This window comes from Motacilla alba, chromosome 4 (assembly GCF_015832195.1).
Source record: "Motacilla alba alba isolate MOTALB_02 chromosome 4, Motacilla_alba_V1.0_pri, whole genome shotgun sequence".
Lineage (NCBI taxonomy): Eukaryota > Metazoa > Chordata > Aves > Passeriformes > Motacillidae > Motacilla > Motacilla alba.
Window position 1 is genome coordinate 40630867 of NC_052019.1, and position 72089 is coordinate 40702955.

At 38.1% G+C, this 72089-nt stretch overlaps 2 protein-coding genes across 2 annotated transcripts; one reads left to right on the plus strand and one right to left on the minus strand.

The window, feature by feature from the left end:
• Window positions 1-15680: 15680 nt before the first annotated feature.
• TMEM144 (transmembrane protein 144) lies at window positions 15681-30356 on the minus strand. The gene is made up of 12 exons (XM_038134752.1): window positions 29462-30356; window positions 26913-27106; window positions 26005-26127; window positions 25552-25651; window positions 24905-24985; window positions 22910-22991; window positions 22116-22189; window positions 21109-21227; window positions 19715-19834; window positions 19154-19251; window positions 17145-17198; window positions 15681-16244 (listed from the first exon to the last, which is right to left on the minus strand). Exons 1-12 carry the CDS (start codon window positions 29524-29526, stop codon window positions 16161-16163), a joined length of 1194 nt encoding a protein of 397 aa, XP_037990680.1. The 5' UTR covers window positions 29527-30356; the 3' UTR covers window positions 15681-16160.
• A 3020-nt stretch (window positions 30357-33376) lies between these two features.
• Window positions 33377-47217, plus strand: GASK1B (golgi associated kinase 1B). The gene is made up of 5 exons (XM_038136159.1): window positions 33377-33663; window positions 34243-35526; window positions 42481-42695; window positions 45711-45937; window positions 46237-47217. The coding sequence occupies exons 2-5, from the start codon at window positions 34530-34532 to the stop codon at window positions 46442-46444; spliced, it is 1647 nt and encodes a 548-aa protein (XP_037992087.1). The 5' UTR covers window positions 33377-33663; window positions 34243-34529; the 3' UTR covers window positions 46445-47217.
• The last annotated feature ends 24872 nt before the right edge of the window (window positions 47218-72089 follow it).

Genomic DNA, 72089 nt, shown 5'->3' on the forward strand with positions numbered 1-72089 from the left:
TATATGACAAGAAAGAAACTAGAAACACGGTTGGTCAAGTTGACAAAACATTTCATTTTCATTTGAAAAGAAAAAAAAATCCATAAACATGCAGATTTTCCTACACCTGACAATTTCTGAATTAAATGCTAACACATTTTTGTTAATTCCCATTTTTAACAACTGAAAAGATCATCATAAATAAAATAAACTGCTGTTACAAAGATATGTGGTAATCCTTCTTCTCCCTGAGAAGGCCTTAGTTTGCAAGATCAATAAACTGATATTTGAAGAACGTTGGAGCATAAATTCAATTTAAATCACCTGTTTGTTTAGGATCTTCTTGTCAGCCCTCTGTTATATTTAGATTTATTCAGCTTGTTTAGCACTTTATGTCCACAATAAAGGTCTCTGTTCAGTATCTGTGCTTTTGTTCCTCTTCTTCTGTATGGTCCCAACACGTCTGCTAGACAGAAGCACAGCTTCTGGTCCTGTTTTGTTTATTCATGGTGCATTACCTTATAGAAATAAATTAGTAATGAAAAGATTCATAATCAATATACAGAATTTATACAAAGTTTTCTCTGAAAAAGCTACAATCTCTATCTTTACATTTAAGCATTATATTTTCACAGAACTCCAGTAAAGTCTTTAATATCTCTTGCAAGTTTACCTTCCCAGCAGGCTACACTTTTTGGTGAAATTATTAAATAAAGTATTTTTCTGTCTCACAGAGTGAAATTAAATACTGTGTCCTTTAGTCTAGTAAGTTAAACAAACATTTTATTTAAACTGCCAATTCTACCAGCAGCATTGGAAACTAACTCATGCATGCTTCCTAACTGCAACATATTTATAAAAATAGTGGAAATCTCCTTTTTTATGTTTGAAAGGGTAGGATGGGTCTATTTAGTCTCCTGAAAATGCACCACGTGGCTATGTAGTGGAAAAAGAGATCCCCAAAGGCAGCAATTTAGGAATTACCTACTATGGCAATTTGGGCTCCATTCCCCATCATTTCAGTATGAGACTCTTTGTGGATGGATACATCGAAGAGGGTGAAAGAAGAATTATTTTGAGAGGACTCAATATCACTTCCTGCACATAAAATTTGTAGTTATTTAGAGAGAACAACTTTTAGTGCCTAGAATATTCACCCACTGAAATAACATTTAATTTACAGGCCTAGGTTTTGCCAGTAGAAATAAACAAGTCAGTAACATGCTGAAGAAAGTTAGTTCTCCAGAAAGGGTGAAATAACCCACTGAGAGAGTTTTGCCCATTGCTGGCTCCTGACAGATGAACCACAGGGCCCCCCAACAAACCCTGTCCCAGAGATGGAAGAGCTTAGGGCCCATCACACTGTTCTTTGTACATCCTAATGCAGCACCACAAATAACCTTGTCTGTAAACCATTCTGTGTGACAAAATGTGGAATTTAAACACATAGGAATCAGACTTGAAATTTATAATTAAAAACCTAGGCTTGAATTATTTTCCACATTAGTTTGGTAAAGAATTTATTTTTTCTTAATTATAGCTGCCCTATTTTTTTTCATTAGAAATTATTTTAGAGACCTGGGGAAAAAATAGAAAGACATTTGTGTAACTCCAGTTGATGAATTTCTTAATATAATTTCATCTTAGCATCTAACAGTTTTATCAGAATACCTTCCAACAGAAGACTAAAATCTATGAAATTCCATCTATGAGAAAGGGAGTGTTCTAAAACTCTCAAAACCAATTAAGAAAATTCTACTGTATTTATGAAGGAGTAAAAAGAACTTTTTGTTTTTTACTAAAGTAAAAAAATCTAATCTAGTAATAGTTATACCATCTTCCATCTTAGGAAAACCCTATTTTTTTTTTTTTCAAATTTCTGGTGATCCAAGGTACATCCAGACCAATATTTGTAAAAGAGGTGCAAACATGTTCTAAGACAGACACATATAATAGTCTGGGAGAACAAGATAATTGGTTCCCTTCTTACCTAGCATAATGGAGACAAAATTATTTCCCAGTTACCTTCCTGATGATATTAAGCTTTTTTTTTTCCCTTAATAAATTCAATTGCATAAGCATATGAGAATTTCTAATTATTCATGGCTTCACATAAATGCCTCCAAACCCCAGCTCCCTGTGTTTGTACTGAAGTAACCTTAAAGTTTCAAGTTTCAAATTGTAATTATCTCAGCAGTTCTACTCACTGCAAGGCACACTTCAACAAAATGGAGCCTTCCCAGAAGTAACTGTGATTCAGAGCTTGTAATGAATCACTCTGTAGATCAACAAACAAATATTGTTCAGATGTTAATTTGCCTGAGCACAAGGTGTAACAGAATCCCACTTTGTGAGCTGAATTCAAACAGCCACAAACAAAAATTCCTGGAAACAATTTCTGAAATAAATGTCTAAATAAAGTGCAGTTGTGAGACTGATGCATTGTGACAGGTGCTAGGGTAGAATGCTAAAGCTTACGCAGCTGGAAGACCTTAGAGTATATTTAAAGGACTATGCAGTAATGATGCCTATGAATTAATTTTTAAATTTGAAGCCAAAGGCAATAATAATATGTAACATAAATAACTTTGGCCATTTAAGCACAGCAATCAAACATTGTTAAATGTCACATTAGAAAAGAATGGGATGTGCAAGGATTTTCTTCTTTGTGTTGGGTATAAGTAATCCTCCCCCTCATCATTTCACCTTAATAAATAACCTTTGATAAATAACAAAAATTTTGCAATTATTCAGCCCTTCCAAATACACTTTCAAAGTATGAAAATGCATAAAATCAATAAAATACCTGGCTACCTGGATTTCTGTGTCACTTCTATCTTTCTGGCCCACAGGTAAGGTAGATTTGCATTATTATAAAATCTTAGAGTGATATTGTGAATTCTATTTACCTCAGAGGAGTTGTGACTGTTTACATTAGAGGGGTGGTGGTTTATTTGATGTCTTTGAGACTATGACTATTCATTTTATATCCCTTCATTTAATTGATTTAAACCATGAGAGGAAAGTCACCTCTTCTCAAAGATTACACCCGAAATTGCCTTGGCCTCTGAGCCTGCAACATTTTAAATTTCCCCAGGAAATGTCTCCTTTCTCTTGAATCCTATAAGAAGGCTTATTTCACATAATTTCCTCTTTGCTAAGACTTGCATTTTGAGCTTTCATCTTTAAAATGCTGTTTCCTCAGCAGATGGTTTTGCAATGCTTTCCTATCAAACAGTTATTTAGAAGCTCAACAAACAACACTGTGTTTTAAAAGCCCTATTTGCACCTAAGTTAAATAAACCCCACACACTTCTCCAGTGCATTTTTTGTCCTCCTAAACTCCTACATCTTCTTAAATGATCTTAATCCAAACTCCATGCCTAGAAACAAAACCAAGCAAACAAAAAGATTAGCTTACGATATAAGTGAATTTTGGGTGAAAATGGAGGAGAAAATCAGTAATATGGATGTTTAAGGCAGACTCCCAGCAAGAATGCTGTTGTTCTGATAACTGCTCATGTGCATTCATGAGAGTCTGCTGAAGTCAATGTTTTTCACTGTAAGAGCACTTTTAATTTACACATATTTAAAATTCATGTTTTATATGGAACTAAACAATTTGAAAGCTATTGAACTGGAAAATCCTGCAGAGGAACACTTCTGGGAGTCTATGACTTGGAAAAGTTTAGAAACAAGAGCCAGCAGCTTAACGTATACATTTCTTGAGATGTTTTTTGGATGAGAAAGGGCATGTTAAAACTTAATAGTTAGACATCTTTCTTCTGATGGCATTTTGAGTTTTAGTTCATATTTTACCTGGCAATGCCTTTTCTTTTGCAGGTGCCTCTCTAAAGAAAAAAAATGTAAACAATGTTCTCTTTCATGTGTTACTTTTATTTGTTTCAATTTCTTAGTGAGCCAATAGCAGCAATAACAGTAATTTTTTCTATTGATTTTGAATATGTTCTGTGTAAAAAAATTAGGAAGGTGGTTTTTTTTCCTTTTCTTTCCTTCTTTTCCCCCTTGTGTTTCCTGGAAGGAAAATCAGTCAAAATCTTAAGATACACTCTCTTCTGTCCAGGCAGTATGGATTAACACCTTACCAAGCCCACACTGTGGATCTCCTAGACTCCAAAGCAAATGGCAATGAACAGTTCTTCAGAATTCTTTTTCCCCCACTAATTCTTGTCAAGATTTACCTGAAGTACATCATGGTATATTGCTCAGCTTTCATAATGTCAGACCTATTCCTGTGTATTCTGACACTTGACCCTTTTGCACTGCTGTGAACCAGTTTTCCCTCAGGAAAAACATCCAAGAAGCAGAATTACCAGCCAGTGGTGGGAGTCCTACATACCTAAAAGAATAAGTACATACTATTTAAAAAAGCTGTAATAACATGGAAATATTGTACTAATCTACAGTCTCTGTTATGCTTTGATGCAAGAATAATATTTGAATCTTCTGTGCTAGAGTAACATTTTTTCTCCTATCACCATGACACTTTCTTAGTTGCAGCAGTATTTTGGAATAAGTTAAGCACAAAAATTTTTTTATCTCAATAAACTCTCTTTTTTGACATATAGTAAAAACAACTCTCTCTATTTGCATTGAAGTTCAGGCATTTTAGGTGTTTTAGCAAATCTCTGTAGCACATGAGTTCTACTTCTTCCTTTATTTTGATTATTTGCTGTAAGGAGTTCTGCATTCTGGTATGAAAAAAAAAAAAGAAAGATACATAAGTAACTTAAATTGGAGATTTCTTTATGGGCTAGAAGAAGTTTTATTCATATATACACACCCACCTTCCCACAATATCAAATACAAAAAAACCCCAACCCAAACCCTTATTACTATTTTCAAATTGAAGTTTCATAGCATGTTTGTATTTCTTTTCCAATATTTTGCAGATGTCACAAACCCATTACAGGGCAGTGATGCCTTGATTAAATCTGACTGAGAAGTAAAACCATCCATGAGCAACACTCCTTTCTCTATTTATTTGGCTTGCTTATTGATCACACTGCTGAAGAGGAGAAAGTTAGGATTAAACATGTCTTCTGGTGGGGTACACAAAACTCTTCTGCAGAAGCATTTTAAAAATGTATTCCTATATACATTGCTTTGGACAGTGCTCAAAGTTTTCCTCTTCCTAGCACTGAACAGTCCAAGCATAACTTTCTTAGGTTGGTTTTCTATCTTACTGGCAAAGCCAGAATAATTTTTCTTCCTCAGTGTGATAAGGGAACCTGGGATGTCAATCTGCAATGGCTGTTTGCCATAAGACATCTTTGATTTTATTTTTATTTTTCAGAGAATTGCATCAGAAATCTCTGCTCAAGACAACTGACAGTCCTGAATTTGTAATGCTGCTATGCATATTTTCACTCCTGTGAATTTTAATGTAGCAAAATAAGTTTGTATGCTTCAAGTCTACAGAAACATCTACATTTTTAAAACCAAGCCAAAAAACCCCATGCTGATGTTTTGAATCATTCTTATTAAACAAGCTGACAGCTCAGCTCAGGTGATGACAATTTCTCTGAATCTTCAGTATTTGAAATTGATAGGAAAATTTTTATACTAAAAATATAGAGTAAGTGTTGTAGGATATAACCACATTTACTTGATCTTGCAAAATGTAGAAGTAGAGAAGAATCAAAGGGGAGCATAAAAAAGCAATGATGATGATATTGCTATGTAATCAGTGGGTTTTTTCCCTATCTATGTTTAAAAGGAAAAACTGGTTTATTCTGATACCTGCTGCAATATGATAAAAAAAAAACAAAACTCTGTCATTTTTATCCCAGAAATAGGCAGTGATTCTAGGAGTAGCTCAGATTTTCTTTCTTCTGTACAAGTCATTGCTGCATAAGGGTGTGGTTACAGAGAGAGACAGATTACCCACCCTTTCTGCCCTGCAGCGCTCATGTTTACAAATACCAGTATGGCCAAAATAAGAACATTTTACTGAATAGTTCAAAGCATCCTGGCTACTAAGAGACATTTTTATAATTTCATGACCAAAGCACATTGTTACTCCTTAAAATTACCTTGCCCTTGCTTCTTGTCAGTGAAGATGTGTTTGAGAATATCCTTTCTTAAGCAATTATTTTTCTTTCCCTTGTGTGGGAACCCAGGACACCCCTCTGGGTGCCCTGGATGGCCAGACCCACTGGCAGGGGGCTCTGAGACCCTGGCATGCAGCCAAAGACACGTGGGGTTTTGATCTTAGCCCGTGGAGCAAATTACCAGCTCCATGAAGAATTACAAGCCACACAAGTTTAGGTATTGTATTAGAAGTAGTCACGAAGTGAAAGGAAGGATTTTGGAGTGCTGTACAGGGGAGTTTTAAGCAGGGGTCCAAGTTTTGTACATGGGGGTCAGGAGTTTTAAGATGGAGGGGTTTGGGTGTGCCCTGTCCTCCTTCTTTCTCCTCCCTAGCCTCCATGTCTTTGGTGATGTTGGCACTCACAGATTGGTTTAGAGTAGAAAGTCACCTTTCAATATAGATGATAGGCATTGGGGAAAACGTATAAACATGTAGTACGTAATATATGATATAAAAGATGGCACCAGCCCCCTGGGAGGGCAGTGTGCGCCTTTGTCTGACCTGCTGAACGGGCCACAGCAGTTCAGGAAAAGAATCTTTTAGATAACCAACAATAAACAACCTTGAGACCGGACAACAGAAGACTACTGAGTCTTTCTTTGAAGGCACAGGTTGGAGGAGAGACTTTTCCATCTTTCGGGGTCACCCCAATCTGGGGGCGAGACCCCACACCCTTGCACTTCAATTCACAAGGAACAGGCCGGGCACACACATTTTGTCCACCTGAATCTCTCTCCTGTCAAGACTGGCACATCTTAGCTACCTTTATTAAAGGCTCTGTGGGCACACCATTGGACAGCTGCAATTCCACCCACTGCTGAGCTCCTTACACAGCTTATTCAGATCCTCTTGTGAAACTTCTCCAGCTGAAGGACATGCTCTCAAATCTCATTTTAAACTGGAAGACAAGATAATGGAAAATAAGATAATCCCTTCAAACTGGCATAAATATGGTATACAGATGCATACTTCCTGTTTCCAGATACTGGCTCTGGGCCTAGGCTTAAATATTTTAAAATATGTAAAACAGCTGAGTTTACATCACAAAGCCAGCAGAAGTATTTTCCTCCCTGAAGCTATTTTTTTTAAATGATCATGTTAGGAGAACTAAACGAGACACTGTCTTATCAATAAAATGATAGCAGGATGCTCAGTTCAAGACTATTTGTTAAGAACTACACTTTAAACTGAAATATTATTTTCCTGGTACTAGAGCATTTATTTCTCTTATGAAACTGACAGAAATATGACCCAATTATGGATTCATATTTTTAGTTGCATACAAGGACACTTTTTCTAAATGAATTTGCTTCTAACAGTCATTTAAGCAGCCACAAGAGGACTGAACCACTATTTTTCTTTTCTACTATGTCCTTTCTCTAATAGGTTCAAATATTATTAGCCAGCTTTACTACCTACAGGCTTCAAAATGAAGACACAATGGAACCTTCTGCCAAGTCACGTTTATTTTGGGAACAAACACACAGAGAAATAATGGAATTATTACTTGAGTAACTAGGAAAATAAGTTATGCTGCTAACACATTGCAATGGTTGGGGAGAAATACTGAAAGCATTCTCAGATAAAATTGTACAAAGACTGCTCTTTTTAGTCTCCTTTATTTCACTGTGTAAGGCTGGAAGAGACAGATTCCAAGTTGTTATCTGAGCAAAGTTATGCTAAAACATACCACAGTCCCTAAATTAGAAGCATAATCAGTTCAATATGTCAGAGAGTTGCTGAAAGTCCCTTTAACTCAGATAATCAGAAACAGTTATTTTAACTTCATTGCTTCTTAATTTTATTACTGCCCTGGAAAGACAGTCATCTTCATCTTGGTTTGATCTGTCATCTGTACTTCTTGAATTTCTGCCTGTCTGCCACATCTTAATTAAAAGCTCATTGTCCTTTTAGTGGAAGTCCTACATCAATGTTGTGCTTATATTTCTCATCACATTAATTTCTACTAGCTTGTTCCTTCTGCTTTCTCAATTATCTCTCTTTAACATTTTCTGTTTTACTATCTTCTGGAGTTTTGCCTTTTGACTTCCTTGTGCTTGCCATCACAATTAGCACAAACCATGGGGACAAATTTGGACAGAAGTTGAAGAAAAAATACAATCACCCCTAATCAAAAGTAGTCCCCACCTGTGTCAATGATCACACATATATTCTATGGAGAAATTCCTTTGCTGGGCAGTGAGCAGCAGGATAGAAGCCACAGCTGATGCAAACCAAACTAACAGCGTAACATTTCACAGAGCTGCTGGTCTGAATGATATCTGTCAGAAAACAGCCTCTGCTTTATGCAAAGTTCTCCATTAGAAGGAATATTTCAAAGTTTTTACTGAAGTTATGAATTTTAATCTAAAGGTCTTGGTCAGCGTAAACAGATTTTAAATGATAAAGTTTAGGTTCTAATTTAAGCATTGGATGTCAGTATTACCCAAAATATTTGCACTGTTTGCAAGCATCCCAATAGTGAGAGTTGTTGAAAAATTACACTGAAAAGGTGCTTATGTGCTTAACCTGGCCATGGAATTTGGATTACCATCCTAATGAAATTAATATCACATGTTCTCTATATGTAGTAGAATAGCTGAAGTCTGAAAATATTGGACTTTGAATGATTATGTCAGGAACTAAAAAGTTTCTCTCATGAAACTTTCTGGAAATCAGGTGGCTTAAAGGCTTGAGCCAGAGGTTCCATTCAGATCAGCTGTAGTGACCGATAGTCAGAAATGGCCTTATCTTTCACTAATAGCCTCAGAACCTGTTTATAATACTAATGGGTACTAAATGTTCTGAGAATAAGTTTCAAAACACTGATCATGCTTTCTTTGAAAAAGTCCCTCTTGTCTTTCTAACCTCATTTCTAATAACTTTATTGTGTTCAGTTTTTCTTGCCTAACCCGCAGTGACTAATCAATCCCTATTAACATGTTTCTTCCTATTAATGTATGGACATGTTGCTATCACATTTTGATAATGTTATCACATTCAGGCTGGGTCTTGCGCTATTAAAGTAGGAATTATTCTGTAAAAGGGATAATCTTGTTGTTTCTGCATGACTTTTAAAAATCCATTAAACATGTATTTAGGGATCAATGAATTGAAACTATACACTGGCATAGTTATATTTCCCCACTTATTGTTTAATAATTTCAAACATGCTAGCATTTTTCAACTGCTGTTAATCACTGAATTGACATTTTCAGGTAGCTAGTTGCAACAACTCCCAGATCTTTTTTTAACTAAAAGGACCTAATTTAGAGTGTATCTCTGTATGTCTACACACATATATTTGCATCTTTAGGTATTTGCAGATACACATAACTTGGTCACTTAAATCTGGAATATTCTTTGCAATGTTTTGATGGTAGCCTTAAAATTTGATATTTTGACTAATTTTCCATCAGCAAGTTGCCAGCAATGTGAAAGCTAACATTCCTAGCAACAGACACATAGACATATCAAACTAATGTAAGACAGAGTGGAGCAGTTTTGCTGAGATGCTTTATTCTTTTAAATTTTCAGGAGCAATTTCAAGGCATGGCAGCTCTTTGTGCCTTCTAGCCACTCAGAAATCCATTTGCTGGAGTCTAACAATGCTCTTTTGGATCTTCCTCACAAAAAAAATGCAAAAGGTCTTCAAATCCTGGTCAGGGCATATTTCATGGAGGCCCAGTAGATGCTTTCTTGTGTTTTAAGTTGCAGTTATCATAAGGACACTTTATGAAGATTTACAACTGAAAGAGACTATGAAACTTTACACATCTCATCCTTAAACAGCCGCAGCCATCAACAGCAGACAATATTTAAGATGCAATGTGTAAGGCATAGCTAATAAATAACATCATATTAAAAACTGTGTTTAGAGCAGCCAGGATTCTGAATTTCTAGAAAAATCAAGATGTTATCTGTAAAGGCATGGAAATGGTACCAAATAGGACAAGCAGCAAATAAATTTGCAAGTCTTTCAGGGCACAGTAAATTTACAGATGTTTGCAAAGTTGTTAGCTTCAGGTAAAAAAAAAAAAAAAAGCTGAATCTTCTCACCAAAGTAAAACAGAGGAAAATAAAAGGTTTTAGGAAAGAGCAGTTCTGTCCCAACAATCAGATAAAAAGTAGCAGGGACATGTTCTTAATGAGCTAGGTTACAGTGCTATTCCCAACCCCCGATTTTCCTCAGGTGACCTTGTCACAGTGAAGAAAGCTGGTTTTTTTGCCAAGAAGTTCACAACCTCCCTCACAAGCCTATCCATTGGTTTCCCTGCAAGGTATCTGTTAGTAGCAAACAACCGGGTAATAGTGGCATAATCTTTAATCAACTTGACCCATATAAAGAGAACAATGAGTAAAATCCAGATTAAATAGCAGAGGTTTATTAACTGGATCAGTCTAACTGGATTATTACAATTTCCTGTAAAAAAAGGAAATGCTAGGGACATGACAATTACCAAATAAAGTATGAGAAGGTGTGATCTGCTAAAGAAGAGCATGGCATGATATCACTGATCCCTTACAGGAATATGTCTACATAGTTCAGCTTTTCCTCCTTTTTGTGAAATTCACTATTGCTTTATTGAGTCGACAGTTGCCCACTAAGTTAAGAAAAAGAATCTATCTGCCTCTAAACTACAATCAATGTAACCAACGAAGAAGAAAAAAAGACAAGCATTTTACTTCAATGTCTGCAAAGTTAGAAGAGTATAAGCAGAAACCTTGTGGTGACTAGCCTCTTGAAAGTCAAGGAAACACAATGTATGTTACAACTCACAAGCTGCAAGTGCTTAACCTATTTGTAATAAATATCTTGTTATGATGTGTATAAATATCTCACATAATGTGTTATGCTGCCAACTTCTAGAAACATCCAAACAAGGCTATTTTTTAATCAAATAAAGCTTTGGTTAGATAGAAAGGCTAGTTTTTGGATTTATGCACTAAATTTCAACTACTTCACTCGAAAATGCTAGACACAAACATCTGAAGCAGAAATTGATGATGAGGTCATGCATGCTCACTGCAAGTACATCTGGAAGGAAGACAAGCCAACAGTCTAAACCATTTCCTTTGAACTTGACGAGCACAGAATGCTTCAAGGAACACAAGCCATGATATGCTTTTATACAAGTTCCAACCTTTCAGTTGCAAAAAAATCAACTGGAAAATAACCTGCAGTCAGAGCATCGCCTGATGTGAAATATTGCTATCCAGTTAAGGACTAAATCAGCCCTTCTCCTAAAATGGATCTGCGAAGAGCCTGTGGCCTTTGTATTCCCAGGGCTCTTCCTTGGCTGGGATCAAAGCCCAGGTGTACAAATACAGGTGGGGAGCAGTTATCATTCTGCAACTCCTGAACATGTGCTCCTCTTCCCAACCTCTATCCACAAACAGCAACATTTTTATGATCCCTGAATGGAGTCAATGAACAATATCCTTTGAGGTTTGCCTACAGGCTCAGTGAGACTAGCTCAGAATGCTGTGACAGCTTCCCTCACTGCAGCAAACCAAAGGGCACAGAAAAACTGCTGCCACCAGTTCTCTCATTTTATTAAGAAGTGAGGTGAAAAACCTCTCCCTCTGCATCTCTTCCCTGCTTTGGCCCTGGAAGATGTTTCCCAGTTCTGCAGGAAATATTTTTAAAAGACCTGCAGCATGAAAAATGCTAACTCGTGGGAAATAAGTATCTCTAGGTATGGTTTATGTCAGTTCCAGTGAATCAGTCCCTATATGAATACCGAAACCTGAGGTCATACCAAGTTACTTGCACAAGGACTGCCTGAATCACTGATAGCAGCAGGACTAATGCAGGTCCTGTGTCCTTTATTTCCTCTCTCAGGTTAGACTTTCAAACAGGCCCTTCAGAGCAGCAATAGACACAAGAACTGTTTGGTATTTACATTAAAAATTAAATATATTTTAGATTTTTAAAAATGCTTTATGATAAGCATGAAAAACGTAAGAATCACCACTTCAGCAATTAAAGTGCTCCACAGCCACTATCTATCAGCATTACACATAGCTAAAGGAAAGAGTAATCCACTAGTAATTCAGTAACTATGGAATAGAGCATTAAACATCAGTTTTCTATTTGAAAACAAGGTCAAAATGAAAAGAAAAAATACACTTACTGTTAGCATGCATCATCTTAATTTTCATTTTATTTTCAGGCCAGCTGCAAGAAAGCTCAAGGATCAGGTCAGACAGTTGAAATAGTGTTTAATCAACTGCAAATATCAGTTGAAAAAGAAAATTATGATACAAAGAAAATATAAAATTTATCTAGGATTAAAAAAATCACCAGTTTTCACTGTTTACATTTGAAGACAGGAGCAATTGTATTAAAATTACTTTTCCAGGTACAATAATTTTTACTAAGAATATGAAGAAATATAACTCTGGAAGGGGAATGAGCCTCTAAATATCCATTGATAATTAACATAGGTAAAAGAATAAAGAGGTAAGAGAAATCTAAAAAAAGATGACACCGAGTTCCCCATTTCACAAGACTGCACAAAAATCTTCAAAAACTCCCAGTATACCTATATTTTAAAGGCTACTTTGCCTCTAAGTATTACCAGAGAAAAATTCTTAAAGGAAGCTCAAATATATTCTTAAAAGTTGCTGAACAGGCATAAACAAATATTTGAAAGCTTAGTTTTCTCCAAGAGATGTGATTCTTCCATTTATACAAAAACAAGTTGATATAAACAGAACCATGACAATTTATATTAGCTGTAGAATTTTCTCTTACTAAACTCAGTTACTTCCAGACCGTTTTGTACAAATAACTCTGTAAACATGCTGTTAATCCAGCATCCTCATATGAAAGAAGTAACAGTGTTATTTCTAACTGGAAACGTCAAGACCAAGAAAATCTCAGAAATGAGTGGAATATTTACACAACATATTCCAAGTGAACATCACAAAAATTACTTTGGAATGCCACAGGGGACTTTTCACAGAAAAGTGCTGGAAGAGGTGGGATTTTTTTTTTCTTGCAGTCAACAAGTCAAATCCAATAGGATAGCTTCTAAAAAGCTTTATTAAAAAAAAATTTAATAAAGGTCATACTTGAGCTGTCACAAGCAAAAATTTTAATTAACACCCTAGCAATCAGCAATTAAGTCTGCACATCTGATAGCTTTCTAACATAGACTGGAGAACTGCATCAGACTACAAACATTTATTTACTTGGCAATTGCTATGGACAGGAGCTCAGGTTTTTGGTTTTGTGGTTTTTTTTTTCAAAAAAACCCATAATCTTGTACAAAAACTAGGAAATGCAAAGGTGCTCCTGCCCAGGAAGATTTAACTGTTTCCTGTAATCACATCCAGTAGATGAATGCTGTGCCCTTATTAGAAGTTAATTTAACAGCATCCCCCAAGAGAGACAGGAGAGGCTGTAAGACCCCAGGGAATGTGTAGAGGATGGGGGAAAGGGAAAGCAGAAAGGGTGGAAGTTTTGTCTCTCATGATCATGGAAATAATGGCAGCCACAGAAGCACATACCTTCTCCACAGCCGAAATGGGTCCATGTCTATTTGTGAAGAAAACTCCTCTGGTTACTAGTTTGGTTAGAATTTTTTCCTGTAGTAAATATAATACCCCAAGCCTTTAAAATCATGGCAGTTATAAAGATGATGAACAGAATGTAAGGTTTGTAACATCTCCCATGCAGTTCAGCATGGAACACTGCATCCAAGTTTCTTATCCTTATCTAAAAGTGACATTTCTTTACCTACACTGATCATAATTCCAGACACCATGAAGCCCTTGAGTTTCAAAACTGATAGCATGCCTGCATCCGTGTTGCTTCTGAGGTGGAGCAGGCACAGGCAAGCATGGTTGGAAAACCAGCACCCTGTGGCCATCCTCCATGCAGGAGGGCTGGAACAGCCTGCATCTCATTGCCATATTAAGGCCTGTCTGTAAATCTGAGGAACCTGAGCATATTGTGTTTTGGTTTTTCCAATTTGTTAATCAGCAACTTTCTGGCATGGACTATATTCCTGGAATACTTAAAAAGGGAATCCTGAAGACTGTGATCTTTAAGAAATTAAATAGAAGCAAGGAAATTAATAAATGTCCTGTTTAATTCAAGTTATTTCAAAAACACAGTGATTATATTACTTTTCCTTGTCTGAGTCAATAGAATAATGGCTATGTAAGTAACAGTCAAGTGTCTGTCAAGGAGAAACTGTGCCTGACCTGGGTACTGGACAGAAAAAAAATACCAGTTCAATATCAGGTATTAGGGGAGAAAACATCATGTACTTTGACTTTTCTACCTGATGTTACGTAAAAGCTCCAAGAACTCAGTCTAAACAAAAGCACTGCAAGACACAGGAAAATTGTACTCAAAGGTTAATCAATTGTTCCTTGAAAAGTAAAAAGAAGTATTAGATACCAAAATGTAAGTACGGGCCAGTATCATGCAGCATTTTCATTAATTATTTATAACAATTAGAGAGTGCATTTATTAAATTTGCAGATGCCATCTGGCTGAAAAATGCTGCCGCCTTATTGGAGGACAAGTTTAACATAGCAACCAAAATTAGAGAAATGCCTTTAGAGGGGAAAAAACTGTCAGACACCAAGTTCTGACACCTAGGTAGGAATAAACACAAGATGGGAAAAAGCAGGTTGAGTAACAGTTCTAAAACCAAATCTGTTGCAGAGCAGACAAAGAAAGGTGGAAGGGAGAAAGGAGAAATTATGATTGCAATCTAAATATGTTAACAATATCAAGCCATGATAACAAAAAGTTGTGATGTGTAACTATGAACAGAGCTTGCAAATGGGATGGGGAAAAACACCCATAGTCTTACTGCTGCTCTTCTTAGTTTTTGGCTACAAGACTGTAGCCTGACTGCCATGTTTTGGTATTCTACACAGACCCAGTCCACTTAGTGAGAGATCAACATGGAGAAAGCTTCAGGGGAAGTCACTACAGCCTTCCAGAAGCTTAAGGTGGTGTATAAAAAGGAGGGAGAGGGACCTTTTATACAGGCAGACAGTGACAAGGCAAGGGGAAATGGTTTTACACTGAAAGAGGTTAGGTTTAGATTAAATGTTAGCATGAAATGCTTTACTCAGATGGTGGTGAAAGACTTGAACAAGCTGTCTAGAGAAGCTGCTGATGCCTCATCTCTGGAAGTGTTCAAAGTCTGCTTGGATGAGGCCCTCAGCAACCTGGTCTAGTGAATTGCATCCCTGTCCTTGACAGAGGGGTTGGACCTAGATGATTTTGAAGTCCCTTCCAGCCAAACCATTCTATTATTAGGAAAGACACAGAGAAACTGCAAGCAAGTTACAAGCAAGAGAAGACTGAAGGAGCTGGTGTTGTCTAATACACTGAAGAAAAGGCTAAGGGGAGATTCAGATAACATACTCTGCATACATAAAGGTTAGCTGCCACAAGTAAGAAAATAAACAGTTGTCCCTGTAAGTGGTGGTTATGGAAAATGTGAAACAAAAGTAATTTATTTTGCAGCACCCTTTTTACTCAATTTCCTTCACAAATCTGAAGTGACTGGAAGATAACATTTTTATGTAAAGTAATGAATTTAAAGAATAATGCTTCTAAATAAAAGAAAAGCTTTATTATCTTCATGTGTAACAGTTTCATAAGGAATATTTCAAGATATATTTAAGTCAGTAAGAAAAATGTTTTAATAAAACAAATCAGCTTACAAACACATACAGTATTATAGATTAAAATTAAAATCACTATCCACCATCGCAACAGTAAACTGCAATTTATGATGACATGAAGTTTAGCACCTGAATGAAAAAAAACCCCAAATAATTAGTAACAATAAAATCATTTAGCTTTGATTAATAAAGTCCTTTGATTTTCTTATTATTTCAAGAAAAAGAGGAACACATATTTCCAGATTTTCTTTCATGCCAAATGTTTTCATTTTCCACTTGGCTGAAGTAAGTTAGTGTAAATGCTGGACATACATTTTGAAAATTATCATGTATTGTGATCTACCAACATGGTCATTCTACTTGTGTTAAACGCTAGCACCATCTACTGGTCCAGTAGGTCCTTTCAAACTTTAGAAAAAGCTGTGGAAAGTGATCCAGCCAAAATGATGCAAAACGATACTGACAGTAACATGTAGTTTTTCAGTCCCTGTACAGGCAAAAGAAGAGAAAAAGGAAAATATCATCTTGTCATTATTGATACCACTTGAGAAAAAAGGTAGAACAAGGTTCTAAGTTTAATTTAGGCAGAGATTATATGAAAAGAATTAAAGGCTTAGAGAGTTACAATGATTTGGGTAATGAACATTATGATGTTCTACTGTGGTGCAACACTAATCTGCAGTGGGAGACAGAGAACTTTTAGTTCTAGATCCAAGTTAGGTACCAATGGATGCTGGATAGATTGGCAAAAAGAACCTGGTATTACACTACCAGCATTCAGTGCTTCAGATTCCACTAGAAAACTAACTTCTGCCCTATATGTTAAAATCCAGTAAATTAGCTTGTTGTAGAGAACCATTGCTGTATCAATTTAGGATCTTTACATTACACTGTAATTACAAAGGTCATTACAATAATAATATTTGTAGTAATAATAATAATTACCATGTAATAATAATAAGAAAATGTAATAATAATTGTAACCTGTTGCATTTTTACATCCTTTGTTAAACTGACCCTACAAATGTAATCTACTTGCTGATGTGTTATTGGGACAACTGCTCATTCCCCTGCTCCACTGAAAGAACTGGCTCAAATGAAAACTGTCTTCAGGCAATGCCTGGCATCCTGCCTCCTGGCTGTGCTACAGTCTTCATTTACATCCACTGCTCCTCATACAGTTATGGAACTAAAATCATTCCTGTAAAAATTGTTCACAGTTCTTCAGGTTTCTTGGAAAACTTAATATGGCATGATACCACTTTCAGTTTCATAATGTAATATTTGCAAGGAGGAGGAATGTGAGATATAGCTGTATACCAAGTCATGCTGTTTCGACAGATAGAGGCAAACAAGAGATATTAGGTGAGAGACTTAATTACATTACCTTGATTTCCTTGAATACAAGGACTCCCCACATTGCAGCAACAAGGCCAGGACCCTAAAGAGTATGATTAATTTGTACATTACAGCCATTTCATTAAAATTTACTCTGTATCATTACTGCTTTCAGGGTGGTTGAATTTTGTCAGGATAACACAAGTAAGTCTTTCCATTCTGTATAAATAAAGCACTCATGACAAAAGCATAAATATCACTGAAATATTTACTAAGTAAGATGCAATAAAATCTTCAGGAAGGGCTAAAGAGTCAAGAAACTGTTGTTTTGTTTTGGCTTTTTTTTTTTTTCAGTAGGCACAATTTCTTTCTAAATAACACTGCAGAGTCTGCTCCAGCTGTTACATGTTCTTTCAGTAGACTCCAAATAACATGCCTTGCTTCAGTCCAAATTAGAGTCCACAATGTTTTCTAACATTTCCTTTATTAGCATGTCTAACTACTGGACAAAGTTTGATTTTATCACTCCGCATTATATCAAGAGACTGAAATATAGATAGATTTCCTGTATAGCTGGCATCTGGACAAAGCACAAAGCCAGCCAGGGAGACAGGTCAGGGAAACTCCTGATTTTCCGTGATGTTGTTGTAGAGGTTTCCTGGCTAACAGCAAACAGTGATACACAACAGCAACTTCCAGGCACTCTTGGTAATAGAGTTTTTCCCCTGAGGGAGAAATTATCTGAATTTTCATCTCTGATGAGAAAACATCTGAACATGAAGCAAAAACTGGCTCTGTTTATGCTTTGCATTAGAGCTGTTCTGAGAAACACTTGACAGATGTTTGGCCAGTGACCTTCCTCTCTTCATCCTCAATGCAGCTGATGGGACACAGATATAAGCAGCAAACAGTGTCTCATGCTGAATAAATGTGTGGGTGCTGTTTCCTAGTGACTTTGCCAACTATTATTTGAGGAGTTATTTCACTTTATAGATAATATGAAGTGCACTGCGAGAGGAATGCACTTGAAAAAATGGAACAAAGTGTTAAAGGGATGTTATGAATACCTCTCTAAAAATTTTCTCCAGAGTGAAATAAAGCAGCAGTTCTGAGCCTGTGGTCCAGATAGGCAGTTTCTCATCAGTGCTTCCCTGTATTTTTCATTTTGTGATTTTACATCCTTGCCCTTTAGGCATACTGATAACTAAATTACTAAAGCTGCTTTCCATTAATCCTTCAATTTCTAATTAGAATGATCCCAAGGTTTTTTTTTTTAATTGCATATTGCAGAGTATATTTTGACTTACTGCATCTTGAGGCAAAGCTTAATCCCTATTAAAGTTGTTTCATTAGTTTGCTTCCAAAATACAGCTGTTAAGCAAAACTTTTGTCTTAATATTTATTAACTCTCATTTGTCACCTTAGTGTTACGAACTAGTGCAGTGTCAAGAGAGTAAATGCAAAGTTTACTTTTATGTAGTAATTGGAATTTATACTTTGAAGGTACATCATAAACAGGAATAAAACAGAGACAGAACAGGCCAACCTATTTTCCACACATTTCCATAAGAACATTATTTTCAGTAGTACATAATCTGTTCAGTTTGTTCAAGAATGGTAAAAAGAAAAAATGACTGGCTTAAGCAAGCAGAAAAACCACTCAGGGATAAAATTCACAAATTCAAAAACATCTAGACCAAAATGTACTTACTGGGATGAAAGCATAAAAATTCTCATAATCTAATTGCTTCAATTAAAGAGTTAATCTTGATATAATTCTGCTTACAAAGATTTGGCTTTTACATAACCTGAAGACTCACACTCAATTCATCTGTGGCTTTTTTTTTTATGTTTGACATGGACCAAGATGTTGCTTGTCACAATCATTCATGTTCCTAAAAATCCAAAGACCAGTGCAGACAAGGAGAGGAGGCACCGTATAATTTTGACTAACAATGCTCCAGACCCATCATAATTTCAACTGGATTCCAAAGACAGAAGGGTAAAAAACCCATTCATTTTAATTCTAGTTAGAGATTTTATTTTTTATATACTTACTGCAGTAATTATTGGAAAGCTGACGACAGCACTGAGATAGTGATTGGCCAGGAACCAGCAGCAATTGGCTATTGCCCAAAGCACACCAGAAACAAACCCTAGAAAAATAAATCCCAATCAAAAACATGCATAGCAAGGTACAGGCAGCAGTTTGTGGAAGTTTTATACTTATAGCATCATACAGCAATTGTATATAAGTATTTCAGTACGTTAACTACTTTAACAAGCTGGCTCTGGCAAACTAAACCAAAGCTCGAAGGATAAAAATCAGCTACTCTACTGATCTAGCAAATTAATTTAAGTTTATTATTTTCTGGGCAATGCGCTCTTCACTCTGGCAATCAGTTTTTGAAACTGCAATGTCACTTTACTCTTTTTTCAGATTAGAACAAAAGTTACCACTGTCTCCTAACCTTAATTAATTAACCTAATAGTGCTCTTTCAAAAGAGACAAAAAGTGTAATGAAGATACACAATTCCAACACACAACTTGAACTAATCACTGCAAAATAATTCAAAAAAGTAGCTGAAATTAAATGCTGATTTAAAAAACAGTCATACCAGGCAATATAGCTTGGGGATAAACATAAGGTTTGTTCTTCCTGACTGCACAATAGATCAAAAAGTAGATGGTACTTGTAAGAAATATTCCACTGAAGTGTGCAAAAACATAATCTAAATCTGAAAGAGAAATTACAAAATGTTAATAACAACACCAGTTATTATCTTAAACAAAATTATATTCACAGATAACATTCATACAGACAAAAATGCATAAAGGTGCTACTCCTAGCAATTCAAATTCAAATCTTATTGTGCTGAACACAGCTGCCAGTCTGTGGATGCATACAATCAATGACACCTATTAAACACGAACTAAATGCTGTGTTGACTTATTACAGGCTTCTCAATATTTCTATGAGCTGTTATTTTCAGAACTCTATTACATATTCCTGAATTAACTTAATATAACCTTGAGAAAATCCTCAGGTGAGGCTACAAAACTAGGGGGGGGATTTTACATAATTGTAGATGGTCAAGAGAACTTGTAATTATGTTCCTGTATTCTTGTTTTGTTCTGTACATTAAAGGGCAAGACAACTGCACAGACTATGTAAGCTATATATAGCTCAGTTTTGTCCTTTTTTAATCTTGAAAGATGTATCATAATTTTGATCACTATAATTATGAACAATAACAAAGCCTTTATGGATTTTGTACGTGCTAAGAGAGTATTTCCAACATGGTAAAGCAGAAGCATGTAGCAAGGTGATCCTTGTCTCCTTGGAGCTATAAATTCTCAACAGGAAAGGCAGCTATGGTAATGACAACATCTGTTTTGCCTAGCTGGGGAATACATACATTGCAGTGTTCAAGAAAAATTGCATATTACAATGGTGACATTATGTGCTCTCAGCAGCACTTCGCTCTTCAGGTGCTTCCGGCATTACCTGATAGAGTATAACCTAAACCTCAAGGAAAATGTTTCTGGGGGAATGTTGTTTGAAAATGGCAATAAGGCTTATGTTAAATGGTTTCAATTTAAAAAAAAACAATGTTTTAATTACTAATGTTGTTACATATCTGCTCTCCTCATCTGTTATGATGAATCTTCTCTTCCTTTATTGCTGTTTGCAATTGGCAAGCTCATGTCCTCATTCTCCACTCATACAAACTCTGTATTTTGAGAATGCTAGTATTTAATGCCTTCAGAAACATACCTGTGAGTTAATTATGGTAGTCTTTGGGCTGTTTCTCAGTGTTTTTTATGGTGTAATTCACCTCTGAGAAAAAGGGAGTGCGAGGGCTATGATTATGACAACATCTAAAGTAGTGCAGAACTGATAAATAGTAATGGTATTTTTTCAGGCATATCAAGAACTTCACCCTATGCCTTCAAAAAAGCAGGAGAACACAATGATGAAATGAAGTAGAAGAGATCTATTAGCCTTTACCAAACTGACTTGCTCCTGTGTATACAGTTTCATTTCTTCTTCCATGGTCCTTGATGTAAAGTACTGGTACAAAACTGGAACCATAGAGTATTCCAGCCACTACAGCCAGGCTACAGCCTCTTTAAAAGAACAAAAATAGGAGAAAATAGCCCTGCATCAGTTAAGGAAATAGACAACACATGCAAGCCCAATACTGTAGGTAAAAACTGTGCATCATATAAAAATTGCTAGCCATAAAAACAATACATTTTAGCACATTTTTATTTTCTAGTTGAGAAGTGATTCATGTAGTTTCCCTATACTTTGTAGCCAAACAACACAGACAATTCCAGCTGCAAAAGCCAGCAATCTAGATTAACGACATGGGAAATTAAATAACTAGGATTTCCTAAAAGCAGAGCTAGGGGATAACAAAGAAAAATTCAGTTTAAAATGCTCCCACCCTCACCTTTGCTGTTGCCATCTATATATTCTTTGTAACTTCCCAGGTTCATTGACTTCTCAGTCTGCTTCTCCATCTCCAGATTGCTGTACTCTTGGCAGTCTCCATTCCCCACACTGGTTTCTTGTTAGCTTGCTTCCACTTTGAAGCACTTTTACTGTCTCCTTACCATACTGCCATGCCTTCTCCAGCTGTATTCACTTGGAAACCACACCTGGAAGTATGCCATTAGCACAGGCTTCTATGCTAGAGTGCTAATCAAGTAGGTGCTAAAACCCAACTCTGTAATTACTGAGTTGATATTGTTATTTCCTTTGCCAAATGATATTTTTCACAGTAGTACCTAATACTTGATTGGTAAGGTTAGACACACTCAACAGTGCCAATGGAATAATCTAAATAGCTGTGCAACTATTCATATACAGATTTGCACACTACGCTTGTATGTAAAAACCTGTTATTTATTGTGTGACTTTGCTAGGAAACCACAAATTCTGCTCTTACACTGTGTTTAACTACTTTCTCTGGCTACTTTCTATGTCAGCAAAAACTGTTAGCAACTTACATGAGTCTCCTTTTTGCTGGAGAAAGTTTGTTCACCCATGAGTCGTCAGTGGCCTCTTCAGAAACATTTATAGACTGCAAGAAACCAAGAAACCAATTTCCATGCAAATTTAGTTTAGTTTGATTTCTTGAAATGTGCAATTTTTAAAAAGTGTCTTCTGTGATTCAGTCTGGTAGACTGGAACCTCTAGAGAGCACTGAGCACAGCTACAAAACTCTCAGGGCTCTCTGTTCAGGTAGCCACTGAGCACTGACCTCCAGCAGGAAGGTACAATGGCAGGAGGAGCCTGTGATTCTCCAGCTCTCCTTGTGTACTTTGGGGCTCCCTAAGGAGTCACAGCCAATCTGGTACCCCTCACTGGCCTCCAGCCTGTGCCACAGCTGATGATGACAGTCAGCAACTCTTGACAGTCTCCTGGCTCTACAACATGGCAAAAACCTGGCATTTCACCTAAGCACCCTTACAGCTTTACAGCTAATGTTTAATTGAAATTGCTTCTTCTTTTCATATAAGAAAGTAATACACTTTTCTATATAATCTCCATCATAATGAAGAAGGACTCTCTAAGCCATCTAAAGCTGACAAAGAAGAAAGAACACTTGGGAATACCTTTTCTGTTGCTAATATCCAAAATGATATCCCAGAACCAGAGATAAAGATACAATCAGTACATATTTATATTGTTTCATGTAGTCTACCATAAATCCTAGCAAACCTGACTAACAAACATGTTTTTTGTTTTAAAATGGATATGTATTTTCACTGCTGTAAAATAACAACTGTAAAGTACTTACACTTTCTCTCAGTAAAGGTGTACTTTCTAATGAAGTTGAAGAACTCTGGACTTCAGTTTTTATAAAAAGAAATATGACAGCACTCAGAAGAGAAAAATACACCAATAAATACCATGTCAGTTATAAGGACATAACATTTAGTGTTCAGGGACAAAAGTTTTATTTGGAGGCATATTCCTTTGTTTTCATTATTACCCTAGAGTCATTGCAGTATATTTAAAAATGCAATTGCTTTAAAGTCATAAGTTACTATGATTATATATACATAAAACATATAAATGTAATAATTTTAAGTTATTAATTTATCTTAGCTAAAAGATAACCTAAGTGAAAGTAAGTAAATAAATCAGTTTTTGTTCACTTTTTAACAGTGCGTAGTTACAACCACATTAACAATAGATGCATTAGCTAACAGCGCCCTTTTGTACCAAACCACATGTAAATGGAACACATGCTTGAAAATTCTATATGGAACAGCTTAAACCTGCAATGAATTGCCTCTGTATTAATGAAAAAATGTTAGTTTTTAGTCTTCCATCATATGTGAGGGATGGGATACTGCTGCTACAGGGCATTGTGAGCATACAGCAGGAAAAGGGATGTTGTTCAGTGCTGCTTGGTGCATTAAATGAATAAAATGGAGAAAAAAGGGTGATGTTACTACTCTTAACCCTGCCTCCAGGAGACCAGGTAAATACATGCAATCAGAACTGGAAGGATCTGTTGTTCACTTTTACGAAAAACATTTTAATGATCTAGGAATTTCTTCTCCTAGCTGTAAACAGAATATTTCCATTTGAAGAAGGACTCATTTCTCATTGATGGAATAAGCACAGTTATACAAGGATGTCAGTTTCCTCCAGAGGAAACATACAGATTTCACACAGGAAACTAAAATAAAAAGCCTGCTTCTGTGCTCCACAGAGCAACATGCACAGGCTTTGTGCAGTTTGCCAGGGAAACATGTTTGCTCACAATCCCTCTCCCTGTTGGTCACTCCTCCATGATATCTCAGAAACGGGAAGCAGGTGGTGAGCTGTGTGAATCCATCAGGCAGGAATAGCAGTACTGCTACTATTTTCTCAGTACCTCCCAAAATCATGTGCCACATGTAACAGGAATGGATACAAAGCTGCAGACTCTTAGAAAAGAAGAAAAGTGGAAGCCAAAATCATGAATCTAAGGCAGAAGCTCCGTCCTACCAGTCAGAAATGGCTTATCTTCTTGTTCTTAACACCATCCTTTTCTGAAAGGCATTCTGGTAATCTTCTGCCAGCATGGTTACAGTAAGCCCTTAGGATTTAGGGTCATCTTCCCAGCCACCCAGCTGGAAAGCAAGAACACTGCTACTCAACAAAGATCCTCTTTCCTCTGTGTTTGGACCAAAACGTATGCATTCATACAAAGAGCAAACATGCAAAAAGAAAGAATAAAGTCCTTCCAAAGATCCTGAAGGAAGACACTGTGTGGGATTTGGAAGTGTGGCTTAAGACTTACATGATGCAGAGCTATTACAGACAGGAAAATATGCAAAGTCTCTGGCCTTTTATGGACCCCAAAGTACCAGGGAAGGGGTTCTGTGGCATATTATTCTATTTGTACCCCTGACTGAGTGACGTGAGATCAGAAATCCAAGGTTTTCTCAACAAGATTCTTTTAGTCAGTCTGTCCTCTGACAGGATTTGGGGAAGTCAACTATTAGCATAACCTAGCTAGGGAGGCAATCCAGGCATCTCTGCTTTGCCTTGAACACGCCTACCAACATAAAAATATATTTTTGTGTTTATGGATAACCATTTCACCCCTGTACTGGATAACATGTCTGTTTCTACATGAACACCGACCAACTAGGTATGGATAGCTCACGAATTTGGAAGTATACTGATTTGCCAAAGATTATTCAATATATTGGTTGTCTTGTTAAATCATCCTGGTGATTGGTTATTAAATATGTATTTTACATAACAGATATTCATTATAAGAATCAATTTCTACCTTATAAGTGAAAGTCCAGCTCCAATATAATTTAAGATTGGTCTTGATACCTCTTCTGGGTCAATACCAAACCAACCAAACCTGTAACATTTAACCAGTTTCACTTAGATACACTAACTTTATACAAATAGTTAAATTATAACATAGTCTTTGAAGTCTTGACTAATTTAAATAATTCTGCTTAAGTATATATTTTCGGTATATATTTTCAGTGCTTCAGTTGGCTTGCAAAAAACGATGTCTACTTTATAAAAAACAACCTTTAATTTAACATGCATTTTTAAAACATATATATTTAAAACCTGAAGTTATTTTAACAGATCATATTGCAGAAGAAAAAAATACGTACTAGTTTTACATTAAAAAATTAATTATTCATTGACTCAATAAAATCACTGGACATTTTTCTTTCTATTACAACAGAGGAAATACAAAATTTAAAACAGTTAACTTGAATACTTTCCACCAAGAAGGAAAAAGTTTTAATACATAGGATAGTGGTAGACTGGAGCTGATGATCTTTAAGATCTTTTCCAACCTGAATGACTCTATGATTCTACAGGTGAGTCTTCACTTATTAATGAAGACTTGGCAACATTAATTATGTTATGAATTAATTAATGACTTAAGATTTAAAACATACTTACCTTGAACTTGCCCAGCCTGTCAGCAAATTAAAAGAAGCCCATATCAAAAGACCAAGAGCTAAGCCAATAGTTTTAACAATAGGGACAACTGTAACATTGCCTGAAATACAAAAAAACAAAACTGAAATCAGTTTAAAAATAGAATGTGATTTTGTATATATTTGGTTTTGGTTCTGTGCCTGGTTGGAAGGCAAAAAAATTTAGGAAGCTACAAGGTAGTAAGAAACAATATTTTAAAAAAATAAATACACTAAACATAGACTTTTCCTCCATATAGTTTTAAATGTTATTTTTGGTGTGAATTTGCCTCTTATAAAATAAGCATAATAAAACAGTATTTACTATAAGGCTACAGTTCCGTTAACAGTGAGGCTTTAAAGAATGAATAAGTATTAAATAACTACTATCTTATAGATGGAAAAGTTTCAAGAATTGGAATCTCTTTATTCTCACCTGTAGCCCACACAAAACCTCCAACCATAGCCAGGGGCCAAAACCTGGGGCAATTCTGGATCAAATTGACCACCAAAGAAACTATCCATATGGAGGCACAGAGAATCCACTGGAAGAACATGCCTGTGGAAAAATCACATGCACACAATATGGAATTTGTAGAATACTCCATGTGTCAATCTCTAAACAGTTTATGTTTTTCTTTGATACTCTAGTAGAGAAAAAAATCAAAAAGGTGGCCACTGCCTTTGTGAATGTCAGGAAACCTTGTTACAATTTATTCAAGGGATGTATTTTTAGGTGCATTTTATTGCTATATCCAGCCTGCAATGCAGGTACTGTATTGCAGTAACATAATGGCCAATTTGCTCATTTACAGATCTGATAATTTGCTATGCTTTATATAAACATGAAAATTTAACATAAACCTAGTTAAGTGGTAAAAATATTAGTTAAGTGGTTAACAATATTCCAAATAGGAAATAGGAATGACTGTTTCCTCTTACCAAGTCAGTAAATAAAATTACTCAAATTTCTGGTTTTATGTTAGGTGTAAAAAGGAAAGGCAATGCTCCAAAGTCCAACAACTTTTACCTTATTTATAAATAACACTTTATGTATTTGAGAATCCCCACAAGGGTAGAACAAAGAATATTTCACTTTCCATTGTGAAATTCTCATGAAATGTACATCATCTCTGTAAAAGTGCACAACTTATAAAAAGGCTCTTCTAAAGATATGCCACACTCTAAAGCAGTATTATTGCTTTATACCCCAACAACAGCAGACAAAATTAAACATACTCTCTGGTTTAAGGCTGTGATGATGGTGTCTAGTAATTTGCTGGGAAAATATTATTCCTTTTAGCAAAAATAGCAAACCAAAGAAAATAATATAATTAAGTTTACCATCACCAGTATCAAATTTCTTGACAGGCACAAAGTTTGTCCCAAACAGAAGGACAGCTACTGTGGAAGACGTAAAGCCAATAGCTAGATCTGTTCCATTGCTGATGTTAGCAGCACTGTAAGCTTTCCCGATATTCATCTTTGTTCTGTTGGTGTTCCTTTTTGTGGAGTTTTGCTGCAGGTCCAGACAGAATCTGGAATCAAAGAGTGTAATTAAGTATGTGGACTATTAATTAATACCAACTTAGTTCAGAAATCTGAAACTTAAAGGACCCTACTTATCAATCTCTCAAAGCTGATATGAACTGCAAAGAGGTTAATGTAGGAAAGATTCATGCAGAACCCCATTAAAACCTGCCATAAAACATGAATGAAATGAATGAAAAACATGAATGAAAAACATGAAAAGTGACTTAAGAAAAGTTAAACAAAAAAACCCCCCAATATTGTATTTCCATCAGAAGACACAAAAAGTGAATGTAGAGGTGCACTCAAAGGTTATGTGGACTTGAATCTGTGAGGGCTATGAGAAGCACTGATGCTTTAGTGAGATGCTATCAGAATATTCCTTATTCACATAGTCAAAGGGTGGGGGGGGGGTCACAATGGGGTGCATCAAAAATGGGGTTAGACAAAATATCAACTGGCAGAAGCAATTACAAGCAGACCCATTGTCAAGAAGTCAGGAACAGGTGCAGAGATTCTATAGGTGCCACAGTGAGATCAGATCAGTATGGAATCATAAGCTAACTACAGGGATTGCTCTAGCTGATACTAAATAGAAATAAAGGTTCATTTTTCTATGGGGAGCAAAGGGAGAAGCTGCCTCTAAAACTTCTTTGTTCATTCCACGTAAGTATTGTAAGAAAGACAAAGATGATTTTAATCCCAGAATACTTGTGACTTTTTTTAAAGTGAGTCATCATTACACTCAACAGATGAGCCACACATGCACTTTTGATACGGAATATCACTTTGACAGAAAAGGTGTCCCTGAGGACAACCATAACAATGTGAACTTCGTCTACGTAACTTTCCAAAACTTGGGGCGCTTTGTTCCAAATTTGGCTAATTTTCACACCCAACTTTCAACTCCATTTCAAATCCTTCAAGAGAAAGCTTAATCAGACAAGGCCTGGAGCAACCTGCTCTAACTTTGATGACAGCACTGCTTTAAGCAGGGAATTGAACCAATGACCTACAGAGATCCCTTCCAAGCTAAGTAATTCTTATATTTTATGTTCAAACGTTAAGAGCAAATAATAAATTGTCACACAACATTAAGCTGTATTTTTTCTACATACTTTCCACATCAGAGAGCTTCTGAGAGTTCACTAAAAGCCTCTTCTCTTCAATCCTATGTTATTGCCAGATGGACTTGCATATGTGCCTCCAAAGACTTAAGAGGTAATAAATGCCAAAACCAGAACAAATGCCAAATGCTGAAGCTGCTATGCTCTTAAAGCATAGTGGTTGTATCTGAAACTCAAGCAAAGGCAACTAGAATTGATACTGTTATTGAAGGCTTTTTTTTTCCACTAAGCTGCCTTTCCTAAAAGGCACTTCAGGATTCCCAGCAGCAGAAAAATACAATTTTTCTGCCGGATGTTGGAATTTTGTTGGCGCACATTGCTCTTTTCCCACTAAGTTCACCGGTTCACCCCACTGGAGTGCTGTGCTCTGCATTTCCACAATTCCCTCAGGCATATGACACCCACAACAAACCATGATGCTCACTTGCAACAGCAAGTAAGCAATGCGCGCAACAGCAAGTAAGCAAAGTGTGCAAGAGCAACACATCGCTGCGATCTCTGCAGAGAGGGACAAATCAAGAGGCCCTGTTTTGCAGAACCTTCACCGCAATGATGAACCAAATTGTTGCTAAGATTCCAAAGAACCTCTTTGCTAATTAAGTGGGTACCTAAAAACGTTTCGCGTCGTACTGACTGTTTACTTGCACATTTCTCCTATTACCCATTTACCATTAAGGGTGGGTATTTTCACCCTTAACTTAGGACACTCCTATGGGTTCCGAACTGGCTCAGATCAACGTGCCCAAGCGACACCGTAACCCTTGCTCTAGCAATGTATCTTTGCTTCCCTGGGATGAACTCTTTTAAAAGACGTTCTTCGGGCACTGTTTTGTCTAAGTGCTATCACGGAACAAGGAAAACGCTCCACCCCGGCCGCTGTAGCTTCACTGACGCCACCGCGCGGGGACTGCGGCGGGGCAGGCCCGGGCTGCGGGCGGGACCCGGCCCAGCCCTCGGCCCGGGCCGGCGCGGGCAGCCCGGCCGCTCGGCACCGCACCGCACCCCGAGGGGATACCAGAGACCCCGCTCCAGCCGGACGCCTTCCTTCCCCCAGCACCCTGTGCCCGGCTCAGCGCCGCGGCGGGTTTTAGGGCGCTCCGCTCCGGGGCGGAAGGCGGCCGGGACGGGCCCATACCGACAGATCCCCGGTCCCGTCCCTCCGTGCAGCCTCGGCTCCGCCGCCCGCCCGCCCGCACCCACTCCCGCCAGGACACGCCGACCCCCACCGCCGCTCACCGCGGCCGCCCGCCCGCGCCGGCGCCGCCCCGCGCCTCGGCCCGCCTCCATCCGCCTGCTTCCATCCGCTCCTGCCCACTGGCCTCTTCTTCCCCGTCCGGGAGCGGGGCGGAGGCGAGCCGCTGGTGGTTTTTCGCTGCCGTTTTCTCGCCGCCATGGTGGTTTCCCGTCTGGCGGGGAAGAGTCGCTAAGAGAAAACTTTAATTAATGCACTCATGTCGTGATAAAAGCGCCTTTGGTCCTCCCGGCCGTAGGCGCGCGAATGAGACAGTTCCCTCCTATGTGGAAGCGCAGCTGTGGGCTCCAGAGGCCAGTGGTGCTGTGACCGTAACTGAAGAGTCACAGAATCGACCAGGTTGGAAAAGACTTCTGGAGATCATCGAGTCCAGCCTGTGACCCAAGACCACAATGCTAGCTGGGCCGTGGAGTGCACTCAGTGCCACATCCCTTCTTAAGCACCTCCAGGAACAGTGACTCCACCACGTCCTTGTTGTTCATTCCAGTGTTCAATCACTTGCTCTCTGTGTCACCTCCAGTCTTCAACACCTCCAGGGACGGTGACTCCACCACCTCCCTAGGTGCAAATCCGTATAGCAATGTTTTCTGTGAAGAAATTCTTCCTAATGTCCAGCCTGAACCTCCCCAAGCTGACCTTGAGGCTGTGCTCTCTCATCCTGTTGCTGGTTGCCTGGGAGAAGAGGCCAACCCCCACCAGGCTACAGCATCCATTGTAGAGAGCAGTAAGGTGTCTCCCGAACCTCCTCCAGGCTAAACACCTCCAGCTCCCTCAGCTGGTCCTCACAGGACCTGTGTTCCAGAAAAGGCACCTGAATTTTGGCAGCACTTGCCCAAGAACACAGACGTGGTTCCAGGATGGGGCTGCTCGCAGAGGGGCAGGATGGCCTCCTTGCAGCTCCTCTCGCTCCTGAGGTCTCCCTGGCTGCTGGAGGCTGTCACGGGGCTGGGGGCTGCAGGCTCCTGCAGAGGGGGCAGGTATCACGGGGAAGGCAGGGACATTTTGAGGCTGTGCAACAGCTGCTGACCCTGTGGTGTGCAGCAAGGCAAGGAAACCACCAAGCCTGGTCAGGGCATCCAGGTTTTTATTTTTCTTAAGAGCAAAATTTACCAGCTGTTGGTCTGGAAGCCCCTTTGTTGTTTGGCAACCAAAATCAAGTAGGAAAAAAATCTTTTATGTGATGTCAAGAGGTCTTTGCAGATTTCCCTGTAAGGATTTGATCCAGACCAGTTAAAGCACAGACTATTAGTCAGCATGTTTAGTCACGAAGCAAACATTTCTCTCTGCACTCTTGAAGTACAGTTTCCAGATGGCAGCCCAAATTGATCTCCTTGCAAACACAGCACGAGCCTTCTAAAGTAATGCTTCATATTTTGCAAATCAAATCTGCATTATCCATAATAAGGGCTTACTTTGTTTCTCTGGAGAATAAGTTGTCAGTCGTATGGATTCAGTAAAGCTAGGAATGCACCATTTATCAATCATTTTAACATAAATGTCTGTCCATGTGTCATTTAGGGAGTAATAGCAGAACATCTCTATGGAAACAGTATGGCTATAGTGCATCTAAGAGTAATATGTCCCATATCATAATCACAAAGGTGGCATGCAGAAAAAAGAATTCTAAAGGCAGTGCAAGTATATGTGTTGCATTATTTTATTCAGAAAAAAAGTGATGGGAAAAATGTAACCTTTTCCATTGAAGTGCCTGCACATAGAAAGCAAGAGCACACACATTAAGGAGCCTATTCTGTAGCCACATCCTTTCAGGTGCCCAGGGATAAGGAGAAGTCAAGATACAGGACTTTGTGACTGGTGGGCATTGGCACATTCCACCTGTCTCTGCAAATTGGCCAGAGACCTCCTGCTAGGAGCAGTGCACGCCACCAGCTGCTTCAGATTCTGCAGCTTGTCCAGCACCAGCAGAAAACCTCTTCAAATACAGGTGGAGGTGAATTTCAGTGTTAAACAAAAAACAAAGCAAAACAAAAAAGGAAAAAAAAAAGGAAGAAAATAGTTGCAAATAGTTTATCCAGCTATTCATTCACATTTCAAAAATGTACATAGGTCTGTGAAGGACTAGAAAATACTTCTTTAATTCTCCTCTTCCATTCATTGCTATTTTCCTAGATTAGTTTTTATATTCCTGTACTCCTAACCTTAGGAAGGTACAACACTGACCATGGAAGATGAAGAAATGAAGAAATTACATGAAAAGCTGAATTTAATGGATGCAGATGGCAATATCACAATTATAGTTTACAGCAAGGAAAAAATACAAAATCTGACAGATACTACAGGCTAGCTGTAGGTAGCAAAGTGAAATAATGTAAGCCAGAATTTGGTCAGACAACTGCTGTTCTGAAAGTTTGTCTTAAATATTTTATTACCCCAGAGGAAGTACTGTTTCAGCTTGGTAGTGCCCTTAAGTGCTTTGCTGTAGCTTTGGGTTAGAATGATTCCAGAGAGAAGAACAGTACCCACTTGAACAAAACCCATTTTCTTTGTTTCTTGTGAGACACAGGGAAATGTTTTTTTTTTCCAGACAACTACATAGTCATTTCAGCCTTCCTTATTATATGGTGTCTGCGAGGGCACTGTAGCTGTACACCACAGGGGCTGAAATAAAAAATCATTTGATATTTTGCCTTTTAAGAATCCAAAATTAGAGGCAAACATCTGTTAAACTAACAAGATACTGTATTCTATCTAGTTGATTTTCTGCCACCATCCATTCCAAAGAACATACCAGTACCTGAGTTCTCTCTTCTGAACATGAGAAATAAAGGAAATAACATTGCTATTATCACATTTAGAAAGCATCAAAAACCCCCAGCAGTCAACACTGCACATCAGTGTACACCACATTACAATTTCAAGGCTACGAATGAAATGAGAAGTGAAGAACAACTTTCCATATCCTTTTGTAATTTCCTCCAGATAATATTTAAAGAGTAGCAGTAGAAGGATTACTTAGATTACAGAGAATTTTAGAGAATTGTTACAGCAGAGGAGCGCTGTTAGTGACTGGAATGTACAGTGCTTTGGTGCTGCTTAGTTCTGATAAACAGGTGCTGTGTACTTGCAGGAACTGGGTATTTGAAAACAACTGTTGCAGTGTGATGCACTTCCAACTCAAGCAACTTATCTGGAGCTTTTGGAATAAATTCTCTTTGTTTAGGACATGTCCCATCAGTCAAATTTGAACTAAAACAAGAAAGAGAAAAGAACTGAAGTGGATGAAGAGATTTCTTACAATCCCAATTCCTCCAAAAACTCAGATTTGGAAAAAACAGGCGACAGGAAGGCTCTTTTACTGCTATTGGGCACGGATACTGAAGTTTTAACTTGACAGTACATATTTAGACAAAAAGGATAAGTCACTCACAAAGTTTTATAAATTCATATTGGATCAATAGAAAACATAAACTAACTTCTTAACTGTCTATTCTCCTTTAGTAGTAGCTATGGAGAAGAGAATATCTCCCTTCTTTGAATTACAGTGAACATATACATTTTAGTATTTTATACTTAGACTAGGAAAGGAGTCAGATGTCAGAGGTTTGCCCTTAGCTTCTGTCTGCCCCAGCTTTTCCAGCTGTACAGGCACTCTGCTATGCCTTGCTCCAGAAAGCACAAATAGGAGACATTCCTGAGCTGTTTAGTAGCAGATTAATAACATTTTAAAAGTGGCTATATGTTTTTTCACTTCTCACCACAACAATATATGATTCTCAAAAGTTCTAAAATACAGGGAGTGGGTGGCATTTCAAACACAAAAAACCCCAGAAAACTAAATGCAGGAAGGGGAATTTCTTCAGCACATTTGCATGCAGTGCACTAGAGGGCCCTCAGGAGTTAGAAATAGATGGAATGCACGTTTGAAAGGCACATACTTCACAGGACTTTTCATTACAGAATTTAAAATAGAAGTTGCTGTGGTTTTGTGTGTGGGGTTGTTTGGTTAGGGTTTTTTTTTAAACGTGAGGTTCATGTCAGTTTATAGCAGTTCATATGCAACAACATCTCAGTAAAGTTAGCTTCTCAACAGTTCTTAGCTTGCAATGAAATACCTAAATGTGAACCATACTTAAAAGTGAAATATGTTCTAGATGCCAGCTTTTACTCAGTTTCTTTTATTAGCTTAAGGAGTTTACCAGAACAAAGGATGTGTCAAGCTGAATAGGTAAGAAATTTTATTTTTATAGCAATCTCTATACAATGTGCACTTATTCTTTGTTTCTTGGAAAGGATCTATAAGCCACTGTAATTTTATTTTAAAAACTACAGCTAGATTCTTTTTATGGCTTCACAAGAGTGAAGAGGATTAACCATCTTTCAATTTTAATGTATGTTTATGAACTATATTCATGGTCAGCTAGGGAAATTTGGCACTGCTAATGTATTTTTATATTAGTGAATATGTCCATATTTAACTACTAGTCACTGGTTCATATTTGGATCATTTACAGCATTTCCATAACATGAGATTTAGTGAAGACTTTGTCTTGTAATAAAAGATAATGATCTGTATTTGACAAGCATTTCTTCTAATGCTGGAATACATCTGACTGAGATTGAAAATTGAGCCTGTATTTAATGGTTTTGGTGTTTGATTTAACTGTACTGAGAAAGTAAAAGATTTATCCTGACAAATTCCTACATGCATACTGTCTCACCTAGAACTTCTTTTCTTTGAAAAATATAGAGTCACAGATGTTGTGTGTGAGTAATGAAAGGAAATGCTACTATTTTCTTTTTGCAGTTTGCAGAGAAGATACATAGATCTTTTAGACTACAAGTCAGTAAACTTTGCTTACGCAGCTGGCTCCATTCATTCTCTGAAGCCAATCACTTCCTCTGTGGTGGCTGATAAGAATTTAACAGTTTGAGAAGGTGGAGTGTCAGCATCCTTAGTACTGACCACTTTCCCAGGCATATCAGTAGCCTCTGTCCATCACTCATGCTGGAAGATACTGGGAAAAGGAGAAATAGAAATTGGGGAAGGGAAATAATGCATCATCATCCTGGCTGGAATGTACAGAAGACTTTATGCTGTTTTCATCATGTGGATTCACTAGAGAAATGACCCCTTTTGATCAGCCAAATCAAATCAAAAACTTATTTATTTGCTGCCTGTGGCCCTCACAGCTGCTGAGGGTCTGGACTTGCAGGCGCCCAAGGACAAGGAGGAATCTGCTAGTGGGCACTGCCTGTGTGATCTACCTGGGATTCCTTGTCAGCCAAGTGGGTCATGTTTTACCACAGCACAAAGGAGGACATCGAAAGATCAGTTCCAGGAGTCTCCAAGATGCAGCTCAAACTCCTTTTCTGGGCATCCCACTGGATGGCACCCTGTCACCACCCAATTTCCAGGAACCCCAGCTTGGTAGCAATGGGACCTTGCTGCCACCCAATGTAGTTTATATTACGCTGCGGTCCAAGCGCAGCAAGCCTGCCAACATCAGAGGCACAGTGAAGCCAAAGCGAAGGAAGAAAAATGCAATCCCTTTGTCCTATGGGCAGCATTTTCCAAAAGCCACTTTTATGGGCTGGGAAGAGGCCTTTGCCCAGCAGCCATGGCGGGCCACACGTGCCTCAGGCACAAAGGGAGCAGTGATCGCCGTGGAGGCAAGAAAGTACCAACTGGATGAACACAGACATAAAGGAATGGCTATCAGGGAGAGAGGTCATCAGAGACCTGGGAGGATTTCTGGAGCTGTAAAGGCACAGCTCCAGCCTGAGGAAAGCAATATCAGGATTTACAGCGAGAGCCCTCCCTCATGGATGAGCAAAGATGACATCCTAAACATGCGCATGCTGGCAGACTCTCCCATAGAGAGCATTCAAGAAGTCCCTTCACACAAAGCTGTCCTGGCAGTATTTGCAAGTGGTCCCAGCACTACGGGAACTGCTTGTAATCAGGGACACTGTGGAATTGTCAAAAGACCTCTCGACATGAGTGAGGTGTTTGCCTTTCATTTGGACAGGATCTTGGGGCTAAACAGGAGCTTACCTTCTGTAAGCAGGAGATCAGAGTTCTTCCAAGGTAACACATTCATGTGGTTTTCAGTGTTTGCAGGTGGGGTGCAGAGGTTTCCTTCCCGCTTGGCATTAGCCATGGGGCAGCAGCAGCAGCTACCCCCTTTAACTCCTGCAAGCCCAAGAACTAACTCCGTTGTTACAGGGAAATAAAGCCAGTGTTTGTGTGTAACTTCTGCAGTGCAGTTACTCTGTCCAGAGGATGAATACCCCCAAGCTTGCCTCAAATATCGTAGAGTCGCTGAGGGTAGTAAGAGTTTCCTAACACAAGTCTGGAACAAGAAAAAAGAGAAGGAGCAATCCATAGATTGCATGACATTTTACAGACTGCCTGAAGTGAAGCTGGTGAGAGATTCCAGAATCTCTGTGATTCAATGGGTATTTCTGATTTTTTTAAATAAACTTCTCATATTTTAGAAAATACTATTGGAACTTGTCACAAAAATTCATTTCTCAGGTGGTAGGAATGGGGTCTGATAATCTACTCAGAGAGGTAGGGAACCTGCCTGCAGAAGTCTGAATCTTCTTTCATGGCACTAATCCCCTTGGGAACTGAAAATTTTTTAAAAGTGCTTCCGTTTCTTCTGTTAAAGTTAAAACCCAAACAAACTACATTTCAGTGAATTCTGCTGTACATTTTGAGGTTCAGTACACACATCTATATATTATCCAAAGAAACACACATAGTAAATATCTCAATAGGCCTGTTAGAGGATTAGTATAGAGTTTCCAATTAAAAAGTTGGTTTTTGACCTTTAGTGAAATTAAAGGTAGAATTCAGACATGTAATGTGAGCTAGAAGTCTACTTTAAAATTGCTACCTTCTTAAATATGTCTTCAGCATAAGTCCTATTTTTGTACAGTCGCAAATCTAAAAGGACTATGTTGCATTTTAGTGAATCATTGCAAAAGTAGCTAGCTATGTTTTTGCTGTTCATTTCTTCCTTTGAAATCAGCTTATACCAAATAGTTTTATATCAGTCTGCATTTCTTAAAAAGAAAAGTAATGCTAGAAAGATTTTTTAAAGTCTGACAGGAGGAAGACAACCCTGTGATTTCCAGTGTCTTCCTGCTTTGTAAACCTTCCCTTTGGCAGCCTGTACAACAATGGGAATGAATCTCTAGGAACAACAGTTTGGAGGCTTCTGAATATTATTCATACTTGCAGAGCATGGAAGATACATTATGCCTATTTTATTTTTAGGAGCAAGATCTATTGCTATAGAGCTGTCATAAGGCATTAAGGCAGTTCGGATGGGGGAACTCTGCACAGTGTGGCTGCAGAGATGACAGACTGCAAACCTCAGAAACTGCTATTAGGCTAATTGTGCATTGTGCTGCTCAGTGTCTGTCACCTTACAGTATGTTTTGTACTGTCTGGGACAGAGTGTGTCATTCTGCCCTCTAATTTTCTTTTCCTCATAACTGGCTAAGTTCCTATTGCAAGAGGAGTGTTGCTAGGTGATGAGAAGAGAAATAGCACTATTTTGGTCTCACTTCATTTTTTCCAGCTAAAGGCTGAACAGAGCATTTGGAACAGTGACTGCACCTTGTCTCTCATTATTTCTTTAGCCTGGAAATATGCTGGAACTCAGATGCCTTGTAACTACTTGAGCTCTTTACTATTTATGTGCTTGTGTCTGGCATAATGTGAAAATATTTGTGGCAGGAAAATGAGCAAAAATATAATTCTTAAAACTAATATGAGTAATTAGCTCATTGAAATTACCTATATATGTTAAGATAGGTGAGCTCTGTAAAGTTTTTTACAGATTGGCTTGTGTGAATGAGTTATTCACATGGGAAAGCAAGCAATGCAGGATTAGAGACTGCATGTGTGTATGAATATACACTATTTCTGGGCTGACATATCTCTCTCCCTGACACATCCCTTTAGCTTGCCTCAGTTGTGATGTGATCCAACAAGACATGTTTGATGTAGCATTAAAATTTTAAAAAATGGGCTTTTCAAAACTGTCATTCATTTTGTCAAAAGCAGTTTCAAAGAACTGCTTAGTAAATCCCTGTACAGTTTCTATTTCCCTTATTCCCACAGATCTGACACTGACTTTTTTTAAAGTCTAGCAAAATACTGTATGCAAGTTCCCTGTCTGCTGCCCTCACCTTCCCTTGTTAATTGTAAACCCTTTCAAGTTTTAACTGATTTTTTTTTTTTTTTGTGGCTTGTCTAATTTTTCTGTCATCCATCCTGTATGGAAAAATCAGGTATGGTAACTCTTTCTCTCATACTTTTACAATGAATTGACTGAATATAAAAAGCCTGAGTAGTGTAGGTAGGAAAAGCCTTTTTGAGTTGGGCATGAAAGTCTAAAAGAGCATGATTTTGTGCATACACAAGCAGTCATTTTTTACTTCCATTGCTACCTACAAGATGTGAAAAATATCTCCTATAAAAAAGTAAGGACAATCCTATAAGAAATAATCAAGAAATAACCAATAAATAATCATAAAATTGTGTCTATTGTGGAATAAATGAAGGCTGACCCTTATGTGTCTGAGTTTTGGGATGGTCACATTAATACTACAGCACTGAGGTACTTCATTATTTCATAACCTTAGCCTGAGGAATAAGTAACCTTGCTTGGTGTTGCAGCCCTACCTTAATGACCCTTGCACAGGAGCTAAGTTAAATGCCTGCATGTATGGCCTCCCGCTCAGCAACTGCATTTGCAGGCTGGGACAGTGGCAAGTAGGCTTGAGCTACAGCTGGAGTTTGTGGGCTGGGGCAGGCTGGCTGGCTTCTCTGTCTGAGCTGACAGCTGTAAGGATAGTGCTCTGGCTCCTTGGATAGCAGCAGTGAGGCTTTGTTCAGCTTTTGGTACAATAGCTGTTGCTATGCACTTTTGTTGCATCTCTTGCTGAGGGACTGAACTACTGCGTGCTGATGGTAACTTCTCTTCCCCTCTGGTTTTCTGGTATCCTGAGTCTGACTAAACTGAGAATAATAAGCATGGGCAATAAGTACTCAATCTGCTATTTGACCAGAACCCCCTTTCCCCCTCAAACTTGCAAGAAACTTCTCCTTTGAGTAACACCTTTCATGGCTGGTTTAGTGCAAATAGATGAATGAAATGATAGCTCCACTGGTTGCACTTGTTGTTTTGCTTTACTGGCCTCTGCATGACTATAAAAGGTGTCCTAGTTTTGTCCTTGTTATAGTTTGTGCTATGAGCCTGCTCTTGCCATCCCATCAAAAATTATGCAATATGAATCACCAATGTCAGGGCAAAGAATAAAAACATAGCACTGCTTTATGCATTCAGGGTGCTCTAAAATACTTTCACATTGTGCTGTACCTCTCAAAGGGGTATGAGAGGCATATTTCCAGTATGCTGTTGTGTAGAGAAGTTAATGTACAAGCAATAATGCAGCCCATAGTCTAGAGAGCAACTAATGCACATTTCATGCATTCCTTAATACTGACATCCGTATGAGCGCAGGACAGACATTGCAATGAGGTGCATAAGGAAGAAAGAAAAATAAATGGCCTAACTTCTCTCTGCTTTCTGCATCTGTTCCTTATATTTTCCCTAAAAAGTTAAACTCTCAAAATTGTTCTCTGTATGCTGGTCCCTCTCATTTTCCACACTAAATTATCCTTTCTTGCTAATACATGGACAACTGACCTCTTCTTGCAAATGTGTCAGTGGTGAGATGTACTGCCTTGCAGCGAACAATGGTGAGTTTGAGAAAGGGCTTTAACTACCTCATGAAAGATTTTCTGGTTTTAGTGTTGATCTTCTGGGAATGTTTGAAAATATTTTCTTTTGAGGAAGTTAGAAAAAGTGCTGTAGCTATAAGTCAGAGCACAGGAGGAGAGAAATGTTTGCAAGAGCAAAATGTGGTTCCTAACCACGTGAAGTTAAGAAGCATGCAGTTTATTTTCAAAGTGATGTGGAAATCTAAGATGATACCTGTGTTGAAGAAGCCATGCAGTGATACGTCAGCGAGCGGCACATGAAGCAGTTAGAGTACCTTGAGGTGGTCTAGTCTCAGCAGCCTGAGGTTTCATCTGTTAGCTTATTCAACTTAGCTAAGACATTTTTAGAAATGTTCAAAATGTTTAGAAACATTTAAAAATGTATATGAATTACTAGGAAGATGGTTTCAGCATGAGTTTTGGAAAATCTTTCCCATACAATTTTGAAGATTGCCTTTGGGCAGTTAAGTTGGTATGTAGTTCTAAAATGGCAGATAAAAATAAAATGAACCCAATCAGCTCTGGGTGAGATTCAGTGCAGTGCAGCTGCAGCAACAGAAAAGCAGTACCCCTCTGTGTTAATATCTAAAGCTGACTGAGAAAGAAGCACATACAGAATACACTGGACTTTTTCTGAAATGTGCTTCACCTTCCTGGTTGTGGCTGTAGGTGTCTTCACTGTTGAGGTACCTTCAGCCCAATCCTAATGAGGTTTGAATCAGAAAAACTCCACTGATTTGATGGGGGTCATGCCAATTCATGCAGCTGTGAATGCTGCTTATCTGCTTTAATTCAGCATCTTCATATTTTTCCTGCAAGTGTCAAAAATTTGAGTCACAGCTCTTTACTGAAGCTGCTGTTTCATATTCCTGTAATCCAATTTATATTAAAGAGTCGAAAGATTTTTTTTTGGATCATCTTTTCTGCTCCCATTTCCTTTGAAATGCAAACATTTCCTGTATTTAACCGTAGTCTTTTAAAAATGTTTTTGTATCTTAATGGAAACTGGCATGATATTATTCATAGTTTTCAAGTATTTATATTACTATTGTTTATCATGTCCTTTTTGGGTAGACAGGAGATGTTTGTTTTCTTAGAAAACTGTTTATGTATTTGAATTGTGGAAGAATTCATGAATAGTTACATAAGTTGTTACTGGAGATATAAAAATAATAGATCAGATTTAGTCCTTATGAAAGCTGTCTTTTTTTCTTTTTTTTTTCTTTTTTTCTTTTTTTTTTTTTTTTTTGGTGAGAATTCCAGTGCTTAGATAGACTTTCTCCAAACTTTCTTGGAGAAGAAACCTAGCTCATAGCTGATCTAACTTGGGTAAAGTCATCTACAGTGTAGGTGAGATAGAGCCAGAGTGAGAGAGATGGAGTAATGGGTAGGATTTCCCAAATAAGTTACCTAAATACTTATTCAGGCATCTCAGTAGAGGAGAAGCCTGATTTTCAGGAGTGCTCAGCTCATTTTTGCAGTGGAAGAGAGTGAGGAACATGGTGCTTATAAAGGTAATACTGATCATAGAGAAAGAGTGATCGCTGTTCCTAATGGAAAGACACATTCTGTGTTTCTAAGGAAACACTGGGCAGCTGGGAAGGAAGTTAAAGAGGTGGTGGTTGGGTTCGCCTTGGCTTTGGAAGGACTACCTTGTATGTGCAAGCCATGGCAGAGAGAAGATCAGGTACATTCTGGTTTGGAAAGGAGCTGGCTTTTCTCTTGGGCTGGAATGCATGCGGGGCCAGTCTGTCAGGCTTGTTTGGTGAATGGGAGATGGAACTTTGCTCATCTTTTAGTGCTAGGTACAGGCAAAGATCATTTCTTATCTGTTGTTTTACAACAGTCAGCATCCTTTGAACAAGTTGATTTTTGATTCAGCTGTGTGGAGATTGTTTTTCACAGTCCTGGCTGCTTACAAATGGAGCATTGACATTGGCAGCTTTTACCCTGGTGTTGGCACTGATACCTGTTTTCCATGGGCTATTTTCTGTCTGGTTTGCTTCTGAAGAAGATGTCCTGGACCTCTTGCCTTCATGTGTTTCTAAAAGCTTTTTTGCAGATCTGTCTCTGTCGCCCTGGGCATGTGGAAGACAAAGAGACAATTTAGGCTGCACTTAACTATGCAATAAATTGTGCAATAGAGTAGACTAAGTTCAATGATCTTCAAGATGAATATGAATAATTTTTAAAGCTTTATATGTGTTCCAACACTTTTTAGTAAACAGCACTTAAGCTTTGCAGTTAAATGGTTCTTCCTCTCTGTACTAGGACATATTTTGATCTCTGTCTACAAACCCTAAAATATAAAGGATTTCTTTGTTTTAATATGTACAAGCCACGGTCAGTCCTGGGTCCTTAGCAGTTTAAGCAGCAGTAGCATTGCATCAGGAATAAAAGGAGAATTTTGTAATAAGATAAATCTGTCTGTTCCTTGATGCTGTGTGAAATAAATTTATCTGTTTTTATACTGGAGAAACTAACTTTAAATTCTTTGATGAGGTTTATTCTCACGGTGAAGCTGAACATTAGAATTCACCAAAAAGAGGTCCTCTGTATTCATTTCAGGGAAGAGGAGAATATTCTTTACACAGAAGAACTAAAGAATTTGGCTAAAATATCTGCTATGCAAAACAGATCTCATATCTAGGTAAAAAGCCCCAAATTTGTCAAGTTGTTTATTCATGCTATGCTCACACTCTCTAGTATTCTCATATATCCTTTCAGAGCTGTGGAGTAATACATTATAGTTTTGAAATACTAAAAATAACAAAATAAATCCACTTTGAGTATAGGATTTGTGGTGTCTCTATGTCCATTATGCAAAGAAAACCCCCTTTGACATAAGTTTCCAGCTCTTGAAAATTAGCAGTTCACTGGTATCAGAAGGAAATTACACTGTTGATTCACCATGACATTGTAGGCTTTTAACCTACCTAGAAACTTTTTAATAGTTTGGTTGAGTATATGATTTTGTACATTAATCTCTTGCTTCAAACAAAGAAAGTCTTCCATACACTTAAGGCATTTATGCCTATGTTTCCAGCGCTGTGGTGGCTGGTTATGGATGTAGGATAAGACCACAGTAACCAAAGAATGTCAAGATATTAGTCCCTGGCTGGTTCTCCTTCCAGATCTGTAAAATGGTACATTTACTAATGCTTAGGCAATGTCTAAGGAGGAATGAAATTAAACTGATAGTATTGCACTATAATAATGGTATTTTCCCCCCTTTTTCAGGTGGTCAGGCCTGTCCTGTTATTCTCTGGGATTCCTCACTGAGTCCAACAGATAATAGTACCCATTCTTCAGTGAGGTTAACATGGGGACAATATCAACAGCTATTGAAGAAGAAATGCTGGCAGAATGGTAAAGTTCCCAAAGCTGAGTGGGGCTGTACTGAAATTCATCATCATGAATGGTCCAAGATGGCACTCTTTGATTTCCTGTTGCAGGTAAAGTGTTTACTGAACACAACTATTTGCCTCTCAAGTCATGTGATCAAACATAGGATTTTGAGAAATAGTAATTTTAGTGTGTTTCATTTTTTTTAATGGGAGAGGTATTTGCATAGTTTAAAATTATTGCTGGTCATTTCTTATGATTAAAATATCCAAAATGCAGCTTATAATTAGTCAGGAACCCTAACTGACTCATTGCTTTTTAAAGAGGAAACAAAGGCTTTTGCCTTGATTTGTTTCATATTGAGTCAGGCATACTGTTTCTCCTTCACTCCTTGTTTCTCCAAACAAGAGATCTTGACTGTGTTCACAGCTGTAAATCTCTGTTTACTCTGTGGTCCTTCCTGCACCTCCCCAGCCCCAAGAGGTAACTGAAGTTAACTGAAGTGGTTTTGGTGACCTGCAATCTGGAGCAAGGTAACAGTTGTAGTGGATAATTTTTCCTTTTTAAAAAAAAAAAAACAAACCCTAGACAATGACTTAGTAAAGAAGGAGTAGAGCAGCGACTGATGAATGATAAATCTGCTGTTCTATTATTCAGAAGGAGGGGTAGGTTAAAATAAGATACAACAGGATTGCACTTCACATGACAGGAGACAAATTACTCTTGTACTAATAGCTGGTATCAGAGGGATTTATATCTCTGGTTGCCTACCAGCCAAGAACATGTATTCCAGAAAGTGAGTGAAAGTGGCTCTCATAGTTCTTAAAGACTACAGTTTTATCTGTGTGCTCTCAAAGTTTATCAGCAGCAGAATATGAAAATTTGAAAACAATATGCCAAGAAATGGTTCAGTATTAAAAAAAATAACAGCAGTGCTTCATGAGTCATTCAGAATTAAAGAATATGGTGAAAAGTATTTTCTGTTAAGCATAATTCCTTCAGAAGAATAGGTTTGGCACTTCTAATAGATCTTCCTAATCTCCGGTTTCAAATGCTGTAAAGCATAGAAGCAGGATATAAAATGCTTATAGCTTTACTTTAATGCTTTTACCTTTACTTGCCTCCTGCAAGAACTCAAACAAAATGGATTCTTTAATTTTGGGGGTTTGGACCTCTTATGTACATAAATGTATGACAGCAGATTGTGCCAAACTGTATGCATCAATTCCAGAGTGTTCCATCATTATGTCTTAGCACTGAAATGTGCAAGATATTGTAAAGAGGCTGTCTGTAAGAACAAGATTTCCTTGTCTATTTAATACATGCAGAGGATTCCTTTAATGAAAAGGAATGGGGTCTATACATCAAAGGAGTCTTTCTAGAAGGACTCTGCTTTTCTTCTTTACCTTTGGATGGATTGAATAAGAGATCCCAGGAGAGAGAACTCTGGAAGCAAGAGGGGCTCTACAGCCTTCAGATAATGAATGATGCTCATGAAAGGAGAAAGAGGAAGAGAAGTCTGTTCCTTTCCTCAGGATTTTGATGTTTGGAAACAAACACTGTTAACAATACAACTAGAAATAGAACTACGTAAAAGAAACCCCAAACAAAATCAAAACAAACCCAATTCTCAGACTTCCATTTGATTAAAGAGGTGACCTTTTTATTTCAACATGCAACAAAATTCTGCATCAGGTGGGGTCCTAATTTTGCTGGGAAGTCACAAAAATAAAATTGTAATTTTAGAAGGCTTATGTGAACAGTAATGCTTTTATGCTTAGAGCAGTTTGAAGAATTAACAGTTAACAATGAAGGACAGAAAAAAATGATTGACCTTTGATGAGCTACTCATCAAGTCTTATGCACCAGACCAGACCTCCACTCTCTAAACACCTGTTAGCAGGAGCAGGTCTGCTGTCTGGGAAGATGAGCTGGAGCCAAAGGCTGCCCTAGGACAGGCAGGTCAGCAGCAGGAGAGGCAGGCCAGCAGGAAGGATGGTGAAAGCCACAGGCCCCCTTTGTAGCCCTGTGAGCATCAGGCAGAGACAAGATAGGTCCAAGACTGACAGGCAGGAACCTCAACCAACAACCCAGGAAGAAGCAGCACAAAAACCCCCCCACACCCCCTCCTCTAAAGGACTCAGAAGAGGGCTGAGCTGCCTGAGCTTAAAGGGGGCTCCTGTGCCTAGGGACAAAGTCCAAGGTGAGACTTTTAAGGGCAATCCAGGCCAATTTGTGTGATCAGGGCTGTAGCAATGTTGAATATTTACTCTCATCTACTCTCAAGGGGTAGCAGCACTTTCAAGGAGTGATTTATCCTTCCTATATTAGTTGGTTATCCTAAAATGGCATCCATTGCTCTGGATGTGCCTTGTTCTTGTCACTGTTTATTAAAAGGAACAGAAACAACCTAGTCAAAAGAAATGCCTAACATTTACACCACCAAAATTAGTCCAGATTTATGTATTCTTTCCAGCTAAGTGCTGTGTGATGAATACTTGAGGTTTTGCATGGGAAAAAATAGTATAGACCATCATGTCATAAAAGTATATACCACAGGGAGGCTGCTCAGTGGTTATAAATACACTGTTCTTACAGTTTAAGAACAATTTTATAGCTTTTGATGGTTTGTTGTGCCCCTCACTGGTCTTTTCAGTTATTTTGCATACTGTTAGCCTAATAGATCCCACAAAATTAAGATCCTCTATGTGTGTCAGACTGTGCTATTTCTATTGTTCTCCAGCAGAGAAAATGTAAAAAAAAAAAAAAAAAAAAAAAAAAAAAAGAAGAAAGCGTCTGACAAAGAAAATAGAATTGTATTCACCATCTTGTTATTCCAGTTATACAGTGGTATTGTTCCATTATTTTCAAAGAATTTTTACTGGCATAATAGATCATGGCTATAAAATGGATAAAATACACAGTCTGAGCAACTGCTTTTAGCAGTACCTGAGGTATGAGGAGCAGGTCTTCGATGCTGTTTCACTTCAATGCTGTTTTTAATTACACTTGTCCTGAGCTTGCTTTCCTGTCAGCTGGGTTAGAGAGCAATGTCTTACAGTGACACTTTGCCCCAAGTACTTTGGTATTGTTTTCACTTGGCACTCTGCTGTGCTTTGTTTTAGATCTATAATCGACTAGACAGAAATTGTTGTGGATTCAAACCTCTCAAGGAGGATTCCTGCATGCAGCAAGGACTGAAGCTGAAGTGCAATGATCAGGATGCTGTTGACCTGACACACATAGTTCAGAGAAGGCATGACCAAAGGCACTTGGCCTTTATAGACAATAAGGGTTTCTTTGACAGAAATGAGGACAATCTTGACTTCAAAATACTACAAGGAATCAATGAGTAAGTTTTAAATTATTAATTTTGTAAAAGGATTATTAATTTCTTCCCAGTTTGAGTATGTGAGACTAAGCTACTGGAATAAATATCATTGGCCCAATACATTGACAGGATGTGTCTAAAAATGTGTGAGTAATCCCACAGCTGTAAGAGATACAATTAACATACATATGATTAGGTATGCGTGGACTTCCTTTGCTGAGTTGCAGCCTATATTCTTAGAATTGATTGCTAAACCACAATATAAATACTGCAATTCAGAGTAATGGCAAAAACTGATGAATTTCTTTGTGCTTTTCCAGATTCCCTGCATCTGCAGTTTCAGTGCTGAGGAGCCAGCATTTACGTGAGAAGTTGCTCCAGTCTTTGTTCCTTGACAAAATATACTGGGAGAGCCAAGGAGGCCGAAAAGGAATTGAAAAGCTTATTGATGTAATAGAAAGGCGGTCCAAAATTCTTCTTACTTATATAAATGCACATGGAGCCAAAGTATTGCCCATGAATGAATGAAACAGTCTTGTTTCCATCTGAGAGAAAGTCTTTACAAAATGTTTTATGGGGCAGAAACTAACGGTAAAATTTATTTAATTCATAGCATTATTTTTTCCCAAACTTCCAAGTTTACTTTTAAATAAGAAATCTTACATGGTTTAAAAACAACATTTAAGTGTCAGCTGCAGCTCAACACAGTGTAGTCTCTTTTATGTCACCAGTGAAATGAAAAATAACCAAATTATAATATGCAGTAATATGTAGGTAGCATGAACACTCTTTCTATTGAAGTGTTTGGAAATTAGCAACAGGATTTTCAGTATGTTAGGCTGGATTGCTTTTACTTCCCTCATTGAAGTCAGTAGATTTTATTGCAAGTTTAAATGGGAAAAAAGATGTGTAAGCACTTGATACATTGATAACACTTGCTGAAACATATATAATATAGGAATTTGTTCTTTTATTAGGTATTCTAAAATGCCAACATTTCCAAGGGCTTCTTTTACTTTATTTTATTTTAGATCTTTTGAAGTATGAGAACTAAATTCAGTTCTTTTAGATGCAGGAGTGTTTGTGCTGGACATGAGGGAATTTTAAAAACAGAGTGAGGAGAACATGGCTTTAGCAATAATAATTATTTTGACAAATACAGTTTTTACTTGTCCACTATGGAGTACAATTAATCATGAGTTACATTGCAATGTATTTTTTTCAATGCAAATTGTCCCAATGTGGGGGTGGATGATCTGATATTTTCTGTTTAATGATTAACTGTGGATTAAAAAAAAAAACCACTACTTTATCTTTGTGTGAATATGCTGCTAAATAAGTACATGTTTTGTTTTTGCAAAATTCTTGACAGTATTTTTTGAGGATATTATAAAATAGCAGACCTCCTAACAATACTGTTGTTAAACCCAGCAGAGGAAATGTTTATTCTGTGTCCTCAGCTCTAGCCAGCAATTCAAGCATGGGTTTCCATTAAGATTGACCACTGTGGGGTGATGATTGTAATTGAGAACTTGCCCCATGAGTTCCCACAAGTATGGTTGTTAGGGAAGGTTGGATAAGCACTTGAGATTTTTACCTTTGAAATGCTCCAGAAAGTAAATATCAATTGACACAGCCTATCATCCCATCCACCTTCTACCTGACTGTTTAGAAAAACTCTTACCATGTTTCTAAAGAAATATCATCTTTTTGCCATGAGATAATGGTAGAAGTTGGATGCTTTCGTAGCTACTCTTGTCTTTATGTGTCGTGAAAGTATATAGGGTGTGAAAGAATTTTGAAAGCGCTTGTGTAATGTTATTAATGACAAACTAAAATGTCTCATATCACTGTTAATGTGGATGGGTGAATTTAATGTTTTAAATAACTACAATTCCACTGAAGCTAAAATCAGTTTTCTTTCTTACTGTTAGAAAACCCATTAACAATAATTGCATCACTAGAAGAAATAGATCTCATTATAGGCAGAGTTAAAAAGACTTAGTAAAATTTTAAGACCTTAGTCAGCTAAATAATCTTTTATTTTATTTTGCCAGCAAAGGACAGATCAATTTGTTAAAACTTCCTAGAACTTAACCATTGCCTCAAGAGGGTGTGTTTTAGAGTGCCTTGGACTTTTTAACATCAAGGTAGAATTTTACAGGATTTTCAATTTATCCCTTTCTTTAAAATGCTGTAACTTATTAGCCAGATAATTTTCATCACAGAAACAAAAATATTACTTTGGCTTGCACTTTGAACAGAGTCTAGAGGAAGAAATAATCATCAGAATACATTTCACATGGAATTCCTGTTGCAGTGGATTTCACTCTGTGATGGCCATCACTACCAGTTTGTCTCATGTTCTAGCCTATCTCACAGGTTTCTTTGTGCTGGATACCTGTTCTAGCAAACAAATTTATTATCCCTCACTGCTGGGAGTGAGAGAAAGGCACAGCCCTCAGCTGCACTGAGCTTAGGAGAGGGCCCAGCAGAGTTGTGAATGTAGCTGATTATGACAAGGTCCCATGAGAACTCTGTCTTCTAGCTTTAGACTGCACATCCTGATGCCAAGTCTTTGCCCAGTTGTAACTTTTTTCCAGAATTGGCTCATTGCTGAAGAAGACAAGGAAATGCGTTATCTTTCCAAGCAGGATAATTTATTTTTTATGGTCATAACTTGATGCATTCTTCTCCATTTCTTCTGGACATGGACTAGTGTTTCCTTGACCATGATGCATGCTTTTTGATTTGCCTGACAGTTCAGTGCAAGCTCTTAAAGCAGCAATATAATTGCCTAGGAAATTGCCCTCAAGCTGACCTGAACCAATGCCTTTCAGTAGTCCCGGATTGAAGAGAACTGAGTAGTCACAATGCTGTGAATTACTTAAAAATCTGACCAAGCATGAAAAGCCTAACTGTAAAAAACAGAATTTCTGGAGACTTTCCAAGGACAAAGAAATACTGCCTATGCTGTGTTAGCATGCCATATTTCATATTCAAACACTCTTGTAGTCTTCAGGTAGGCCAGGAGACTCTTTGTGAGATTGGACAGTGAGACAGGATTGCAGATTGCTTCTAGTTCTCTCATGGTGATAACAAACTCCAGAAGGTGCTTTTTATCCTGCTGCTGTGGAGCTTGGTATGTAATACAGTATTGTTAATAATGGAAAATATGATTGCAATAGTTCATAGGAATGCATACTAGCCAAGTTCTAGCATTTTTTTAAATGAAAATGAAGAATTCTGTATTTTTTTGAGTGCATTTGCATAAATGCTGTAGTAAAAAATACAAAAGGAGCACTTTAGGTTTGTTTATTCTCTGCTACTACATTTAAGATACCTGCTTCAGTAACAGGGGTAAAGTTTATTGGGAAATTGGTTCACATCCTTTGGAAGTAGCATGACTTTGGACTGACAGGAACTGCACTGTAGCTAAGGTAATATCAACTGAGAGAAAAAATCTGGAAGAAGCCTTATTCAACCTATGGTGATTGATAGAAAGTCAAGAAACTGTGCTTTAGTCCTCTTTGCTGGGCTGTCTTCCATTTCTGGGCATATGGGATCAGACAGAGATTCATATTGCACATTACGTGGAAGGGTGTAACCAACAGCAACAGTGCAAAACCTGTGGGTGGGAAAAGGCGATTATGTCATTCTTGAATCTGCCTGAAAGCCAGAACCACATGAAATGGAATTACTAAGTCAAAAGAGTTTGCTCTCAAAAGAGTTTGAGATTTCATAACACTGGAAGACAGAGCTTAAAATAAGTAGCACAGGCACAGATGCCTTAAAATTCCTTGGGAGCCTGCCAGCAAGTTAATAGTCTTAAATGTTTCAGAAGCTGAGGACATGAAAACTGTGGAGCACTGTAAGAGCAGTGTCCTTCTTTTCTTGTGCAGTATTCTATAAAACACCATATTAAAATAAATAAATAAATAAATAAATAAATGACCAGATTAATTCTGTGGTTCAAACTTACAAATGCAGATTCAGGGTACATTAAGGGACAACGTTCCCACAGCAAACTTTGGAACACTTTCATGCATATGTGTGTATGCAGACACAAAAATACATGTACATGTATTTTTACTTTGGCTTGTTTCTATAAAATGGTCAATTTGGCTAATAAAGAGTGAGCTGTTTATATAATTTACTGTTTACATGAAGAATTGTATTTGTGAGCCTAAGTCCAATTTTGGGTATACACAAGTTGAAGTTTAAACAAAATAATAGATGAAACTTTTGTCCTCAAAGGATTAACTCTTCTTTTGCTAACACTTTTATATAATCTTAAAAGTTTTTTATTGACAGTTGTAGAGTAAAACAACAGTATGTATCTGTGCTAAACTTCCAGAGTGATATCAACTCAGATTAAAAAAAAATTATACTAGATATTGAATTTCCATTTTATTTTGGAATTTGTGAATTTTTAAAGTCTATTTGTCCTTTAATTAGTAACAGTAACAGTATTTTCACAAGTAATGAATCATTTGAATCTCTGCTGCTATTGGCATGTAGACATATCCAAAATAAAGAAATATTTTTATCAGATTTTCAATACAGATCTCTAAGTTCCAATAAAACACCCTAATACATATTACTGTAATATGTGGAGCATTAGTTACTGTTTAGAGACAACGATGGCCTTGAAACTGCTTCTTCATAGAAACAATCCAAAACAGATCATAGGAATCTTTCTGTAGAAATATTTTCTAGCTATTTACTCATGAGATTTGCAAGTCTTTCTCACTAAGCTGGTTCAGTGTAGCTGTGAATCTTCTGGTTACTGCAGCATTGGTATTTGCTACCTTCTTTAGCCGTTCTGACAATAGCTACTTGCACAAACATTGAGCAGAAAAGGCCATGATCATTTATAATGCCCAGACAGAAGTACTGGTCAATGACTCGTAAACTTTCTAACATGCCATGAGCAAACACAGGAGTAGCAGAGAGACACGGGACTCCATGTGGAATAGAGACTCACACAGAGTTAAAGTAGCCTAAAAACTTTTGGCCCGTGAAGTTTATAGTTTTTGCCATGATCCAAGAGAGACTAACAGGAAACACAAAGATGGGGGAACATTTTAAACATCCTCTTTGCCCCAAAAGAGTAGTTTGTTTTATTAAAATATTATTTATTTTTGCACATTACTGCCTGTTTCAGGCAAAATTCTGTCAGATACATTTGTGTGAATTAATTTCGACTTCACTGCATTGTCCCATTTCCAGATAAAACAATTCAAGTCAGTTAGGTTAATCTGTATTCTCAGAGGTTGGAAAACTGAACCCTCAGGTCAAAGGGAGGCCTTGGGAGAGTGACATATTAATAAGGACAGTTTCCTGAAATATAGCATGAATATAGAACTTAGAATGTGAGTTCTCTAAACAATATCTGTGGGATACAAGAAAGATCTACAAATGTTTTTTGAAGGATTTCAGCCTGTTCCACCTGTATTTCTGTGTGTCAGGACATTCAAGGAGGATTAGACAAGTTCAAGGACAACAAGTTTATATATGGACTGGAAGAATTAGGTAAGCTTTTCTCCTCTAACATTCCTGATACAACAATACTGGGTACTGGAGAATATAAGGGAAAGGGGCCACAGACAATGGCCCAGGCTCATGTTCTCAGCTCACAGTCTGAGCTGTACTGTTGGGGTGGGTGGCAACAAGCTGGGAATTCCACATATTTTTGTATTTAAAGGCTATTCAGCCAGATGCAATATTGTTAGCTTCAGGCTTACCCTTAAAAATAAGAATATATAGAATTATCTTTGTGTGCAAGTATGAGAATGCTTGGGGTCTTGTGAATCTGCTTTGTCTTTGATGAAAGAAGAGAAGGAAAACAGATGGCAACCTTCTAATACCTAAAGATAGTTTTCCAAAAGCAGTTCCATGGATTTTGTTCTTTTGGAAAAAAAAAAATGAACAAAAATGCAGAAACATTTTTTTTTCCTTACTGTGATGCATTGTCCTTTCTATATTTGGCACTGGCTATACCAGTACCATTATGTGACTGAAATTAGTGGCTTTCTCTAAAAATTAGTTCAGTTTCAGTAGTTATTTCCTTTTTAGTCTTCTGCAGTACATTTAATTCTTATTTAATCGTTTTGTTTCAGCATTCACTGTTCAGGAACATTATCTCTTTTCCTTCCTTGGAAAAGCTGGCATGGCATTCCATGGAGGTCTGTTAAGCTGTACAAGCACGCCTTATCAGAGGTATTCTTCAGCTGGCTATGTGAAACACTTTGAGATTTGGATGGAATTTATTAACTATGTGAAGTCCAGCCTTCTGAAGTGTGAGGATTATGTCTGACAGATGGTACAAGCTGGCAGTCCAATGTGCTCCTATGCTCTGGGAATTCTGAAACAACTGCAGGTCACACAACTTAATTTTCAGATATAAGTGGACATATCCCATGCTTAAGACAGGGTCTTTCTGGTCATCTGGCATTTTTTTCCCTACCTCAGGTCTCCCAAAGTAGAAATACGCAGTCAAAAAGTAAAAGTGAGAACTGGCTGAAGCATACTCTGAATACAGCCGTGGCATAGTTGAGGTAAAGCGGTGATACCCAAATGAAAGCTCGACCTGCCTTATAAAAACATCATCCTGAAGGAAGATGAAAGGATTCCTCCTGTTATATATGACAAGACTTAACTTTAGAAATCCTCATTATGTGAGGGATATCGCCCCAGGGATATCTGGGGCTTTTGATCTATGATCAGACCCAAATGACTGTAGCAGCTCTCTCCCCAAACTGCCATTCACTCATTCTACTACTGCTTTTCATGATCACATGAACAATTCTTCCATCACAGTTCACTGGCTTATAACATAAAGGTTTTTGAAATTAGATGGAAACTGAATTTGAATATGTTAGAATACCCAGTATATGCCTAAATTTTGTTGATTCTTTCAATGTAATAGGCTTAACTTTTTCTCTCTCTGGGGCTGAATCAATTACATGAAAAACTCTGAACACTACCCCTGCACTTTTTATGTTGCATCTGATCCCTACAAAATGGAAATCTCTTTTGCAGCTGATCAATAACCAGGAATTTTTCTCTTGGTGACCTCTAACAATCTTAAGCATTGAAGCCAATAATTTTTCAGATTTTGACTACAAATGTGACATCTTTTTCCCTTACCAGATCCTTTTCTTCCATATAATGTTCCTGTTACTGCAGATATCACTGCTACTATCCAGAATTTCAGATGTGGCTTGGTTGGAAAAATTTTGGAAAGAATCTCCCAATTTATTTCTTTTGTATCATTATTAGAGTGTACCCAGCTGAATTTTTGAAAAGAGTGCTCAGGTGAGAGATAGATTGTTATGAGGGATGTCAGAAGCCTAGTCATTGGGGTTTTTTTCTTTTCTTTAATAGTTTGGTGCAAGAATGTTAGACCTGTTATAACACAGGTAATGTAATCCACAAAGAATTACTGGGTCCATCTTGACTGGTCACTGTTGCGGCCCTCATTTCTCCTGCTGTGGGTTTTTTTCTCCTGTGGGTTCCTTTTGTAGTCATTCAGTTCCTGCTGCACTCTTGACTGGGAGACTTCCATTACAGGGTGTTTAGATGAGAAGGCTTTGTGGCTTAAAAGGTAAGGGGAAATAAACCTCCCCTATTATATACATTAAATTCAGTATTCTGTTTTCTTAATAATCAGACTTCATAGAATTGTGTTACAGTCCTGTTTCAGTGCTGTTCTGCCTTTCTCTGACCTTCTGCAGGACAGATACTCAGCTGGCTTGGCAGTTCCCCCAGACTCCATGCACTGCCAGCTGCCTGAGCCATTCCTTCTAAAGTTACTTTCTGACTGAGCTCTGGGGCCCTTTCTGTCCAGCTGCAGCAGTCACAGCACTTGGGATCACAGCTGGGCCTGGGCTGATTCATGGGATTTGTACCCCATTGGGTAGCGCTGATAAGACTCTTGTACTTGCTGCTAGAAAGAGTGCAATACACCATCAAACCCTACACTGCAGTCACACTTGAATGCTTGCTTGGCTGTATCAGCATGAACTAAGCCAGTAAGGCAACTCATGCGACAGAAGCGTTGATGTATTCTGAGAGCCGCAAAAGGTCAAAGAACAAAAGAGATTAAATCCCCATTAAAATCACAGCTTTCCACTTCATTTGCTTTGTGTGCTTGTATGTCCAAACTTGAACTTGAAATGCTAGTTTGCAAGTAGCTCTAATGTGCAAACACAGCTTTTGTCAATTTGTTAGTGTTTGTGTTGCGAAGCAAGAGATCCAAAAGCCAAAGAACAACAGATTAAAGCTTATGCAGTGTCAACACCATACTGGGAAAGAATTCTTACCCTCCATCACAGTCTTATCGGAGTGATAATCTGCATGGCCATGAAGAGCTGACTCCTATTTTTTGTTACACTGTTGGCTTAGTGCTAAGATTTCTTTGATTTTCTGCTGTTAGCTTTACCACCCAGTGTAGATATCCCTGGGCTTTCACAATTGCTCTCTTTCCTGCTAAGAAAACAAAACTTACATGTGTTCCAGTACTTCTTGGCAGCCTGCCTCCCACATATAGTTTAGAGTCAAATTTTCTACCTATTTGCTTTCCCTGATTTTAAGCATAGGTAATGGTATTATTAGCAAAAAAAATAAGTAATTTTTTCTCTTGGTTTGGGGATAAGTTCTGCCAAAAACTGTGTAAATACGCATTATAAGAAGGGACTGCAGATCATCAGAGAAAAGCGTACTTCAGAAGTGTAGATCTGAAAATGTATTTTGATACTCATTCAGTTTTGCAAAAACAACTTGTGGAGCTCAATATTGTGGCTATTCCACTTTTTAAGGACTGGATGAATGTTTGAGAAAATGAAGAGAATCTCCTTGATCAATTTTTTTTATAAACTGCCACCCTCCCTCTCACTATATGTTGACTAAAGCCTGGAAAAGTCCTGCACTTTGGATGACTTTTGCTGTGGGATCCAGATAAAGGGAGGCCATAATTTCTCACGTAGCTGTCTGTAATCTGCTTTCCTTCAGCCCCCATCCCTGGGGGCCACTCTTACAACCCCTTGAAGCCACAATAGGCTTGTGTTACAACACAATGTATGGTCAGCTTTGCTAGATTCCTTCCTTCTCATACATATGTTTCAAGTCCTTATTCGTAATTAAGTCCTTACTTGCATTAGTGAAAGCAAAGGCTGCATTCTTTAAGGCTCACATATGAGCCTCCAGTTCTAGGGAAACTTCTGCAATTGTTTCCTGTTTCTTGTTTGGCAAACAGATGTCACCAAGATCCATTCAAGCATTCTGGAGTGAACTGAATATGGATTATGCAATTTTCATATTTTTCAGTGGAGAAAAAACACTAGGGTCCTCCAGAAAAGGACCCTTTTGGCCAAGTTTGCAGCTGTGAATTCCCAATGAAAATAGGTGATTTCCTCCAGCTTACATGTAGACATCCAGCTTTCACCATACTCTTCTGGCTAAATTAGGAGATTGCCCAGTCAGAGTTGCGTTTTGTGGTGTGTCTCACATCATGAGTCACAGGCAATAAAGGGGCTAGCAAGATAGTTTGGAAAGAAGATAGCTAATGGAAGATTAGGTAATGGTGGGCTGTATCTAGGTTCTCTCTTAATTTACCCAGTTCCTCCCTAAACATTAGCAATGTTTAAATACACCCCTGGGCATGAATTCACAAAAAATGGAGACTTCAAATTATCCACAATAGTTCTTAATGTGTTCCTAATGGGGGTCTGATTCTTATTTATGCTGGCAGTTATATAATAAGGAATTCTGTACAGTAAATTTAGTGTAAGGTGCTTCAGCATGTTAAATGAGCCCAAAATGAATTCTATACTTTCTTAAATAAGTGTCAGCTTTTCAGAAGCACAGGAGATAACATTAAATTGCTAGATTAGGTGTGGTGTGACACATCTTTCCATTAACTGCAGATACAAAATCTTGTATCTGCAGTTAGTGGAAAGATGTGTCACAGTAGATATCCTGTGAATGCTCTCAAAGGGTCTCGAAAGAGCACATAGAAAATGAATATATTCTTATCCACATATGAAGTTTTCACCAGTGAGGGATTTCTTATAAAAAGCATGTAGTGATAAAACAATGGAAAAAGCCTTCATACTGAAAAAGAGTAGATTTAAATTAGACACTAGGAAGAAATTCTTCACTGTGAGTGTGGTGAGACACTGGAGCAGGTGGCCCAGAGGAATTGTGGATGCCCCACCCATAGAAGCATTCAAGGCCAGGTTGGATGGGGCTTTGATCAAGTTGGTTTGGAGCTAAGTGTCCCTGCCAATGGCAGGAGGGCTGGAACTAGATGATCTTTCAGCCAAGTCATTCTATGGGTCTATGAATCCAAGTGTGCTTCTATATATTTTGCAAATACTGTTCAGAGTGGTTTTTCATTTAAACCAATTTAACAGCCTCCGATGTAGAAGGATATGATAAATTAGAAATTGCAAAGGTGGTTCACAAGGAAGGACATTAGTGCTTTCTAAAACATCTTTCACCTTTGAATCAATACAAATATATAGTATCATGAATTTTTTTCCATTTAAAGCTCTGTTCTTGTTCAGGTTTCATGATCAGTTCAAAAGCTACTAACTTGGGTCCTACATTTTACATAATGCTGCAGTTTCAAATTGCAAATTAGTATGGATCAATTATAGCAGAATATTTACATCAGAAAAGAAATCTTAAGTTAATTTTAGATCAACATGCATTTCCAGCTAAAACAGGATGTCTAAACTGTTTGGATGCAGACATTTTATGTGGAGGTCATTCCTATTTTAAAATCTGGTGGAACATTCCCTGAAGACCTAATGGCAGCAGTCCCAGGGAATATGGTAGCCATTGGCTCAGGCTTCTGATAATGATGGTACACAGCCGGTTGAGAGTCAGGTTAATCTGTTCTTCCCAGCATGGTGTGTTAAATCTATGATTTCCAAAATAGAAGATCATCAAGCACTTTGCTCCAAGGAGACAATCAAAATCAAAACCCAAAGAAGTAAAATAAAGCAGCAAACTAAGTCTAAATATGATGGAAAAGATGAATAAATGAAACAGGCTTAAAACCAAGGAAGTTTTCTTGGAGAAAGCTCTGTTTTGTGTGTGAGTTCTCATACAATACACCGATGCTGGAAAACTTTAAACATTTGACATTTTTCAGAGTAGCCATCTGAAAAACTACTCTCCTGCTTGTTACAAAATCTCTGGTGACAAAGTGTGTGCACATCACAATGCATTCTGAGAGGACAACTTCTTTTAATCACTAAGTGGGAGTCATTTTTGCCTGACACTGCTGAGGAAAAGCTATCAAAGGATAGAACTGTGCATTGATTCTGATACTGCCTGTTTATAATACCTTTTTCTGGGCTCATTCATATAATTGGTTGTTTTCTTTTCATTAAAGATGTAGTATTAGATGCCACATCAAATTTATTAATTAGTTACAAAATTATGCAATCAAACAGTTCTTAAAATGGACATTCATTACTTACCATTTTAGATATACTCTAGTAAAATTATGGCACACTGAGACAGTTGGCTTCCCTTTCAGTTCTCACTTTGATGATGTGATGGATGATTTTAAACTCTAATTTGAAAATTTCACATGGACCTGATGTTACTATTGAAAAATATTTCCTAAAATGCTGTGAGTTACAGCTGACTTAGGATCTGATAGCAGCATTGGAAGCCAGTCAATTGAGTGATTTACAATGCAGGACAATACAGCTTCAAATCAGCTTTGAAACTATCACAAGATTATGTCCAGGTGAATACCTGCCGTTCCCAAAGCTGCAATCCAATTAGGTAGCTTTAATTTTTCTTGAAAATGTATCAAAATATTTTAATGAATTCTCTGAAGTGTGGGAAGGAGTTACTAATTTTTGTCAGAGAGTATTAATCTTTAATTAGGCCATTCTGATTTGGAGCCAAGTCCTGGAAGGGATGACACTTGCCAGCTGGTTGGCTCAGATGGGGGGTGTTGGGCTGTGAAGCAAAGCCCCCAAGGGATCAGAAGCCTCTTAATGAAGCCCTATGTGCTTCCACTGGCTCTTGTTAACACATATTTCCTTTTCATCTCCTATTTTCTGTGGGTTTCTTCTGTATCTCTACAGGCAGCTGCTTTCTTGTAGTGATAATTTTTTGTTGTAGCTCTGAGAGCAGACAAAAGTGTGTTTCAGTAGTTAGCAATATCAGTGTTAGAGCCTAGCATCAAAGCTGTAGGCATTTTGTCTGTCAAGCAGTTTATCTACACCTACACAGATCTACCTCCTGTTAAATGGGCCTGTTTCCTGGAGCTTGGATATAGTTCAGAACTTCAAATGGATGAAACTCCTCACACATCCAAGACATTTCAGTTACATATAAAACAGCATTTAGGAAACATGATGGGTTGGAAAAGGCAGAGCACTCTTAAAATTACATGCATTCAGATGGTTTTTATTTGATTCTTGGAAGCACTTGTTAACTTGGAAGGATTCAAATTCAGATTCAGTTTGCATGCAGAGTTTGTCTGAGATCTAGCTTTAGATTTTACACAGTTATTATTCTGTGTCATTTTCTTTCTGCCTGAAAGTAGGATGCAAGTAGTTAAAAAGCTAATTGCATGTAAAAAGCATTGGCAGAAAGACCTAATTATATTGTGTGGGAATGGGTGTCCAGTTCAGGTACAAGTTGTCAGTTCTCTTGTACTTCAGATGCCCTGCATGCCTGTCTGCAAAGAGCTAGAGCACAGGTTTGTGAGTGTGGTAAGTCTCTAACTGAATATAGTTTGGATAGCACTTTGATTCACCTGGGAAAATGGTGATTCTTGCCTGGTGTACTGACCTGTGATAGTAGCTACATTGGAAATTGAAACAGAGCTATCATTGAATTACAATTGATTAGGGTTCTGCACCTGAAAATTTGCCTATTTTTTTCCAAGTGTACCAAATAATGCCTCAAAAACTATTTCTTTAAATTGCTTTGTTCAAAGATGAAAATGCCTAGTACAATAAAGGGAGGCATACATTGGATACACAGACTTCTTTCTACATTCAAGTTGAAGGTTTCCTTAGCCTCAATTCCTTAATCCAGGCTTGATCACACTTTCAACAAATAAAGAGAGATCTCGTGGGGGGTGGAAATACGTAGAATTTTGAGAATAAAATTAGTGATGCCCTTAAAAATCATATGTTTTATAGACATATTCGAAATTAAGTTGTTTAAAAGCAAGAGGTAAGATCCAAAACAGAGCAATACTTTCAAGACAGGCTTTAAAAAAGGAAAAAGGAATCCCAGACAACAAAATCCTATAGAAAATTAAAAATCCAAAAGGACATCATGATAATTTTGGTGTTAGGATTATAGTTTTGTTTATTTTTGTATAATTAAGGCATACAGAACTCACTTTGAGTTTTCCAATTTCACTTTATAAACATTTTAAAGCTGACCTGACTGAAAACAAAAAAACAGGATGAAAGCATTAATTAAAAATTGAATAAATCCTTAAATGTCTTTTGACTACTCAACATGGTGGTGTGATTGTTTGAAAGATATTCCTTGTCATAGAATAAAACCTTCATGCAAGATGAGGATCTCTGTTTGGGGCACAGCTGTGCTTGTGTTCTAGCATTTACAAAAGCAATATGATGATGCTGGGGACCTGACCTTGCATCCCAGAAAGCCACACAAATAGATGTTTTTAGTAGTTCTCCAGCATGAAACTGGAGTATATTAGGAAATCCTGTGTCTGGTTTGGATACTGTTGTGCAATTGTTGCTCACAGAAAGCTTCTAGAGCACTGCCCTGGAATCAGAATGGGTGACAGCCACAAAATGAATGGCAATTAACAGCATGTTGGAGGCACTTCTTGCTTTCCCAAATAATTCTCAACAAAGTTTTTGTCATAAACTTTGAGAGCATAATTTAAATAGGTTTCATAACTAAATGAACTTTTTTTACATTTCCTCCAGATCAGGTCAGGGAAAGCTCAATTGCTTCTATTTTCAGGATAATACAGGCAATTTTTACAGACAGGGACAAAACTTCACCAGAATCTATTAAAGAAAAAAAGGCTGCTTTGTGCAAACCCAGCTGCTTGAAACTGTGCCAGAACATATCCTATAGGAATTAATCTTGTTTTGCGGAGGGGATGGTGTCTAATTTACCATAAGATACAATTTTCCATTTCTGAGGCGTGCTTAGTACACAAGGCTGTCTTAATGGAGCATGGCAAATCAAGTCAGCCACTGGAAAATGAATACCATAAAGCATATCCTTGAAAACTTTTGCCCACTTTGGTAGAAGTGATCAGGGAAGTTTCTCCTGAGCCTCTTGCTCTTCTGCATGATGCCAGAGCCAAAATCTTCATGCAGAAAGATGTTGACACCTTCCAGCCACATAGGAATTCGGAAACAATTGTCTTCTTTAGGTTGAGGTATGGGATTTGGGGCTGAGGTTGAGGTATGAGATCTAGGCTGGGCTGTTTGTCATAGTTAGCTCAGAAATGGAACCAAGCAGAGAAGACAAGAGCAAGAGTAAGCGTATCTCAGCACAGTTCAGCTGAAAGCCTTGCATTGAAAGGCAGGCTCCCAGCACTAGCCTCAGAGAAAGAATTGCATTTCTAGGAGTGGGGAGAGCAAGGAGAACACTGGAAGATGACCTTGTCTCCATGCTTTTGTCTCAGGGACCAATAGGAGTGGAAGCAGACTGGCAGATGAGGCTGGCAGGGACAAGTGCTGTCACCTCTCCCTAGCCAGAGGGAGGGTCCTGTGAAACCAAGCTAACAGTATGGTGGCCACGAGGTAAGTCCATGTGGCCAGGCACAGCATGTATGTAATATGTACTTTTACAGTATAGCTCAGACAAAGTCAGATTTTCTCCAGGGGAAGGCAGAACATGAAAATACAAAACTTTCTGTTGGGAGATGACAGTGAAATGGACAGCTGCTAAGGATCACTTAGGAGGAGTGGAGAGGAATTTGCACCAAATATATATTAATTCTGTATCCTTTTCTGTTCTTTAAAAATGCAGAAGTGTAGGAATTTTTTTCCTTCTTGCATGCCATTTTTCACACCAAGATAAGATAGCATTCTTTTGGGAAAAATTCAAGACAAACTCTAAAAGGAGCTTGAAAGTTCCCCATTGTTTCAAACAGTTCCTCATTGTCTGTATTTTTAAAACTGACTTGAAATATCAAACCTCCAGTTTGTTTTGACTGGTCTCTGCCTGATATCATCTTATGGGATTCTTGCCAGCTGCTAAAGTCTAATGAAGATACGAATCTTTTTCCTCAAATCCATGCAGACATGTCCCCTATCCCTGGGGACAACATCAGCAGCCAGCTTGTCACTCAAACCTGCAACTTCACCGTCAGATTCAGCTTTGAAGTTCTGTGCAGTTTCTACAGGACACAGCCCTTTCCCTTCCACCCACAGCTGACAGTTTCATACAAACTCTCGTGTCACACCTGGAGTCGTGCCTTGAATCTGGGCTGTGCTTGCTGGTTGCAATTTTGCCATACATGCAGCCATTCACATTGTCACTGTGGGGATGGGGCAACCGTGGGTGTGGGGACAGACTGGGGAACAAGGGGATGGAGAGCAGTGATGAGAAAAGGGGCTTGGGAGTCCTGGTTGATGGCAAGTTGAACATGAGTCATGGTGCCCTAGCAGCCATGAGGGCTGACCCTGTCCTAGGGAGCATCAGGCACAGCATCACCAGCCAGGCAAGGCAGGGGATTGTCCTGCTGTGATCTGCACTGGGGCAGGCTCACCTTGAGTGCTGGGTGCAGTTCTGGGCACCACAACAGAAAAAAGATACAAAGCTATTAGTGAGTGCTCAAAAGATAGGTGTGAGCATGGGGGAAGAGGGGAAGCCTTATGAGAAGTGGCTCACTTGGTTTGTTCAGCCTGCAAGAGGTTGAGGGGAGACCTCACTGCAGCCTACAGCTTCCTCAAGAGCAGGCATTGATGTCTTCTCTGTCATGACCAACCATGGGACCTGAGGGAATGGCGTAAAGCTGTGTCAGGAGGGATTTAGGTTAGATGCCACAACAAGATTCCTCACCCAGAGAGTGGTTGGGCATTGGAATAGACTCCTCAGGGAAGTGGTCACAGCTCCAAGCCTGACGGGGTTCAATAAGTGTTTGGACAATGCTTTCAGGCATCACGTCCCAGTGTGATTCTTGGGGCTGTCCTGTGCAGGGCCAGGAGTTGGACTCAATGATCACTCCTAACACAGGATATTCTATGATTCTATGAAACTAGCAAAGATTATGACCACAGGAGCTCTCTTTCTGGGACCTTTTAATTCCCAAACACCCCAGCTGCCAACATTGTCTTTCCTTTCCAGAACTTTATGGCATGTCTTTGTGGCAAATCCTTCATATGCTGGTGCCAAAACCAGCAGGCTCTGGACTTGCATTGCCAGAGTAGAAATGGTGTCACTACTGCTGTGCTATTGTTTTCCCAGAGGATTGCCTCTTACACAGGCCTACAGAGAGACCTAATTTTGTATTGTTCAAAAATACAGATGGAAAGCAAACTTTTTTGAATAATATGTTATTTCTTTAGTATGATTAAAAAGATATGAAGGAGTGTACAACTGCCAATTTCTGGTATGGTTTCTTTTTTAACTCTAACTCTACAAAGGAGGTGATATCAAGCAGAGGCCAGTCGAAACAGACAAGCCAGTTTAAAAACTGAGTTAAAATAGAAAATACCAACAAGGTAGGTGAAATCCAGTCTATAATATGCATTAAAACCTGCATGGAAAGTCAAAATATAAGTTAATCAATTTTTGTGATTAATGAATGCTAAGTATAACTTGCTAGAATATTCCCATAGTTTATGATAAATGTTCAACTAAATCGCTAAGAAATGGTTATCAGCCTTTTTCTCTGTATTCAGTGTTGAGACAACTACTGTCAGATTTGCTTCTTATATTTTTAAAGTAGCCCCCAACCATGAGTTTTCGTAGACAAAAAGAAAAAAATGTTTTGAGTTTGCAAGATTAATTGCTTAAGTTAAAGTTAATATGTGGCAGTGCAGTGATATGTTAGGACTAAAGATCATTATATCCCAAGTGGAATTTTACAAATAATCAAATAGCAGCATTGTTTCAAGCAAAGGGAAAAGGTGACTGAGATTTATAAAGTTAACTTGTTCTTGGGATGCCGTGGTATTTTGCTGCATGTGTAGGAGGATTTGCGAATTCAGTCAACAACAGCCCATATGGCAGAGCCTTGCCCAGAGCTGAATGAACCATTGAGAACATTCCTTTGAATAATAGCTTTTTAATACAACATGAAATTCAGTAAACATATTATTTGCTGAGTGCATTTAACAGACTGTCTGGTTCTGGAGGGAGTAAAATCCAAAACCTAGCTACAGTGCAACCAGTAATTTTAAAGAAATGTGCCGGAAAGGTTATCCTATACATATTAATCAACAAGCTCTCAGTCTGATGTCAGATGGAGGCTGAGTGCTTTGGCAAGCACCAATGGTGTATTATTTTCTGGGATAAAACGCCAGTAATCTTAACATGCAGCAGGTACTGTGTCATACATTTCCTGCTCACTAGCTCAAATTCTCTGCAGTATCTTTGTGTCCCTGTGCATGTTAGTGTTTGAATTTTCCCATATGCATCAATCTTCTTGATGTTTTTTAAGCTTTGCAGTGTAGTGGCAATGAGTTTCAGGGTTACAGTTCATGGCAATTTTTAAGTGTGAAACCTTTTAAAGAACAGTGTTTCATGTCTCCTGTGAGCTCCAAGTAGGAATTTGTACCTGACAGATATCACTCATTGTATTTTCCTTTGCAACATGTTTTTCAGCTCTTTGAATAAACAGTTCAGATCTTCTTGCTGCCCTTTCTTGTCATCTTGGTTTTGGTTGAGGTAAGATCAGAGCAGCTACACTGTTCCTGTTAAGCACCCATGAAGGTTGGGAGCTCAGAGATGGAAATGTGACAGCTTTAAACATGTGGAGGGGCTGCAGGCACCCTTTACAGTTTCCATAACTCCGGTGTCTGAACCCCAAGATTTTGCCTGTAAAAATGAGTTCGTAGGTAAAATAATGAATTCAGAAATATTAGCTATTAGCTTCTTTCCTGTGGCTCCTTGCCTTCTGTGCCCCAACAATTGTGTATGATTCATTTTTTCCTAAGACTTTTCTTTCCGCTTAACTGAAAGATCTAGAAATATGCTTTAAAAAGAGAAATAAAGGTGTCACCCTTCCCTGACATTCTGCTGCTGCAAGTTGGGAGATACAACCCAAAAGGGCAAAACTAATACCAAACCCGTCAGCTTTGGCAACATCATTGCTGCACATAACTGGCAGATTTGTTTTTTCTTCTGAAACGTTGTGTACAGAGGTGGCAGCGCTCTCATGGCTCTCATTGTGGGGCCAGAGGGGGAGCGCCGGCCTGTGTGTTTTAATGGCGATATTGCGACACTGAGAGCAGCTGTTGGACTGCACGGTGAGGAGGAAAATTTCCATGGGATTTCTGCTGTGTGGGGTGAGAGTGGGAACATTTAAACCTCGTGTTTAGCCCCTAGATGCACAAACCACATGCCTGAGCTGACACACAGGGAAGTATTGTTCATCAGTTAAAAATTGGCATCTCTTACTTCCTCCCTTTGGGCCAAACTGGGAACCATATTGTGACTCCTTAGGTGCTCTGGCAACAAAATTACATATTGCCCCACACTGCAGAATTAGTTATTAGTACAAAGGGAAGGACTGTGAAATACAACAGAAATGTGTAGTACCAAATGCAATGGGATGAGATAGGTGACAGGAGACACACAGGAGATGGCTTTGAACTGGGTTTGATTAAGTAATGGATGTACCACTGCACATAGCGCTGCCAGACTCATTTGTGTCTTTTTTTCCCCCCCGATATTTAATAAAAATTGGAAAAAGTGCAGAACAAAATGAAAACCACAGAGATCTGTTGATGTTTACAAGACCTCAGCTGGACCGTGGTCAGAGAGCAGTTGCTTTGCTTTTGCTGGTATTATTTCCCAGGCTGACTTTCCCTTGTAAACCACAGCTGTGAGCAGGTGGCAGTGCACGTTCATGTGTGCTTCATGTAGGGGAATGGCCTCTCTTTGAATCTTGTGCATTTTTTTTTCATGTTCAGCTGAAGACATAATTTACAATGGCAGACAGATATAAACAAGAATTTCACAAGATGAAAGCAAAATACAAAGTCCAAAACTCCTAGTGTTTTGGTTTCTTTTCCTAGTTATACTTGGCATTTAAGTGTACTTTACAATGAAATACATGTTTAGAAAAGAGGTCAGACTGGGTGAATACATAAGCTAATTTTTTTTTCTTCAGATGAAAGTGGATTTCTTTTTTTTTTTTAATTTGGAAAAAGGTCAAGCCTCTCTCCCCCATTGCTACATTTTTTTTTCCATGGAGAATAGACTTGATTGTTCTCCAAACATTGTTTCCTGTTCTTCACAGAGGGGAAATGTTTATTCCTTGTTCTTAATAATCAGACATACTGTAATGACTTGCTCACAGGGAATTAAAAATACAGGAAAGTTAAGAGTGATGATTAATGGTTTCTTTATTTTGAAATTTTAACAGCAGTAGAGCAGGGGCTGTTATAGTGAAATATGTGTGATACATTGGAAAGCCTGGATAAGCTGAAGGATGTATATCACAAGCAAAAGAAGAGTACCCAGAGGCATTTATTTGCTAGAGAAAATGGAGAGAAGCATTTTCTCTGTCACTGCTCATCCAAGCAGGCACAATCTTTTTGGTGCCTGTAAGAAGGGTAAGAACGCAAAATTGGAAGGCTGTCAGACCAATGCTATTAATTTCTTTAGTTGGGTTTGATTGGGATGTGCACCATTCAAATGGTAGTTTAATGTGTCCCAGCAGATATTTTAAACTGCTGTTCAGGCAAGATCTGCTGGGGTGAATGTTTCAGGATGTTCCTGAAGCCATAGCTGTTCCCCATGCACTGGACCTTGGAAAACCAGGGGTTTGCCTGCAAGAGAGACTTTGTCAGTCATACCAGCATAATTACCCATGGAGCCAAGGTGCACAGCTGTGCATACTAAAACTCCTCTTGGAGGGACATAGGGTAAGCCAAAGCAAAATACAGCAGTTAAAGCCACATGGTTTCCCTGCCTTAATTTTTTAACATAAAATCATGTACTGAAAAGACTTTCCCACATAGTTCAAGACTAAATCTTTTATTTTAACTTTTCCACATCTATAGATTCTTCTTGAATAAGCAGCCTATTAGTTGTTTCCTAAATAAAATAAATGTGTTAGCAGTTATAAATGCTAACAGTGACCTTCAGTGACCTACAGTTGTTCACAATATGTTCGCTTCAACAGAAAAATTAATTTTTCTAATGCAAATGGTGGGGTGCTGATATCCCAGAATCTGTTCCCAATCTCTGAATGTGAGATTTTTGAGTCAGGGAATATAGATATATTTTTTTTCATACACATATATATCTATATGAATCTCCACCATTTTTGTTCCACTCGACTCATTTCCTCCTGGCCATACTTATATGGAGAAGTGCTTCTCCTAAGATAAAAAAAATAGTCTCTTTCTGAATCTCATTCTCCTTCTAGCTGCTCATCTGGAACTTTCACTTCCCTTTTCTGCAATGGGTTTAGAGTAAGTGCTGTTGCTATCCTAAAATACAGCTCATCAGTTTCTACTGATGGCATAGGAAAAGAGTGACAATTCTGTTGTTTAAACTTTAGGATTTTTTTTTTTTTACAGATCCTAAGTATCTCAAGAACAAATTCAGAAATAATACATTTAGAGTAAACCTGTTCTTCAAAGTCCTTGTTCTGAGAATTTCTCCATCAGTTTTTCCCTTTTGAAAACTGTCAGGGAAATTAGAAGATAATTTACATGTGCTTTATATTCTTCCCAGATGTTCCTATTCCATTCTATTAATTTAATGTTAATTCTCAAATGTAATGGATTTTTAATGAGGGATCTAAATTAAGATATAAAATAAATCTAATTAATTAAAATGTAAATAAGTATTTGAAGCAATGAAAACAGCAATGAAGATGCACAGAGAATCTAAGACTAAAAAGTATCAACAGAAAACAATGATACCATGTGGCAAAGAATTAGGCTGATGCATTTTTAATAGTTATGAATTTTTAAAATCAAATCTCTGGAGGAAAAGGGAGTTCTGTAAGGATTTTGTCTGAATAACTAGGAAAAAAATAATTATGTTAATGAAAAGTGGTGGGTAAAAACTTAAACTTGAGGGAGAACACTAAAATTGAGCTGAGTTTGAAGAATACTCTTGCTGCTAAAAAATATAGTTGCAAATCTTTTCTGAGGTGTTTATATCAGAATTCCAGCTGATAAAACAAGATGGGGCCTGTGTTTCTTCATGTTGATTTAATTCCACCCAGCTTAAGGAATCACACTGAGTTCAGTGCACGATGTTATAGGGAAGGCATTGATAAGCTGGAAAGTCTTCAGAAAAAAAGCAGTGAAACTGAGTGCAGAGCTAGGGTGTGGAGTAAGAGAAAGAAAAGATAAGTAAAACAAACCCAGAGCAGCATTCCTTAGTTATAATGAGAACAAAATAAGTGGTGTCAGCCTGTGATGTCTGGGAGACACTGAACCTGTATGCACCTAAGAATATAGCTGGGACGAACAGCATGGCACCAATGGTGGTTGTGGAGCAAATAATAAAAAAAAGCCCCTGACTCTGAAAGTCAGAGTTTCTCAAGTCATGGCACACCTACCACATTAGCTTGGTATGTGACAGAAACAAGTCCCTCGTCCCAGTTTCTGCCACCACCTAACCCAAGCTGAGGCAGGAGCCAGCACTGGCCTCTTCCAAGTACCAAAGCTATGGCTGGCAGCAATTTCACAGTATTTCCAGGCTCCATTAGACCTAGCTTTTGGGTCCCATGAGTGCATGTCCAGCTGGTGGCTGGCAGCTCCCATGGCACACATGCCCAATGCCAACTCCCTGCTTTCTTCTAGCACAGGGTCCTCGGGCAGGAAACAGCAAGAATTTTGGTAGAGAAGGACATGAAGCTGTGACTCCAATGAGTGAATGTTAATTACAAATTTCAGTATTGGATCCTATCTCTAGATTGTACAGCAGAGGAGGGGAAAATCGGCATTGTTTTCCTTCCTGCACAACAGCATGGTTAGGCACAGAGTCAGAAGGGGCTTAGATGCTCCTGCAGCTGTGGACACAATTTCTGGCAACAGCTGTAGATTATGTAAGCAAAAGGTAAATGCTAAGTTTTCATAAAACAAATCTAAATCTGTTACAGAGATGATAGATGAACTATGTAGATATTTAACCTCTAACTGCTGTGATTGTATAATATCAACATTCAGGATTTTACACATCAATATTTGTCATTATTTAATGTTAAAGGATTTCCTCAAGTTTGGTAGTAAAAGAAAAGCTGGTTGTTATCAGAGACATCCAAGAGATGTACTGAGGATGGAGTTGGATATGTTTCGAGCCTTAGGGAGAGCACCAATAAATTATAAAAGCAGTGGTTAGGATGAGGAGGACAGGAACACACGAGTTAAGTGAATTGCAAATATGTGACCAATCTTAAACCAGCAACATTTCAGCCTGAGCTGAAATAATCATGTGAAATTTTAGCACCATGTTTTCTCATACTAAAAAGGTGATGCTTTGTGTAAGCAGCTGTGAATGTCTGAAATCCCTTCTAAGCCATGAGAAATAATTAGATCAGTTGACTCAGATACAACAGTGCTATTATTCACTGACTGGGCTTACTTGTGACACTGGAAAGGTACGAATTTTTATAGGTTTATGAGGCTGAAAATGAGACTGTCTTAGAAGATGCCGCAGCCCTGAAAATGACAAGTAATGGGTCAGAATCTGGTGATAAAATGTAATGTGAAAATTTGATGATCAACTAGCACCCGCATCCTATTCCTTTGCATTTTTTTTTCCTGCATGCTTCCATCTGGCCTGAATGCAGCTCAGCAGGGAGCCCTAAATCCTGCTGGTTTTGTGTTTATAGCAGCATAACCCTTGATTCAGAGCCTTTGATAGCTCCCCTCTGGCTGCCACACACCACACATGTGCAGGAGATACACACCAGCTGTGAAGTCAAGCTGGCAGGGACTAAAGGCTAATGAGACTTTGTGTAGCTCCCAGTTCTCACATCAGAGAAGTGCTCCAGCAGCTCCTGCCAGGTTCAGCTGTGTCTTGCTGTGAAACAGCCCTTTAGTGCACTCCCCTTCCCCTCCAGCGTCCTCTGCCTCCTTTTCTGTGCCCACTTAGTCCAGACAAGTGGCTGAAGGGTTTGGTGCACTTGTACAGGGTGGGCTCTTTGGAAAACTGTGGTGTGGATGTGGCCTCTGATTCAAGAAGGCTGTAAATCACTGGTGTTGGGAAAACCCACGGATATACAAGATCATTTTAGATACAACTGGTTTCCATCTTTTCCCATAACTATCAAGTACAGACAAGTGAACTTACAGGATTGCATTAGGTAGATATATTTTAAGGCAGTTTTAAAGGGAACATATTTAAAAGAAGTTCTGAAATGGTAGCAACTACCTCTAATTTCTTAGGGTGCTTGGTTGAAAAACATAACTATCTTCTAAAGAAGTTTGTAAAGGATTATCATGATAGGACTGAGTTTGGCAGACATATACTATATTTCTATATAATCTCAGCTCAGAAATCTGTTTCACATTTTGCACGTGTTGTTTGTGGCTGATAGATATTTTTTCACTTTCTCTGGTATGAATTATCTCCCTTACATTGAATAAATGGGCTTTGTAGTAAATGTGATTTGTAGCATTGTAGCAACTTCACATTTATCAATGAAAACATTTTTTGTGATTCGTTGCAAGGTGCTCTGAGGAATTGGAATAAAAGCCTTTTCTTGTCTGTAAGGACAATTGTATAATTCATATAGATGAATAAATTTCAACCTGTAGATGTAGGTGGTTGCTGGTGATACCTGCCTGCTCATCATGTGTTTTGTACCCATGCAATGCAAATGAGAGCTTTTCCCAGAGTCTGCTGAGGACTAAAGAACAGAAGATAATGAAGTGTCTGTTGCACATGCCAAAGAAAACTACAGGAACACTAGTAGCTGCAGGATGAGGTGGAAGAGGCAGAAGTGACACAAAAGAGCCAAGTGTTGTCACTGTTATCATTTGCTTTGATTAAAGACCTCTTTGTCATGACCAATCATTTACTAGATGTTCAAACAAGTGGCTGTCAGAGAAGGCTTCAGGAGAACAGCAGCAATGAGGTTTTGAAGATAAATGTCCATATTACCTATCCTTCCACAGCTGCTGGAAAATTAATGTCAGTGCTAATGAAGAAAAGGTCTCTTGATAATAGGAAGCTGCAGAGTTAGAAATGTAGGGTTTGTTTACTCTCTGTAGAGAAAAGATCTCAATGCTTTTTCTGTCACTGCAGTTTTTAAGATACTTGGATTTATGAGTCCCTAAGTTCAGAATACCACATACCTGAAATAACTCCCAATCATTAAGAGAAAAATTGTCACAAAGAAAAGGGCTGGAATCTATTTGCTCATGATTTATTTTTCTACATGCACAAGACCTCAGTCTAGTTCAGTTTTCTTACTAGGTAGGTTTTCATAACCTCCTGCAATGGTTCTTTACATAGTTTAGTCCATAGTCTTAGAAGTGAAATGACTGATGGAAATATATAATAAAAAAGTCACTTAAAGCAACAATGACAAGCTCAAAAAAACAATAATTATTACTTATCAACATTGAATGAAGATTAAAAATATAATTTCAAAATAGAAATTACTTAATGAATTATATTCTTGGTGTAAGACTGGATGTTTGGGAAATATTTTGCATGATTGGTTTTTTTGATAGCTGTGGATAATTTTTTTTTTTTTAAAGGAGGAGCCTAAAATAAACTTCAAAAAATAGAGGAGCCTAAATTAGCATCCTAAATGGTTTTCAGACACCTAGCTCCATGGCTTCTGTCTCCTTTTACCAAAGGACTATACAGCTCCAACTGACCCTCTTTTTTTTGTTCACTGGAATTTAAAAGTTTCTCTATCTTTCAATGTTTCAAAAATATGACTTCTTAAATTAGAATACTAAATATAGAGTTATGAGTTCAGTCATAACTGGACATTAAATACTAATAAAAGAGGAAGGCTGGCTCAGCTTCATATCCACACCCAGAAGAAAACATTATATACTAATTATTACAGAGGATTTGAAACTATACTGAGAGGAATTTATATTTTTTTGATATCAAGTTCATATACTCTTAATCCTTTACAACTTGGAAGACACAGGATTTCCTAGTAAATGTTGGAAATGTGCAGAAGTCATAAGGAATCTTCATAACTTCAGAACTTTTTCAAAAGTCATGGTATCAAGTGAACTTTTCCAGAATTGAAATGTCTTCTGCTCAAACTATGAACTGGGTGGCTGCACAGAAAACATAAAACCTTTGTTAGTTGCTGTAATTAAAATAGCTGGAGTATTACAATTGAAGCATTTGTGTTTAGCAGTGTTATTCAAAGCTGGTAACTAAAAGCTCGCTGCAGTCTTCTGGCATACACAGAAATGAGACTATTATGTCAGTATGTCAACTTCCTTTCAATTCTAGATCCTTCCATGGAAAATGCTAGTACTTGCTGAATTCCTCAGCTAACTACAAATGCTTTCTAAACACTTCTTTTTAATTTTGCTGCTGTAAACAACGGTAGTCTTTTCAAGTGAACCAAGTGTTATCATGCTCTAGAGAAGACATTTTGAAATGTAACTGTATTGAATGGTATTAAAATATTGCATTTGGTTAAGAAAAATTATAAAGTGAGATCAGTTGAGGGATCTGCTGTGGGACTGGGTGGTAGATGCTGAAGATGGGGTTCTGTCTGCCAGACAGCTCTGGGTACAGTGGGAACAGCCCTAGGCAGAGAAGTACTGGGACAAAGTAAGAAGAACTACCTGTAACCTTAAAATCTATAACCAATTGTGGAGAAAGCTCTGTTTTCCCCCATTTCTTCAGTTTAAAGGATTTTCCAAAACATTAGGGTATTTAGTACCCCTTGCTTTGTTATGAGATGACATTTCTCACCCATCCAGTTCTTCATATGACTGAGCAAAGTAGCTACTTCCCCTGCTCTGCTCCTATGAATAGCAAGTTATTTTTGTAAGCCTGAGCT

What these genes read in the sequence shown, in the direction of transcription:
- GASK1B (XM_038136159.1), top strand. Translation starts at nt 34,530, where the DNA reads ATGCTGTTTTCATCATGTGGATTCACTAGAGAAATGACCCCTTTTGAT. An exon ending in TCTTTGATTTCCTGTTGCAG is followed by an intron (nt 42,696 to 45,710) that starts GTAAAGTGTTTA and finishes GCTTTGTTTTAG; the next exon opens with ATCTATAATCGACTAGACAG. An exon ending in ATACTACAAGGAATCAATGA is followed by an intron (nt 45,938 to 46,236) that starts GTAAGTTTTAAA and finishes GTGCTTTTCCAG; the next exon opens with ATTCCCTGCATCTGCAGTTT.
- TMEM144 (XM_038134752.1), bottom strand. Translation starts at nt 29,526, where the DNA reads ATGGAAGCAGGCGGATGGAGGCGGGCCGAGGCGCGGGGCGGCGCCGGC. An exon ending in GGCGCGGGCGGGCGGCCGCG is followed by an intron (nt 27,107 to 29,461) that starts GTGAGCGGCGGT and finishes CTTTGATTCCAG; the next exon opens with ATTCTGTCTGGACCTGCAGC. An exon ending in CCAGCAAAAAGGAGACTCAT is followed by an intron (nt 21,228 to 22,115) that starts GTAAGTTGCTAA and finishes GTTCTTTTAAAG; the next exon opens with AGGCTGTAGCCTGGCTGTAG.